Source organism: Ananas comosus, linkage group 13 (assembly GCF_001540865.1).
Source record: "Ananas comosus cultivar F153 linkage group 13, ASM154086v1, whole genome shotgun sequence".
Taxonomy (NCBI): domain Eukaryota; kingdom Viridiplantae; phylum Streptophyta; class Magnoliopsida; order Poales; family Bromeliaceae; genus Ananas; species Ananas comosus.
In genome coordinates this window covers 356,951-426,989 of record NC_033633.1, presented here as the reverse complement: position 1 = coordinate 426,989, position 70,039 = coordinate 356,951, and the positions used below count along the sequence as shown (strand labels likewise).

The 70,039-nt window shown below is 36.3% G+C and overlaps 8 protein-coding genes across 18 annotated transcripts; 2 read left to right on the top strand and 6 right to left on the bottom strand.

The window, feature by feature from the left end:
• On the bottom strand, nucleotides 6,540-7,044 carry LOC109719045 (mannose-specific lectin-like). Its single transcript, XM_020245541.1, has one exon. It carries the CDS (start codon nucleotides 7,037-7,039, stop codon nucleotides 6,545-6,547), a length of 495 nt encoding a protein of 164 aa, XP_020101130.1. The 5' UTR covers nucleotides 7,040-7,044; the 3' UTR covers nucleotides 6,540-6,544.
• On the bottom strand, nucleotides 13,038-17,924 carry LOC109719049 (serine/threonine-protein phosphatase PP1-like). 6 transcript variants are annotated; one of them, XR_002218595.1, is made up of 5 exons: nucleotides 17,653-17,918; nucleotides 15,458-16,017; nucleotides 14,863-15,080; nucleotides 14,231-14,532; nucleotides 13,383-13,699 (listed from the first exon to the last, which is right to left on the bottom strand). XR_002218595.1 is itself a non-coding variant. In XM_020245556.1 (4 exons), the coding sequence occupies exons 1-3, from the start codon at nucleotides 17,849-17,851 to the stop codon at nucleotides 14,892-14,894; spliced, it is 948 nt and encodes a 315-aa protein (XP_020101145.1). In that variant the 5' UTR covers nucleotides 17,852-17,918; the 3' UTR covers nucleotides 13,038-13,345; nucleotides 14,863-14,891. The 6 variants fall into 6 exon arrangements, 4 of the variants coding, with proteins under 4 accessions (XP_020101145.1, XP_020101143.1, XP_020101144.1 ...); XR_002218596.1 differs by having other exon boundaries at nucleotides 14,367-14,532; XM_020245556.1 differs by lacking the exons at nucleotides 13,383-13,699; nucleotides 14,231-14,532 and adding an exon at nucleotides 13,038-13,345.
• Nucleotides 19,038-22,169, bottom strand: LOC109719051. The gene is made up of 2 exons (XM_020245558.1): nucleotides 22,010-22,169; nucleotides 19,038-19,824 (listed from the first exon to the last, which is right to left on the bottom strand). Exon 2 carries the CDS (start codon nucleotides 19,797-19,799, stop codon nucleotides 19,479-19,481), a length of 321 nt encoding a protein of 106 aa, XP_020101147.1. The 5' UTR covers nucleotides 19,800-19,824; nucleotides 22,010-22,169; the 3' UTR covers nucleotides 19,038-19,478.
• On the bottom strand, nucleotides 23,058-36,498 carry LOC109719073 (protein NRT1/ PTR FAMILY 5.6-like). 3 transcript variants are annotated; one of them, XM_020245590.1, is made up of 8 exons: nucleotides 36,430-36,498; nucleotides 36,117-36,265; nucleotides 33,279-33,412; nucleotides 28,169-28,309; nucleotides 26,382-26,559; nucleotides 25,554-25,771; nucleotides 24,638-25,185; nucleotides 23,058-24,196 (listed from the first exon to the last, which is right to left on the bottom strand). In XM_020245590.1, exons 5-8 carry the CDS (start codon nucleotides 26,527-26,529, stop codon nucleotides 23,326-23,328), a joined length of 1,785 nt encoding a protein of 594 aa, XP_020101179.1. In that variant the 5' UTR covers nucleotides 26,530-26,559; nucleotides 28,169-28,309; nucleotides 33,279-33,412; nucleotides 36,117-36,265; nucleotides 36,430-36,498; the 3' UTR covers nucleotides 23,058-23,325. The 3 variants fall into 3 exon arrangements, with proteins under 3 accessions (XP_020101179.1, XP_020101178.1, XP_020101180.1); XM_020245589.1 differs by lacking the exon at nucleotides 28,169-28,309; XM_020245591.1 differs by lacking the exons at nucleotides 26,382-26,559; nucleotides 28,169-28,309.
• Nucleotides 36,817-40,422, top strand: LOC109719673 (26S proteasome non-ATPase regulatory subunit 14 homolog). The gene is made up of 6 exons (XM_020246453.1): nucleotides 36,817-37,030; nucleotides 37,115-37,292; nucleotides 38,695-38,776; nucleotides 39,020-39,196; nucleotides 39,290-39,457; nucleotides 39,974-40,422. Exons 1-6 carry the CDS (start codon nucleotides 36,904-36,906, stop codon nucleotides 40,163-40,165), a joined length of 924 nt encoding a protein of 307 aa, XP_020102042.1. The 5' UTR covers nucleotides 36,817-36,903; the 3' UTR covers nucleotides 40,166-40,422.
• Nucleotides 57,621-61,012, top strand: LOC109719398 (suppressor protein SRP40-like). Of its 2 annotated transcripts, none has more exons than XM_020246047.1 (6): nucleotides 57,621-58,238; nucleotides 58,828-58,912; nucleotides 59,597-59,772; nucleotides 59,922-59,976; nucleotides 60,075-60,127; nucleotides 60,551-61,012. In XM_020246047.1, the coding sequence occupies exons 1-5, from the start codon at nucleotides 58,071-58,073 to the stop codon at nucleotides 60,089-60,091; spliced, it is 501 nt and encodes a 166-aa protein (XP_020101636.1). In that variant the 5' UTR covers nucleotides 57,621-58,070; the 3' UTR covers nucleotides 60,092-60,127; nucleotides 60,551-61,012. The 2 variants fall into 2 exon arrangements, with proteins under 2 accessions (XP_020101636.1, XP_020101634.1); XM_020246045.1 differs by having other exon boundaries at nucleotides 57,622-58,238; nucleotides 60,075-60,135.
• LOC109719397 lies at nucleotides 61,678-62,560 on the bottom strand. Its single transcript, XM_020246044.1, has one exon. It carries the CDS (start codon nucleotides 62,389-62,391, stop codon nucleotides 61,852-61,854), a length of 540 nt encoding a protein of 179 aa, XP_020101633.1. The 5' UTR covers nucleotides 62,392-62,560; the 3' UTR covers nucleotides 61,678-61,851.
• Nucleotides 63,252-67,921, bottom strand: LOC109719399 (universal stress protein PHOS32). 3 transcript variants are annotated; one of them, XM_020246049.1, is made up of 4 exons: nucleotides 67,565-67,921; nucleotides 67,378-67,487; nucleotides 67,149-67,267; nucleotides 63,252-63,609 (listed from the first exon to the last, which is right to left on the bottom strand). In XM_020246049.1, exons 1-4 carry the CDS (start codon nucleotides 67,737-67,739, stop codon nucleotides 63,534-63,536), a joined length of 480 nt encoding a protein of 159 aa, XP_020101638.1. In that variant the 5' UTR covers nucleotides 67,740-67,921; the 3' UTR covers nucleotides 63,252-63,533. The 3 variants fall into 3 exon arrangements, with proteins under 3 accessions (XP_020101638.1, XP_020101639.1, XP_020101637.1); XM_020246050.1 differs by having other exon boundaries at nucleotides 63,252-63,598; nucleotides 67,565-67,920; XM_020246048.1 differs by lacking the exon at nucleotides 63,252-63,609 and adding an exon at nucleotides 64,585-64,875 and having other exon boundaries at nucleotides 67,565-67,918.

The following is a 70,039-nucleotide window of genomic DNA, read 5'->3' as shown; positions in this document are numbered from 1 at the left end:
GTAAAAGAAGAAATATAATTGAATATTAATAGATGAAGTGGTGTGATTGATATGCAGTAGAATTTTTTTTTCGTGAGACATGTGCCTATACGTTTGTGGCCGAGACGAAACACTTATCCACAAAATCTCTTCCTCTCATGGGCTAGACCCCCCGCAGGACCTTAGATTGTACCGTAATTTATATACAAATTGCGTAATTTTTCGATGCTTTAAATATCCAATCAAACAACAATGCGAAAATATTAGTGTGTCAAGAGTTACTTATTGAACCTTTGAATGGTCAGCACGACATCATAACTATTTAGTTATTAATTATAATTTTATTAAAGAAAAAAATAAACATAAATTATTATTTTTGTATCTTACTTAATTATAAAATTTTGATTTTTAGACCAAATTAAGTAAATATAAGTTTTCAATTTTTACTTTTTAGAAAATTAATCTATCTTAGCAGAAAATAAAATCAGCTAAGTTGATTTTAAGCTGTTGAATTTTAATATAAGTTGATCAAAAAATTTGGACTGTTTAATTAAAATTGGACCAGTTCATTGGTTCAAATGGTTCAAAATGGTTTTTTTACTTATTCGATTTAAAAGATTGTATCAAACCACTTTATAGACTGAATCACGATAAGGACCAGTCTTGTTGACCTGGTTTTCAAATTATTGAAATTTCATGTAATTTTAAAAATATTCAATTTTTTCCTCTCTCTATTTAGTTTTCTTTCATAAAAGTCTATTACCAAACATCCTTTTGAATTATTTAAAAATATAATATTAAACTTTTTTTCTTTTTTTTTTTTGAGGAAGAGAGTTGAATTCATATATCATTTACCTAATCAATTAGATTGTAAGGACTAAAATTTTTTCAGTGTAGTTAAACCCTCAATTGACGATATTTTTGTGTGTAATTTAATTATAAAGGTACTCGTCAAGTTTCGGGAGAAAACGAGTTAAATCGAAGATTCTACGCGATTTTCAAGTTTCACTTAAAGTGAATAGTAACTCGGTTTTCCGGAAAAGCCACGATGTGAAGTTGGCTTCTGGCGCGTATCGGACTCCGTTCATAGCAGTCCAATAGCTTGTTTCGAACGGTTTGGTTATTCTAGAACTGATAGCGCTGACGGATTTTGAGTTTGAGGCACGGATTTCGAGAAAATTCAAAAATGCATGTTTTATATGTATTTGTGCGTAGTTTCTTTCGTTGGAATGATGGACTGAGTTCGTCGCGAATCCGAGACCGATCAAGGAGAAACGAAATCGTAGCTTTGTGGTCTCTGTCGTGCTGATCGCACTGGTGCAATCCGTTTGCAAATCGGACCGACGGATTTACGGAGATTGCGCGTTGATCGAGAAAAGGTCGGTGTTAGCAAAACGGTAATTTCGCAATAGTCACGACATTTTATGTACCGTTTTACGCGAGATCTCACGTGAAGGGGTATTCTCGCGTTGTTCACGCACTGTGAGGGATTCAGTTCGAAATACTGAGGTTTTGTGGGTTAACTCGCAAATCGGCACCTCGGTATATATAGAGCTTTTAGGGTTTCTTCCGTCTAACCCTAACCCTAGCCAGCCCCCAGCTACGCTAGTCGCCCCTGCCACCTTCACCTTGCTCTCCTGCCCTAGCCGCGCACCCTCGGCCGCCGCCGGTTGAGCCCCGGCCGCCGCCGAGCCACCATCCATCTCTCTCTCCATCCATCTCTCTCTCTTTCTCTCGGGTTAGAGCTTAGCCGAGGCTGCATTGCCTCTGGGTTCGTCGCCGGCGTCGCCCCGACCTCGTCGGAGTCTCCCCTGGCTAGTCGCCGCCGCCTCTGCGGGCCACCGCCGCCGCCTCTGTCAACCGCGGCCGCCCAGACCTGCTCGGGCTGAGCCGAGCTTCAGAGGTTAGCCTCCGCACCGCCGCCCCTTGGACCACCTCTGCCGCCTTTTCCGAAGCCTCGGCAACCCTCCCCGTCGGACGTTGCCGCCCCAGCGAGTCGCCGCCGCCGCCGCGCGCCTTGGGCGCCGGCGTCCTAGCCTACAGACCGAGCCAAGCTCGGGCGGCCATACCCGAGCCGCGGGCCCCCGCCGCTATCGCCCGCCGCCTCCCTCCTCCTACTCCGGCCTCTGGGGACCTACCGTCTTCGTCCCCGAGGAGCCCCGGCCGCCGCTGTGGCTGCAGCTGCTCTGGAATCCGAGCCCTAGCTGGTGCGGGCTCGGTTTGCTCCGCCGTCACTGCCGCCACCTGAGGTGAGCATAGTGTTCCTCACCTCCCCCGCACCCATCCCTGGCCCGCGCGCACCTCGCCGTGCCGCCGGAAGCTGGCCGGAGAAAGCTTGCTCCGGCCAAGCCCGAAATAGGGCTATTCCATGGCGGTTTGCTGTCCTGAGTTTCCCAAGCTTCCCCAATCTCTATGGAATGGAGCACGATGATCATGTCAAATTGCTGATCATCGTGCTCACTTTAGTTTCTGTCGGGGACACTCCCTTCTGCTGTTTCGGCGGTGTCGACCCTGTAGAGCCTTTTTGGCTGTTGTTTCGGGTTTGCGCACGTTTATCCAGCGATCTGAGGCTGTGCTGATGGCACCGGAGGTGAGCACCGTGATCGTTGGTCAGTGCCGATCACAGTGCTCACCTTACTTTGGATCAGCAGATATTGTATCGGCCTGTTCGGTATGATTTTCCCCGACTGCGCACTGTTGGCAGAACTTCGGGTTGCTCCCGCGCCTCCCACAGTGAGCTATTGTGCTCCAGATCGTGAGCACGGCCTCCGACACATCGATACCTATCAGTGCATGTCTCGGTAGACCTCGGGAGTCCTCGATTTACATGAACGAGCCATGTTATCGCCCGATTTATAAAAAATATTGGGATTTTATGTAAATACAGGGGCTTTTGTGCAATTGTGCGCTTTGTGGCTACTGTGGGCAGTGTGTAGGCATGTATGGTGACCTCTGGACTGATTGTCCATGATTCATTAGCTTTTGCGGAAATCGAAGAGTCGATTTCGGTGCGTTTTTCGCGAAATTCGCCGAAAGAACGCGGTTTCGGTTCGGATTTCTTCCGACGTGATTTGATTGTCCTGTAAATTGTCGCTGAGCCTTGTTGGCTGGTCACTATCATCATTTTGTGGGTTCGGTGATGATGGGTGAGCGACGATGGGTTCCGGTGTCGAAATAGACCCTTTCGGGAACCCGGATTCGTACAATTATCCGGCGATAATTGTGTAGCGGTGTTATCTTGTGTTTGCTGCCAAGACATCCAAACAGGAGTGTTTTGTGGCAGCGGGTGACTCGTGGTACGCTCGGTGCATTTCGGGACACTTAGTGGGTCCCAACGGCGTCCGAGTGTGGTTTTCGGGACTTCCGGTGAGTTACGGTAATTGGTTTTGGAAAACCGATTACAGGGATCTTTTGTGGAGGTTTGTGAGATTGTGTACTTCAGGTTAGTGGGTTGGATACTAACCTAGTGGATCTTCGTAGGTCCGGTCGACTTGTGTGCATCCAGGTTTTCCGACGCGACAGTGACAGGTCGGTACTTCGATCCGACGTTGGTACAGTGGTGCACGCTCACTGATGGTTTCTTACCCTTACTCTTGTGTTGTTACTATTGCATAGTATATTTTGAGCCTTGCACCTATGATTATTCCAGTATACTCTACTCGTTGTTTGCATGCTTAGTATTCTTAGTAGGAGTAGAGTAGTTCTATATATTTGCATATCTATTGATCTGGTTGATCGTGGTTCGGCGTGGTACGCCCTTGTTTCTGGCTTCGGCCTAGGCACCGGCTTCAGCCGGTTTTTATATTGAGCATACCAGCATGACTTAGTCACAGTACTTGGGGGTATTCACGACACCAGGTCGGTTTGGCCACCGACCGGAGGTGTGCTTATCCGGATGGGTCGTCCTGCGGGGCGGGTGAATTAGGTCGGTGCAGATCAGTGACAGGCAGCGTTTGAGGTCTACGGACCAATATAGCAGACACCAGATTTGGTACAGTTTTGGTTTGGTTATCTTGAGGCATACTAAGCTTTGCATTTCTTACAGTAGCAGTTTTATTTATTGCTCATTTATCTGTTATAGCTACTGTAGTTTCTTCGTATCAGCATCTGTATCTGTTTACCATATTGTTATATATCTCTTCCTGATCCGGTGAGTACTCCTTGCCTTTATCGGCTTGCGGTACCCACTGGGAGGGGAGACATATTTACATGTTCTCACCTACCCCACCATTTTTCAGGTATTGCGGGTGGTGAGATATGAGACGAGACGTGAGACGCATTCGTAGTGGTCGCTAGAGCTTCCGACCCGGCTTGTTGGTTTAGTTCCTACCCTGTTTACTTGTATTATTAATCGCTTTGATATTTTATAGTTCAGTTGGTTTATGTTATTCGAATTCATATGGTTTTGAATGAACTATAGAACTTGTGAATTTTGTGAAAAGGAAAAAATAGTTTTCTACCCCTTGTGGTAGCGTTTTAAAAAGAAAAGGTTTTCGTGTAGGAAACAGCTTTCAAAAGAGTTTTTCTTGTGGTTTTTTTGTTTAAACACTGAATGGTAAATATCTGGTGAATGGTGAATGAATGTTGGGAATTGTCTATTCATGTATTGTGGTTGTATCCTGGTTATACTCTGTTGGGACATCTTGTACTTGTGCGACGCCGTGCAAATATAGGGGAGACTCTGTCCGTGTGAACAGTAGATTCCCTGTATTTGTAGCGGATCTGGCATACCCTGGGTTCAGGTTTTCAAACTAAAGGGACCCCGGGGCGTGAAGATTCTTCAAATAATTAATAAATAGAGCACTGAAGATTTCATCAATCAAAGATACGTGCTTTAGTCATATATTTTATGTTTCCATCACCACTAATAATTTAAATGTTCAATCCATCTCATCTATCCCCTAGGAGTGTTATGGGACCTTGATAGTTAGGCTTACACCACGAACATAACCCAAGAGTAGACAATTTAATAATTAATAAATACAATTTGTAAATCTTTTCAACCAAACTCAAGCAAGATGAAATTCTCATTCACAACCAATCCTACACTCTGTATCATCAACATATCAGCACATTAAAATAACTGTATCCAACCTTTCAAAAATTGTTATGTTTAACATCTGAAAACGGCATGGTACAAAATGGGTGTAATGTGGCTCGCGGCCCACATTTTTCGTTGCCAAGTAGGGCTAGAGGCCGCCCGGCCGGTTTCCAAATTCGGCGGGGTCGTGCCGAGCCTGGAGTATCCATCTTGGCGAACACAACACCTTCCGCTGGAAGAACTCGGAGCGTTGGAGCCTGGCCGTGCTTCTGGCTAGCCATAATAAAGGTTTTATTTTGTTTTATTTTTTTAAAAAAATATATATAAATATTAAAATATAAATAAATTATTTTTTTATTAAAATTTAAAAGTTTAAAAATAATTACATATAATATAATAATAATATATATATATATATTTATATATATATATATATATATATATATATATATATATATAATTTTTTAATTTTTTTGAAAAAAAAATTAAGCGTTGGACCAAAAACTTCCTCCCAAGGTCTAGGAGGAAATCTCCCGGGGAGAAGGGCTGGCCCTTCTCACCGAAGATCCTACCCCAAGGCCTTTGCTGGCCCAACTCGCATGGTCCAAGCAGGTTATGTCATGCAGCCCAGGCCGGTTTCGGGCCATATCGGGTCAGGCCGTCGGGGCTGAAAGGAGAGGCCCAGCTTGGCCCTTAAGCTCTGTCCAGGTCATGCCGGCAGGGATGGTAATCAAATCTTTTCTGTTTTTCTATCAAATTGGATGATTATAATCAAATATTTTTTTAAAAAAATTCACTAATAATTAAAGCTATCTTTCTTAAATTTTATTATTATTATTTTTTAATTTTATAAAAGGCTTGTTGCATGCACATTTCTATTAGTACCATAGAAACATTTACGTATCAAATAAAAAGAGTACAAAATTAGATTCATCGAGGGAACTAAGTTTGGGCTTTGGAAAAGTCCACTACATCTAGCTTAGCCCAGTTAAGTCCAATGGACTTTTGGACTCAATGCGACCCAACATCAGACCAAGTACGTTACACACGACGAATCTGTGCATGAGCCCAATACAATCTGGACACGACCACTCGTCAGCTCTCTTGGAGGCCAAAACCTTCTTTCCCATTTTTGTCACAAAGAGTTGATATTGTCCAAACAAGTTTTGATATCGTGATAGACATATCCAATCTAGCCAAAATTTGAATTCTTTTAATGTAATGATAGTAAAATTTACTTTGGTAATACCAATTCCTTTTTTGATAACCCCAAATAAACTTTTTAGTTTAAGGCAAAAAAAAATCTTATCTTTTAATTTCTTTAATTCCTTTTGTTTTACATATATACTCTCTAAATCTTCGTTAACATATGCCCAAACAATTTTCTATTTGAAAACCAAACTAGCCCTTGAGTTGTATGACAAATTCCCCACCAAATACAAAGTATTTTGATAAGCAAGTATATATATATATATATATATATATATATATATATTCTGAAAACAAAAGCTTCCTCTTGCACCACTAGTTATTAATAACGATGGCCATATCCGGAGTAGCGTTCGATTCCTTGCGCGTGGCAGTGTCGGTGGAGTTCGCAGATATGAGGACCCCGGGAGTATCGGCGGCACGCGCGGTGGACCAGAGCTGGGGGCCGTAGACGACGACCTGGCGGTCGCGCTGGAGAATGCAGACGTAGCTGCTTTCCATTCCCACGTTGCCGGAGGCCCACTTGGCCTCGTGATTGTCGTAGATGACGAGGTTGCCGTCCGACTGCATCTTGACATAGCAGCTCGTCCCCTGGCCATTCGTCTCCGACTCCCAGATGGCAGACGCGGAGTCGTCAGACAGCACCAGGTTGCAGTCCCTCTGCATGGTGAATTTGAATTTCCCGTTGGTGAGGGATTGGCCTCCGACGAGTATATCGTCTGTGTAGAGGATATATCTCGCGCTACAGAAGCCGAAAACGGCCGAGGAAACGAGGAGGCCGACGACGACGACGGAGAGCTGCGGAGACATTGTGGCGTGAGCTAGCTCAAACAGTAGTGATATATAGTACTTATTGCCTTGACATGGCTAGCTACATCCTCCATTTATACATGGAGCGAGAAGGGGGGGTTAATTACTTTTTACTGCAAGGATTTGGGAGGTAATTAACATGAGATTAATTGTGGTTAAATGGGGTGATCGAGTAAAATGAATGATGTTTCTCGATGATGACGGGTGTCACATCCTTTGGCCGCGATTATTTGGGACTAGGGATGTCAATGGGTATGGATACCCGAAATTTTATCCGAACCCGAACCCGAATGAAACAGATATATCCGATGGATATGGATATGAATTTGGATATGGATATAAAAAATAAAAACCCGACGGATATGGATTCGGATATGGATTTTGATTGTATCCGACCCGAACCCGAACCCGACCCGAATCCGAATTTATTTTGTATTATATATAATATATATATATAAAAATTTGATGTTATATTTGAATTTGTATTTTAAAATTTTAAATTTAATATAATATATTTTGAAATATTGAAAAAAGAAATAATTGTTTCGGGTTCAAATTTTCGGGTTCGGGTTCGGGTTCGGGTTTCGGATTTTTGGTCGGGTTCGGGTTTGGATATGGATTTTTAAAATCCGTCGGGTTCGGGTTCGGGTTCGGGTCTCGGGTTTGGAGTCGGGTTCGGGTTCGGGTTTTTAAAAATCCGCCCCGAATCCGACCCGTTGACATCTCTATTTGGGACACTCCTATGCACCAAACAAATGTTAACCTTTAAAATTTTTTAAATAGACGGTAATGATACATCTTTGAGGAATATTTCAATACACCGACTAGATTAAATCTAGCTGTTCATATTTTAGATGCGAAATTGTCTTTTGCATAGTGGTCACCTGCTCAACAGGTTACCATTCGTAAGGATAATATGGAAAAACAAATACAAGCTAATTACTAAATTTGATTAATTCTACACAAATATTTGTTTCCTTATTTAATATTATTACTTACCAAATTAAATAGTGCTAATTTGATAATTAGCACAAATATAGAAAAACAAACACAAGCTAATTACTAAATTTGATTAATCCTACACAAATATTTGTTTCCTTATTTAATATATTGTTACTTACCAAATTAAATAGTGCTAATTTGATAATTAGCACAAATATAGAAAAACAAATACAAGCTAATTACTAAATTTGATTAACCCTACACAAATATTTGTTTCCTTATTTAATATTTGTTACTTACCAAATTAAATAGTGCTAATTTGATAATTAGCACAAATATAGAAAAACAAATACAAGCTAATTACTAAATTTGATTAACCCTACACAAATATTTGTTTCCTTATTTAATATATTGTTACTTACCAAATTAAATAGTGCTAATTTGATAATTAGCACAAATATAGAAAAACAAATACAAGCTAATTACTAAATTTGATTAACCCTACACAAATATTTGTTTCCTTATTTAATATTGTTACTTACCAAATTAAATAGTGCTAATTTGATAATTAGCACAAATATAGAAAAACAAATACAAGCTAATTACTAAATTTGATTAACCCTACACAAATATTTGTTTCCTTATTTAATATTGTTACTTACCAAATTAAATAGTGCTAATTTGATAATTAGCACAAATATAGAAAAACAAATACAAGCTAATTACTAAATTTGATTAACCCTACACAAATATTTGTTTCCTTATTTAATATTGTTACTTACCAAATTAAATAGTGCTAATTTGATAATTAGCACAAATATAGAAAAACAAATACAAGCTAATTACTAAATTTGATTAACCCTACACAAATATTTGTTTCCTTATTTAATATTGTTACTTACCAAATTAAATAGTGCTAATTTGATAATTAGCACAAATATAGAAAAACAAATACAAGCTAATTACTAAATTTGATTAACCCTACACAAATATTTGTTTCCTTATTTAATATTGTTACTTACCAAATTAAATAGTGCTAATTTGATAAGTAATAAACCTTTATAAAATTGAATTTAAAAATCAATTTGAGCTTAAACATTATAATTGTGTATATTAAATTCAATTTTAATTTTAATTTTAATTTTTAGAATGAAAAATTTATGTTTAAATGAATAGTATATTTCAATTCAAATTGTTAATTTGATATTAAAATTACATGAAATTTCAAATATATTAATTTATTTTAAATTGTAAATTATGCTGTATTTATAAGCATAACTTTTATTTGTTATTTAAATTAAAGGCTTCTCTCTCAACCCAAAAAAAAAAGAGAAATGGGTTTAGAGGAAGATGAGTTGCCGTCAATGGGAAATTTAAAAGATGGAAGAGGAAGTTGGAAAAAATGATCTATGACTTAAAAATTTTAAGTGTAGATAGAAGAGAAAGAGGAATTTGTCGATGGGAAATTTAAATGATTTATGACTTAAAAATGGACATGGATTTCTTTCTCAACAAAAAAAAAAAAAGCTTCGGAGAAGATGACTGTCAGTGAAAACTTTCCAAAAATTGAATGAAATATTTTATAATTACTAGAGGGGCATTATGGAAAAGAAAATAAAAATTTATAAAAGAGCCCTTTATACTAATTTTATATATGAGAAATAGTTTGTCCTTGGTAGGAGGGTGACTGGTACCTAAGACAACAAAAGCCAGCCACCCTCTTAACTAAAAAAAATTTTCACCATTCATTTAAAAAATTTTAAGGATCAAGATCTTTTTGGTGTATAGGAGTATTGCTCTACATCTTTTAAAAGAGGGTGACAGGTACTTGATGCCATCGGTACCGGTCACCTTTTTAACAAGGGCAAAAAAAATTTCCTTTGCAATGAGAGCATTTTGGTAAATTTTCACTCTCATAACATACCATCTTTGTAAAATATCTCATTTACTCTGATGGAAAGTTTTCACCCAGGCCACAATCATCTTCTCCGAAGCTATTTTTCTTTTTCTTTTTTTTTTTTGTTGAGAGAAAAATCCATGTCCATTGCCGACATTGATGGCGTCGAAATCTTAGGGAGGAATCGGCAAGTAATCCAGACGATGCGTAGATCGTCGACTTCACTCCGATGGAAAGTGAAGCCCGCACAGAATTACCCTTTACACAATTAAGCTCAAATTGATTTTTAAATTCAATTTTATAAAGATTTATTACTTATCAAATTAGCACTATCTAATTTGGTAAGTAACAAAATTAACAAGGAAACAAATAATTGTGTAGGGTTGAACAAATTTGGTAATTGGCTTGTATTTATTTTTCCATATTACCCTTACGAATTGTAACATGTTGAAACATGTGCCTATATGTTTGTTGATGAGACGAGACGTTTATCCACAAAATCTTTTCCTTGCATACCATAATTTATATAAAAATTGCGTAATCTTTCAAGCCTTTGAGTGGTCAGCATTACATCATAACTAATAGATAAAGTAGCGAAAAAAGTTGAATGGTGGCAAACGAAACTCCTATCTCGAGGAGGGAGGTTGGTGCTAGTCAACTCGGTATTGGCGAATTTGCCACTTTACTTTTTCTCGATTTTTAGGGCACCTAAATGGGTTACTTACCGGATAGAAGCTTTAAGGAGGGCGTTTTTTTGGCGAGGAGAAGGATATGTAGTAGGTGGTCACTGTTTGGTTCGGTGGAAGGTAATTTGCTAAAACCAAAAAGAGGGAGGACTATGAGTGCTAAATTTAAATAACATGAATTTAGCCCTACAAGCTAAATGATGATGAAGGTTCTTTACTGATAGAAACCATATTTGGGGGCCTTTACTAAAAGATATTTATTACACAAGAAGGATACCGCTTAAAGAAGGAGTGTCCTTCAGACCGCATTCTGTTTGATGGAGGAGCGTATTAAAAGCACAGGAATTTTTAAATATAGTGTACGTATCTTACTTTGTTGGCAATAGGCAATTAGTTAGGTTGTGGACGGACATTTGAAATGATCACGCTTCCTTGAGAACTGTATTCTCCCGAATCTACGATATGGCAGTGAGAAAGAATCTCATGGTAGTGGAGTGTTGGGGAAGGAACAGATGGAACTGGAGTAAGATACTGTCTGAGATTTTTCCTTCCGTCCCGCAAGACACAGATTTGATGCTGAAATTTAAAGAGACTTTTTTGGAGTCACTGACACCAAACAGACCGGATACGGTAAAGTGGAGATGGGATAGGTCGGAAAAGTTCTCAGTCAAGTCGATGTACGTCTTCCTACATGATAGCAGTGTTCGAAATAAGAGCTTTTATCATATATGGAAGGTTCGAGCCCTCCCTAAAAGTAAAGATCTTTAGTTGACTACTTTTGAAGAGAAAATTACCTACTAAAGATATTCTATTAAAAAGGGGATGGAGTGGAGAGGAAAATTGTGTTTTTTGTTTGGAATTACCGAAAAGCTGATCATTTATTTGCAAGCTGTCCAAGCACTAAAGTTATAATGGAGGCTTTGCTCCCCAACAAGCGACACTTCCCAATTTTATTATATAAAAAATAATCATATATTATTATTTTTTATCATACTTAATTATAAAAGTTTAATTTTTAGACCAAATTAAGTAAATATAAATTTTCAAATTTTATTTTTTATAAAATTAATCTATGCTAATAGAAAATAAAATCAACTGAGTAGATTTTAAGCCATTGAATTTTAATACAATTTGATCAAAAAGTTTGGTTGGTTTAATAAAAATTGGACCAGTTCATCGGTTCAAATGTTTCAAAGTGATTTTTTACTTATTTAGTTTAAAAAATTGTATCGCCCCACTTTATAATTGCATTGTCTTTTTTTTCTTGGCTTCGTGAGGAAAAGAATCTAAAATGTATTAGTTATATTATTGATATGACATCATCGAGTAATCAGATTATTTTTCTTGAATTCACCCGTCCCATCATAATTAATAAAAAATATTTTTATTATACCTTTTACTCGAAAGAAGAGATATAATTGACTGTTAATAGACGATGGTGGCCAGCAAGACATCATAATTATTTAGTTATTACTTTTAATTTTATTATATAAAAAATATACACAAATTATTATTTTTGTATCATACTTAATTATAAAATTTTAATTTTTAGACCAAATTAAGTAAATATAAGTTTTCAAATTTTTACTTTTTAGAAAATTAATTTATGCTAGCAGAAAATAAAATCAGCTAATTAAGTTGATTTTAAGTTGTTGAATTTTAGTATAATTTGATCAAAAAATCCGGCCGGTTTAAATAAGATTGGACCAGCTCATTGGTTCAAATGGTTCAAAGTGACTTTTTTACTTATCCGATTTAAAAGATTGTATCAAATCACTTTATACACTCAATCACGATCAAACCGGTCTTATTGACCAGGTTTTCAAATTATTGAATTTTCATATAATCTTAAAAATATTCAACTTTTTCCTCTTTTCTATTTAGTCTTCTTTCATAAAAGTCTGTTAGTGAGCATCCTTTTGAATTATTTAAAAAAAATATAATATCAACTTTTCTTTTTCTTTTTCTTTTTCTTTTTTTTTTTTGAATAAGAGAGTTGAATTCATACGTCATTCACGTAATCAATTAGATACTACCATTCTCTACTGAGATGATAGCTTTGTTTAACGCGCGCAATGACCATGGAAATCACTAGGCTCGAGTCATTTTCTAATGCCGTATTCCCAAGCTCAGAATGATTCTTCATGTATAAAATAAAATGGAGCACTGAAGATTAATTTCATCATTCAAAGACCCGTATTTTAGTCACATGTTTATGTTTCAACAATCACCACTAATAAAGTAAATGTTCAATCCATCTCATCTGCCCACTAGGAGTGTTTTATGGGACCTTGATAGTTACGCTTACACCATGAGGAGTGTTATTGCCTTATGGGACCTTGATAGTTACGATTACACCATGGACATAACTCAAGAATAGGCAATTTAATAATTAATAAATATGATTTGTACATCTTTTCAACCAAACTCAAGCAAGATGAAATTCTCATTCACAACCAATCCTATACTCTTGTATCATCAAAATATCAGCACATTAAAATAACCATATCCAAACCTTTCAAAAGTTGTCATGTTTAACATCCGGAAACAGAATACAAGCTTCATAGCAAACGGCATGGTACAATAATGTTTAGATGATCCAAATATGGGCTTTTCGTTATCCTATCCATGATGATCTTTATCTTGGACTGATAGGTTTTTCTAGTCAACAAAAGAGTGAAGCTTTTTGAGTCTTAGAAGATAAGAATGCAGTTGATAAATCAGAAAACCTAATGCAGTGATTCGCTAGTGATTTAGCTTCTCCGATATCTGGCACGATACCTGCAGTAGATATCGAGTATGAAAAGGCGACCAACAATGAGCTTACGAATATGGAAAGTTGACTTATCAACTGTATTTTCAGAAACATTTATGAGGTTGCAGCATTACTCCAACGAAACAAAATGCACAGGATAAGTATATACACATGCAGGCTGCAGCACAGTTCGAAAAAGCAAAAGGGAAAAAGAAAAACTAAATCATTTGCTATCCGAAAATGAATTGCTCTCGATATCCCTTTAGGGTCGCCGAAGCGAAATTACTTCGTTCGCTGATGACACCTCATTTGATGTAAAATTCTGCAGTTCGCAAACCTCTGCATGCATGTTGTCTTCGGGTGTAAAATTATATAGCAGCCTGACAAAAGAAAATTTTCTTTCAGAAAGGCGCGCAAAAACTGGAGAAAGGATGAGAAAAATGCAAGATTTGGAAGCAGTAAAATCATGCCTTATGTGATTATTATGTGGTGTCTAAAATGGTAAAAATTTTCTTCTAGTCTTGTGAGTCACTATTGTAATTGAAGTTTGCTGTTACAAGGTACTATCCTTAGCTAAATCATAATAGTCACAAAAAAGGTACAGAACATACCTGAATCATAGAGCATTTCGAAATGGTTACCTGCACTTCAGTAGCTTTTGACCTGACCATTTGATTATGATAACTCTCTAAATTTTATGTAAATTACCAGACATAACATTTTTTAACTTTTTGACAGGAATGGTTGATTCTGACAGTTGATTTCTGAAATCAAACAACCGTGGTGTTATGTGGTCAAAATAACATCTGTGTACTTTTATCAATTAAAATAAATTTCTACTAATACATGTTGTCTGTTTAACGCCACATGTTTCACCTAGGGTTGTGAAAGAACCAACTGTTCATGAATACCTCGCATTTTGCTCAGAAAAGGCCACCTTGACCTTGGTTTTGTTCTAGAACAAAATCATCTCAAGCAGCATACTCCAACATTGCAAAACTTCTGTGAACACTAACATGCATATTGAGTTTTTTAATAGGATCATACTGTTCAGGAGATCTTGCCGCTAAGATAATTAGTAAATCCAGCTTGGATCCAGGATTTGGAGCTGGAGTTTGAGGTCAGCAGTAGTTTGATTCTGCTCAATAGAAGGAGGCAAGCTCGAGAACTGCATCAACTCTGTCTTGCTCTCACATCTTTACTGCCTTCAGTTCTATGGAACAATATATATAACTTGATATGCAAAACATAGTTGAAAATAAGCAAACACAGACCATCAAGCATGATAACAGAAAGACTTTGTAAAGTAATATGGATGAAATTCGTGTGTTAGGAAAATTTTAGTCCACTAACATGTCGCTTACTTCTCTTTATAAGTGTGCTTGTGAAGGCCAGCACATAACAGACGAGGTGAAACAAATATTCCATCTAGATTTTTGAATCATGACATTGACATAAGCACCGTACAAATACTAATATTCTCACAGAAAAGGTGTTAACTACATTAACAGATGGCCAAAAGATGTATACATGTGTAACATACCGGCAATACAAAATCAGGTGCCTTCACTGTCATATTCTTGTTGACATGCCAAATTTTGGCTTCTTCTCGGCAGGCTTGAGAATTTGGAAAGAGCACATCAAAGTTTCGTCAACACTCATCATTGCACCGGCATTATCAAATTCACCACAGTAATTAGGAGCTGAAAATATTGTTACTAGTTGCCTATCAGCAAAAAATTCATAACCATCCTCCACAACCTGCAATTACATAAATACCTGAATATATTTAAAGAAAAAATTAAAAATACAAAACGTAGTATATATACTAACATATATAACCGTGCAAATTATCTATTTACAGACATATCCCTGCAAAATCTGAACTTTCATATAAGCCATTCCAAAATTCTTCTCATACATAAACCTTATAGTAACAAAACTGACGCTCTTCAACAGCATTTTCCACAAAAATGAACACCACTCATGAATTTGATGGTGCCCCAACTTAAGATAAGGCAATCCATAATGAACTGCATTTTACAAGGGGTATGTCTGAAAATTCAGATTTTGTATGGGTATACATGTAAATAGATGATTTTGTAGGAATATGAAGTAAAGAAACTATATCTTCTAACCTGGTGTGCGCGACAAACAAGATCAAGATCATGCTTTGACAGAAATTCGGAGACTTTATCTGCGCCGAAAGTGTAAGAAACTCCTCTATCATTCATTCCCCAACCATGAATGTCTCTACCAGGATCTGACCAAAGCAAATCGCATAATAAACCCGTGTCCGGTACATCAGTTGGTCTAGTCAAAGTCTTTATTTGATCCAAGTTAGATAAATCAGGAGAAAGGCCGCCATGCATGCATAGGATTTTATCGTCAATTAGGGCAGCAACAGGGAGACAGTTAAAGCAATCGGTGAAGATTTTCCACAGTTTCACATTAAATCGCCGCTTACATTCATCATAAAATCCATATATTCTATTTATTGAAGCACATTCATGATTTCCCCTCAAAAGGAAAAAGTTCTCTGGGTACTTGATTTTGTATGCAAGAAGTAGACATATTGTTTCTAAGCTTTGCTTTCCCCGATCTACATAATCGCCTAAGAACAAATAATTGGCTTCAGGTGGGAAACCCCCATATTCGAACAACCTTAACAGGTCACTGTACTGGCCATGAATATCACCTGAAAAGTAATAAAATGTTGGGACAACTAACAAAGTATAGATGATGATAGTCAGAATGTATATTAAAAAAAAAAAAAAAGAAAACTTTTTCTTATTAAGCCGAAAAATTTGGTGGCTGACCAACCAATGCATTCAAAATGTCATAGCATGGAAATAATTTGCAAAGCCCAATTATATCCTTGTATGCACTAATAAAAGAAGTACTCAGGAATTCATAGCGAATACTACTAACCAATCTGATTATGACAAAGCAGACAATGTGATAAGAATAAATTCTTCCAAAACACTACCCGTCTTCATACTGAAAATAACCAAGGAAAACATTGCATATTATAATTGTACCACTTCAAGGAATGTGAAAGCTTCTCTGAAGCAGTGAATACAAAGGGCTGTTAGAGAAGAACAAAAGGTCAACTCATGAGTTCAGATAGTGAGAAATAGTCTCTCGGCATGCGAGGATAGAATTATGCACATTTGCCCAATCCCAAGTCGTAAGATCACATATGGGTCAAGACATCTGTCTCTTTATGAGTAACAAACAAAGATCAACTGGCTCTGTTTGGATGTCGGAATAGGATATTCAATGACAACCTATTTTGTATGAAGATTTTCTTAAGTGATTAGAATCTAGAAGCTTGATTTTTTGCTCCTTGAAATGCATTGTCATCACGATTTAGTAGCATAACATATTTCACCCACGAAATGATTTTTCTTATTCTTATAAAATAACTTAAACGCTGAATATGGTATTCATTCTAGACATGTGATCACACCACTCATTTACCAAATACTACATACTTCTTGCACAAATCAAAGAGATATCCTGAATAAGATTGCTGATGCATCCAAACATGGCCGAAATCACAAAAATTTGCAAACTTAACCATCCAAACTGTAGCGAAAAGGCTTACACCTACTACAAATTTGAAACATCGTTTCTACTCAATTAATCTCAACTAGCTCTAGCCCAAATTTGCACGAGAATGATTGTTTCTTATCAATTATTTGAATGGAACCGCAATGTTCCAAACAGTACACATTTTTATGATGTTTTCTAACTTCCATTCAGTCGCATAAAGACCGATCGCCAAGAGCCATTCTACATTGTCTTGCAGCATTAAAATAATGCGATGAAAACACGATACATCGAAGTGCTTCTCGACTTCAACAATTTGTATAATTTCCACTTTAACAAAGATTCTACATGCCCTGCAATTTCGCTTGTTAGCATTTCTTTCAGCATACCAAACTCAACAAGGAATGCCCTTTTCCGTCGAATGATAACAAAAAATGCTTGTTACAACTACCCTTTCAGCATATGATCCTCACTAACATAAATAAATCTAACAGAATATACACACGAGGCACATAAATTATAAAAAAAGCCTCTCTTTTTTTGTGTGTGTTTTTTCTCAATGCTTACGATCAGAAAACTAAATCAACTAACTTTCAACTTCTTCTTCTTCTTCTTTTTTTTTCCCTTTTTTCGGTTTCTGATTCCAAATTCCTAGTCCCCCAAACCAACAACTTCCCCTTAAATTTATCTAACAGATCGTAAAAACTCAATCACGAGAGAATAAAAAAGGAGAAGAGAGAGAGATAGGGGGGGGAGGAGGTGGTTGGTGAGAGCTAACCGCAGATCTTGAGGGGGGCCTGGAGCTCGAGGAGGTTGGGCTGGGCGAGGAAGATGTCGCGGGAGGCGAGGCAGAGCTGGCGGATCTCCGACTCGGACAGCTGGGCCTGCTTGCCGGTCCTGCCAGACCGCACCTCCACCAGCCTCCCGATTACGTCGTCCACCACCGCCGGATCCATCCCCTGCCCCCCCGCCGCCATCGCCGAAATGCGATCCAAATTGGTACCACTACCTACCACAGGGACCGGACAAGGACAAGACTCCACTGGAGCCAGGGTGGCTTTATTATTTTCTGGGATTATTTATTTATTTTAAAAAAGAACTTCGGGTTATGGGTTCGGGTGGCCATCTGTTTGTCACTTTGTCGTGGGGTGCATTCGGTATCTCAGACTCTCAGTGAGAGATTAAAAAATAAAAATAAAAATAGATTTGTCGGATGTAAATCTAAAGACCTGTTAGATCGGGCCTGAATCCAATTGGGCCGTCGAGAAAAGTTTTATATTTGGGCCGTGTTTGTTAAATTGAGGCCCGGATTTCTTACGAATAAAATCTTACTTTTGGATAATAAGAGCGATTGAATCCGACGTACGTCACGTACGTGATTCGAGTTGGTTGGAGAACAGGACGAGTTTTCCTTTTCTTTTCCCGTATATTTAATTTAAACTATTATATTAGTAGGCAGTATTCGTTGTTCTTTTTCTGCTTTAACACTAAGAACTAGTTTTGCTTCATTGTTGGGCTCTCTTCTAATTTCTAGCATAACATAACATGAGTCTCTCTCCTATCTCTCTCCTTCATGCTCGTTCCTCTTCGACCAAGAGCACGTCGACGGGGCTGAACCCGGTGGTGTACGGGGTAGCATTTATGGTGCAGGTAGTGGCAGCAGCTATGCCGGTGGTGGGGACGGTGGAGGTGAGCATGCCGAGCGTGCCTTTCGCGCCACACTCGTTCTCGCAGGGGCATAGGATGGTCAGACCTGCAGTGGCGATAGGGGTTGGCGGCGGCGCAGTGGCACCGTACAGCTACCATATAAGGTGTACGGCGCCTCCCAATGGGAGGGTGGTGCCGCCAGGGTCCTATATGGTGTTTGCAGTGAACCAGGACGTGCCCCAGCGTGGCCGAGTAGGTTCAGCTTGTGCTTTAGAATAGTGCTCGGCTAAGTGGGCCGGCTGACTTGGTATAATTTTTATTGGTGGCCTTGTATGATAAATATAGAATTTGCCGGTTTTGGATAATGTATCAAATTCCTTTTGTACATCTCTAAAGCATTAGAGTTGAATTTATTGGAGTAATATATATATATATATATAAAATTAAATGGGTGGACATGTTCTTGGACAGCAATTTGATTGGTTGTGTGATGAAATACATTAATGCAGCAGGAAGAATGAGAATCAACCCATATATTGTGATTTGTCATTTCTACAAACATCTTACATGCAAGCTAGATAGCCACACACCTGCCCCTTGTTTGATCTTATTACTGAACAGCGGTGCCGCTCCTTGACGACACCATTCCAGGTTTAGCCCCTTCATACACAGAGTCATTCAAAAGGGTGATTATCTAACACAAATCCTAAGCTGCAATCCGAAAAACAGAAAAAGGAAAACCACTTATTTTACTCAAAAATGACCAAGCCACCGTAGTTTCTCAGAATCAGAGTGCAGAGCAACTTTCTTTTTCTTCCTTTCCAAAAGAAGAAAGAGTGAATACCTCTCTTCACAGCGAAATAAAAATCTCTGCAGCAACAAGCATAAGCCACAGAGTCTCAAAGAGACCAAAACCAGAATATGACACAGGGAACTTTGAATCTCTTCAAGTAGGTTTCATTTGTCTATGGACAAGAGGGACATCTGCTCCTCTATGGAGCAGTCAACGTGGCAGGAGCAACGACATGTGGCGGGGATGAGGATAAGCCCGAGGCCGCGCTGCTCCCAGGAGGACGGGCCGGAGCGGCGGGTGCTGCGGTACTCGATCGCATCCTGGAGGATAATATTACCTTGTTTGTCAATGCAGTGGAATAAGCCGAGAAAGAAGCGGCCGTCCTCCACCCCTACCAGCATCCGCCGGAATAGCAGTTTCCTTAGTTTCGTCACAAGCGGCGAGTTGTTGGCACCGGAACCTTCTTCCGGCGATGATCCTTCCATCGCTTTATTTACTTACGACTCCCTTCTGAAAAGTACAATTCTTTGTAAATTAGTATGTGTTTATGGTTTACCATTCCATTCTTTTGTAAGTAGAAATCTTTGCCAATAATACGATAAGCACATTATTAGAGAACAAGTTATTGCTGTTTGGCCTTGCAAATGGCCTCAAGCTACTAAGTAGTAGAAAAAGCAGAAGGGCAATTACTGCTAATGAGTCTGTCCTTTTTTTTATAGCAATCAGTTCACCTCCAGTAAAGGTTCTCTAACCTTCTTAATTTTACAAGTTGAAGTTCTTCAAGGAGCTATTTCTATTTATCGATTCACATTTCGACAGTTCAATGTGATAGAAGAGATATGACAAACATATAACTTCAATTAAACAAAAAAAGAAGGTAAGGAATAAATAGCTCAAATCTGAGCGATCGTAGGGTACATATCTCCTTCTGGAATTGTGGAAAGGTTGTGTTATGTCTCGTTTGTTACCACATGTACATGTTGTGAACATTACAATGTCTCAATTGCGACGTATTCTCTGCCGTCCCACCGAAAAATGAGAAACATATTTCTATATGCTTTTGCCAAAAACTCCGTTGTTCCCAATAGCATTAGATCACCCTCAACACCAAACGGACCATAAAAGACAACAAATTTCACTCTTTCTACACATATTTGCCCCATACTCTTCTCTTCCTACTAAACTATTGTTTACGAGTGCATGGACACTGGTCATAGCAGATTCTAATTGCCTGATAATTTGATATGCAACATAAATGTAGATATATGCACAGTTAAGAAACGAAAACAAGGAATGAATAGATCAAGCATGATGAAGACAAGAAAAGCGTCTTTGTAGCATAAGAAGTATCACCGGAAATCCCAAGCATAACATTATAGAAATTTGAGAATGTAAAGGAAGCCAAATGTCAGGGACTTAGAAAATTCTGTGGCAGCCCGGTCCCTGGCCCAACTCTACTAGCAAAAACGGGTTGAATCGGATTGTCAAGGAGACCCAAACCCAACCCGCTGTGAGAAACTCAAGGATTGCAAAACTGTCATGAGTTATGGTGTGACTCTTGAGCCTTTAGCTATTATGAGGGCTCATTATGTATGAGTTAGTGGGTGTGTTGAGGGCTAGATTTAATGTACCTAGGAGCCTATAAATAGTGGGGTTGGCTAAGGCCAAAACACACAAGAGATGATGTGTTTGTATACTGTAATCTCTTTTTCTAAGTAGTGGAGTACTTAGCTTTTTGAGAGAATCTCTGCCTCTTTCTTTTGTTTTTTCCCTTTGCATATTTAGTCGTAGGATGCGAAGATCCGGGCTAACAACAGGGACAAAGGCTTGTCCATCTCTGCGAAGAAAGGTGGGCGCCGCACGGGCTTTGCGAACGAAAACGCTAAGTTCGTGACACAAAGATCTTATACTTCTACTCCGCAAAGCTCCTACTAAGAAGGCAGTAACTGACAAGGATTCTGCTCATCAGCAAGAAATCATACCTCCAAATTAGAGAGCTACAACAAACGTTAATTTTTGATTTGTACTTCAAAGATCTTCTAAAAGTTTCATAAGTTTATATGACATGGATTCAGATCATCGCCCCTCGAGTTTTACTTCTTATATTTACAAGCAAATGCAGAGGTTAACAACTAAAAGCATCAATTTCTTAAACTAATGTTCTAAATATCAAAAAGACTAGAACAAAGTAAATTTAATTATTCAATGCTTATTGCAGAATAAAAAAAAACACTATACGAATGAACAAATCGGGACCATTTAGAGCTTAATCTTTAGATTGAAAGAAGAAACCAAAAAAAAAAAAGGAGTTTTCTGAGGCCAAAGCATACCATTCCTAAGGTTTCATAGTATGCCATGGTTTCAAATCATCATAAAAAAAAGAAAGAGAGAATATAAATTGATGGAAAGTTGATCTTTTGAACTAATTATTGTTCTCTAATTCCTATCAAGGCCTTTGTTATTGCAGTATGCCTTGTAGCATTGTTATATGCATCAAACTCATTAACTGAGTTTAATCTCAAACCTTTTTCACATGAATTCCCCTCTTAATATAGAAGAAAGAATAGGAAGCGACAAGAAGTTTTGTTTTTATTATTATTTTTTTTAATCTTATGCTCAAATTGTTAGCAAAGAGATCGATCGAAGTTAGGGTTTCTAACAGCAGCGAGAGAAAGAAGAGAGGAGACGAACTCACCGAAACCAATTTGTGTTTTATGGGGTCAGTCCGCACCGGAGGTCTCAGCCTAAACAGAGGATTTCGTCGAGTGAGACGATTGGGGCGGAGAGGGTGAGAGCGAAACGCAGGAGATGGTCTCATTACGCGGTGCCAGGGATGCTTTGGGCGAGAGAAATGTAGGAAAATATGTACGGAGACCCCTCAACTGCACAATTCTCAGAAACTTGTCCCCTCAACTTTTTTTTGTAGGAAAATATGTACGGAGACCCCTCAACTACACAGTTTTCAGAAATTGGCCCCTCAACTTTTTTTTTTAATATTAAGAAGTTCTTAACTTTTGATTTTTGGAATTGAATAATTTTAGCTATAAGTAAATAAAAGTTTAAATTAAAAATTTTAACTTAATTAAGTGTAAAAACTCATAAAAAATAAATAAAGAATACTTACCAAAAAAATTAAAGTTGCATTTTCAAAAATAACTATAGTTTTGCAGGTCTCTATACAGTTTTACCAGAAATGTTGAGAAGTAAGAATATATGCCATTTTGAAATAGAGTGCTAAGTTCAATTTTTTTTTCATTAATATTCTCTGAAGTCTTAACCTCTAATATATTTAATGTAATATTTTAGTTAATTAGTAATTATATTTTTTTTAGAAATATTAAAGTTACCGGAATTACACCTGAATTAAGTAAAAAATATATATATACTTTTTATAAATTAGTGGCTATAAATCAATTTTTCTGCCCTCATTTTTTTCCCCCTCTTTTTTCTTTTAGATTAAAATTTTTGAGCTTATCCTACATCAGTATCGCGTCAAAAGATATAATCCTTATTAAGATATAATCCTCATTGGTGAGTATAATCGATATTGGATTACAGGTAATTTGACTAAAATTAGCCAAAGATGAGATGGAGGAAAGATCAAGGATGTCAGAGAGAGGTAGAAGGTTCGGGTTATTAAAAATATATATATATTAGTTGTCCAAAATTGTACTTATGTCGGGCGTTTCCAAAGTTTCTCCTTATTAGTCCTTGAAATAGAAGCACAATTTGGGACCAAATTCTATCCACCCAGCAAACGCACTGGTAAATCACTTATAAAGTGGCAAGACAATTGTTACAAACATTTGTTACAAAGCATTCCTTACTATAAAGTGGCAAGACAATGCATATATATATATATATATATATATATATATATATAGTGCGTGCCCCACTCACATATTTCCCACATGCCGCTGCTATTACTCGCATGTACTACATAGCGTATTTCATAAGATCTATACTCGATACTAAGCGCCACAGTTACCACAGAGCTAACTTATACTTGGATCAAGAAACATTATCCTCCATATCTTCATCTTCTTCCGATGAGTTAGAGATCCCCATCACCCTCCTCTTCACACTCTTGTACGAGTACCTACTCGCCAAATACACATACCCACACAAGTTAACGGCATTTATAACGGCCAAAAGCCAATAGAAGAGATCCAAACGGCTTTCGTTTAAGCTCTTCGCAAACCAGCTTCTGCTTTTGCCGCCCCAGGACGTGACATGATCAACAATGATGATCAATAGGCTACTTAAAAAGCTCGCCGCACCTAGCACGCTTAAATAGAAGGCTATTCCCAGACTCCTCATACTATCCGGGACTTGGTCGTAGAAGTACTCTTGTAAGCCTACTAAGGCGAAACCGTCGCCGAAACCAAGTATCATGAACTGCGGGAGCAACCAGAACACGCTCATGGCGTCCGCCACGCCTGCGTCGAGTCGCTTCTGCTCTACGACGGCTGCGGTGGCCATTGCAACTACGGAGAATAGCATTCCTATTCCGATTCTTTGGAGCATGTTTATCCCCCGCTCGTTCCCGGTCGTTTTGCGTAGGAAGGGGACAAGGATCTTGTCGTAGAAGGAGACGCAGAGAATCATGCCGATGGCGGAAAAGGAGTAGACGAAGGCTGGAGGGAGCTCGAAGCTGCGGACGAGCTTGCGGTCCATGATGCTGGCTTGCTTGATGAAGAAGGTGGAGCCTTGCGCGATGCAAATGCCGAGGGGAAGGGAGGAGAGCCAGATGGGGATCATGGCGAGGACCTGCTTCGTCTCCTCAACTTGGGTGACAGTTGCAAGCCGCCACGGGTTGGGCTTCTCAGCTGCGGCCGTTGTATCTTCCTTGTGCTCCATGATTGCGGCTTTGTCAAGAAATCTGAAGAAATTTTGTCTTTCAATTTTAACTAATTTAGAAAACTTCAATCTACAAGTAATTTCATCTTTGCACCTAAAAAATATCAAAATTATCCGTTAACCTCTCTAAAATGCTTGATTTGTTTTTCTATGTGACAAGCTCTCTCTAAAGAATCTTCTAGAGTTAAAACGAAAAAAAAAAAAGACAAAAACAAAAAGAACACTCTTTTGCAGAACTCTAAAAGTTAAAGGAAAAAACAACCACTTTTGAAGCTTTAGGAGGCTTACTGTAATAGGTGAAAGCAGATGATGTATCCTAATGCATAAATTGTGGGGGTTCTCCTTTTTTGATTTCTTTTTCGAGAAGGCTCCATTGTCTCACCAATATAGTCTAATTTATATTCTTATTGAAAGAAACAGATAGCAAGCTAACTTTTTCTCGAAAAAAAAAAAAAAATCTCACCCGAGCTTATCAGTATGCATTAGGAGTTTCTTCTTACTCTTCTCCGGCTTCGTAATCTCGTACATCTCTGCGGCATCCTCCGGAAGAGCAAGCCCTCTCTTCGTCACCGCCGCAGCCAAAACCTGCAACATCGGCACCAACGGGCTACCCTCGGGCTCTCTGTACCGGTAGTACGGCCTTCCTGCCAAAAACACTGCAAGCGCAAACACCATCACCGCGGTGAGCACGATAGCAGCCGCCCCCCAGCTCACCTTATCCTGCATGTACACGATGAGCGTGACGCCGAGCATTAGGCCAGAGCACAGGGCGCAGTTCCACCAGTTGAAGTAAGACATCTTCGCCTTCCTCTCGCCCGCATGGTCGTCGTCGAACTGGTCGGCGCCGAAGCTCTCCAGCGAGGGCTTGTGCCCACCAGTGCCGATGGAGATCAGATACATGGCCGTGAAGAATATGGTCGAGTGGATGTGCAGGGATCGGTGGCACGTCTCTGCGGCGTCGCAGGGTTTTAGGCTTGGGGCGAGTTGCGACAAGGTTAAGAGAACAAGACCCTGCAAAAAGAAACAGAAATTACACATGAAGGATTTGGTTATCGATTGAAAAATTTTGAGAGCATCAAGAAATTTGGAGAGAGCCAACTAGATATTGAAACCTTGAGTTCAATCTACTAGTCAACATGTCGAGCATCTAAACCCAGCGCACAGGAAATTTTACAGTTAATCTGGCCCTTCACGAAAAGAACATCTTGGCTGGCTATCAAATCGCTCTTAATGGTTGGGATGTGCCCCACACTATGGATGGATAGCTTAGTTCATCAATATACAATAGTTTTCGACGTACTAAATTTACAGAGAATCTGCACCTCACAAATGCATAACGTAACATATAAATGAAAATGAAATAGAGAGGCAGGGCTAACCAGTATGTAGATGACGGAAGAGCAAAGAACAGTGGAGAACCTCCCTAGGTACGCATCTGCGATGAAGCCGCCAAAGAGAGGCATCAGGGTGGTGACCCCCTGCCAATAGTTCACATTCTTGGCCGCAGTCTTGACCTCCTGGTGCAGCACTCTAGTCAGGTATATGATCAGGTTGGTAGCCAGCCCAAAGTAGCTCAGCCTCTCACTAAACTCGATCACTGCCGCCAACACAGCATTTCGAAAATTAGGACCAGTTAGTGGAATATTTCAACAAAACTTTAGAAATAACTGATAAATTCATGCAAACTTAAAAAAAAACTTTATGTATTTTTACATTTCAGAAACCATGCAGAAATCTACCTTCACCAACAAAAGTTCTCAATTTTCAATCTCATTGGTATTTTGCACTTTGGTATGATTTACAGTAGCAGCTGCGGTGTGCTTCGTAACATTTTTATACATAATTATAGAAATAATTTTTTATTTGACCGCTTTTGTTCTATATTTTAAAAACTAAAATTCCAAAGTCCAGGCATTTGGCTAGTAAAAAGTTTGAAACTTTTGCAGCAGTAGAAAATAACCAAACATAGAAACAAAAGTCACAATTCTAAAAAATGTGAAACTTCTGCGGCAGTAGAAACTAATCAAACACAGAAACAGAAGTCACAATCCGAAGCTTCTACATTTGCTTTAGTAAGAAGCTACGAAGGTCCTATAATCTTCTTCGAATAGCTCTACTCAAAAAATATTTGTGTAAATAACTCCGATCAGGCCAAAAGAGCCCTAATTCTGCTACAGTAGTAAATTATGACTGGTTTTCAACGTTACCTATTATGAAAAGGGCTGCTTTCCAAGCTCCAGTTGAGGCTCTGAGAGGAACTCTCCCCATGTGATCAACTGATGAATCATTGACCCATATCTCCCCTTCACCTTGTGAGCCTTCTCTCTCTATCTTATTGGAGCAACCTTTCTCCATGAAATGTTACAAGGCTGGTGACTTGGAGTACTAATGAAGAGGAGAATGGAGATGAAGATGATGAGCAATGTATAGGAAAAGAGTTAATCAAGTTCTTTAAAGGTTTGGAGTGAAGAGGAGCTTAGTGTATGCTTATATAACATTCCTCAGAGTGACCAGCTCATTGGTGATAAAATCATGGATGTAATTATCACATGCAGAGAAAGAAATTTTCCCTTTCTCTCTCTCTCTCTCTCTCTCTCTCTCTCTCTCTCTCTCTCTCTCTCTCTCCCACTTTAGCTGTCGTTGTTATGAATCGAATCATCCTAAAGGAAGACCCAATGGAAAGAGACTTTACTAGGGTCTGGGTCAAGGATTAGTGTTAATGCTAGCCACTTAATGGTAAAATGCATAGGCCGTATCTACATAAAATGCGAGGGTACTTTTCAAGCCACTTGACTAATTAGCGGAAGGGATTAAAACCAGGAGATAAAATTACTACAGCCGCTTTTACATTATACAAATTTTCTCCAGCATGCAGGTACGAAAAATTTAATTAATTTGATGTATTTTACGAGAAAAGAATATGACGATCATAATAGTACTACCGTATCAACGTCAGCAAACTTTGTGAGCAAAGTATTTTCTTATTAAGAAATAGTTAAGGAGGCACAAATCAAGTTATATCCGAAAAGCTGCTCCAATAATTCACAGACCTCTGTGCATTATTCCTGCCATAATTGCCAGAGAGAGGTGCCTAACTCTTTTCTTCTTTTTTTTTGCGTAATAAACTAGTTCTTTTATCTTTATTCTAAATATTATCTCTTATTTCTTTTGGTATTTAATGCGCATAAATTCATAGCACAAATATACTATGGACTAATTACCACTCTATAGTGGAGAATCTACTTTAATGATCTTGAGTCTACCATCGACTATTAATTAATAATCAGATAAAGTGGCACTATAAATTTTTCCTACAACAAACATGTGTGTTTACAATTGCTAATTTGTTGGAGATGACACATACATGGTGAATGATGGCTAATTGACCAATTTTAAATATGTAGTTTCATGATATCTTACAGTGAGGTGTGTGTTTGTTTGGGTTACGTAACTACACTAGTTTCTACTTTGTTTTCCTACTTCAATTAATAGCTTTACTTGCATGGATTTAACAATTTCAAGTAGTTGAGCTTTCCATCCATCATGGAGCAGCAATGTATTAACCCTATAGAAGTTGGTTGCAGATGAAAAAAATGTAGCTTATTTGGCCTGACTAGAGTGTAGTGTTGTTTGATAAAGTGAAATTTAAAAAAGCTATTAGAAGAAGACCAAATTAATAAACTCTCAACATATTTTCCTGTGGCAAAGTAAAAAAACACCGCAATTGGAGTTTTTAGCTTTTGACTCTATAAGGCTACCTGCTCGCATGTACCACGTGCGAATAAAGCATGTACTGAGGTTAATTCCTACATGAAAACAATTTAACAATGAGATCATGCCACTTTACTTTTATTTTATGAACATGTATTAGATGACAAGTTTCCATCTCTATGTAACTTCCAAATTGTTCTGCTTTATTAGTCAATCCTGGCTATATGAAGAAGGATACTCAAATCTCAAAAGCTACTACCCTATGTTAAAATAACGTATACACCTCAATTACTTATCCACCGTTAGTGGCACACTTGCATTCCTTCATCCTTTTGACTTTTCAAAAATGTTTAGCTCCTTCGCAATGACCGTTCTTGGTGGAACCATAAATTGGATATATATTAGTGGAGCTCCTATCTAGCACCTGAGAAACATGATCAACAAGCATATATTTAGACTTTTCATCCATAGTTAGATCTTTCGTAATGCCATTCATTTTACTAAAATTATTTATATGACAAGTGATTATATTGCTTTGCTTAGTGCGGCAATTTTGTTCTTTTGTGACTTTTAACCACTAGAAAGTCAATTTGTTTCAGAGACCATAAACACTCTTTGTTTTCCCTTCGTCCTCTTCTGAGACCGAGACGCGGGTTCAATAAAAAATTTAGGTATCTTGGACTCAAATCTTAGGTCTAAATCTGAATTATAAGTGAAACTATAATCAAGCTAAATCCCTATAGAAACTTTGCTAATTGTTTGTGAGCTTATGACTAAAGCATGACAGTAGGGAAATTTTATTCCTAGGGTACCAAAAGTTCGCATCAGCTTTTTAATCAAGCTTCCTGAGGAAGAGTCTACTAGATTTAACAAGATGTTCTAGAAAATGCTAGCTGAGTAAAGCCATAGGAAGAAGCATAATAAGTCCGACAATTCTTCAGTAAATCTCGACGACTTGTGTTGCAGGTAGATATAGGTTAAATTGGAAGCACTATTTTCGGGCCCAAGAAGTCTTTTTGGCTTCCCTTCCATCCAGAAGTTCTCAACTTTTCTGCTCCATTTTCTACTTTATCAAGAAAGACATTGTTTTAGAAGCCACGCTAAACAGACACTAATGATCACTACTCCATAGATGATTGTGATGTGAAAGCTAGTTGAAGTAGATAGAAATGTTCTCACCTTATAGTAATTACAATTGGTGAGTGGATGTAAAGCAATCTATGCTTCAAGTATAAGGATTAAGTGGATCCACATGTCAAAAAGGATTAATTGGATTCATCCATTAAGCTTTTAGTGCGCAACCAAAGCTTCCAGATGGCCTTTTGAAAGCCTAATCACAAACCCAGATGGTAATAGCCTTAGCTCTTACCACACAGAAAACATGCAAACATATGCTTCCACTAATCTTTAAATTGTGGCCACACAAATTCTTAAGATGTGAGATTGAACAAAGGAAAAGGAAGGTGTTCGAGTCAAAAACAGAAGCTTTCTCATTGACCACTAAAATAGAAAAAGGCATACTACTGACCTCCTAACAGGTGACTGACCATTATTGAATTCCTAAAGCTGCTAGGGGAAGTGACATCGATATTCCCCTACTCAAGATAGCTTTTCTCCTTCATTTTCATATTGCTTTGTTTAGTTATTAAACCTAATTCATCCAGAGATAGGATTTAAAAGCCACGTCCAATTTACAGATTGGAGAAGGAAATGAAAATTTTGTTTTAATAATTTAATGCAAAGTTTGTATGTCTTAAAAAATAAAAAATAAAAAAAAACCCAAGTTGAGCTTGTCAAGAAGTCGGGCCTTACGGCCTAAACTGCAATTTATCATTGTACTTGATCACAGTATCATACTCTTTACCCTGACCTCCTCATGTACATTGTTTTAGTCTACCATTGTTTGTGCCAAAAACATCTATTCTGAGCACTTTCGCTTCAGGCACCCACAATCGAACTTCGTTGGAACATTTTTGCTTCATTTCATCTTTTGAAGAACAGTTGTAGCAATTAGGAAAGAGAACTAATAAGTTAACTTTGAATTATGAACCAAACAAAAAAGAAAGTAATCTGCTTATACCTTCACGTGAGGACTTTTTTATAAAATAACCTTTTAAAATTTTATTATTTGCGAAATAACCTTGCCAAAATTATATTTAAAAAACTAATCTCTTAAAGACGGTGAATAGTTCACCGCCTTCACCGCTTTCCTAATTTCTCAAAAAAGCGGTGAATTATTCACCGCCTTTCACTTGTTTATTATTTTTTTCTATAATCCTAACAACTATATAAATATTTCAACAAATTACATATAATCTTAACAATCTGAAAATTCTAATCATCTATCCATACAATCCTAACAATTAAAAAGATCCTAATAATCTATCCATACAATCGTAATAATCAAATATCACATATAATCTTAATAATTTGAAAATCCTAATAATCTATTCTTACTACATTAAAGGAGGGTTTGGGGGGCCTATAGGGTGACACGTGTCCCCCTCCCCTCCCCCCCAAACCCTCCTTTATTCTCTCTCTCTCTCTCTATATATATAATTTTAAATTTTGATATCAAAATTTAAAATTTTGATACTTTCAAATTTTAAAGTTTTAAATTTTAAATTTTATATTTTAAATTCTAAATTTTAATTTTAACTTATAATATTTATTTCCAATTTTATAACTTCAAATTTTAAAATTTTAAACCTCTAAACTCTATGAAATTAATTAATTTAATTTTATTAATAATACNATTCAAAAGTTAAGGGGTTCTCCGTACATTTTTACCCAAAAAAATAAAAAAATAATACTACGAGGAGAGAGAAAGAAGAGAGAGAAAGGGAGGTTGGTGTCGTTGCATGGTAAATGTCAACCAGAAAACGCGTTGCATGATATAATTTTTAAGACTATTTTGTGGTCAACCGGTCAACGCATCGGGATTAGAGCTTTATTTTTTTACTTTTATTTTTTTGTTTATTTAAGTTGTCTGTGGGTCGTAACTAGGGTTGTGAATTGCGAGCCAGTTCGTGTTCGGCTCAAAACGAGTTCGAAATTAAATAAGAACGAGCTAATTTCAACTCGTGTTCGATATATGCATTAATTTAGTACCTGTGGTTTAAAATGTATCAATTTAGTGTCTCGTGGTTTTATTTTTATTTTTTTATTATTCTCTTCAGTAATTAATGTAAAACTACAAGGCTGATATTTGAAGTTTATTATTTAATATTTAATTAGGAGAGATAATATACGACTCACTGTCCTTCGACTTATAATGATATTGTTCACTAGTAATAGTAACTCGTTGAATCCAAATCATTTGTCCAAAATGCTAAAGCACAGTTATTATTACTAACGTCCATAGATTTTTATAAGGAAAAATTTCAAATACCCTCTCGTGGTTTCACACTTTCTCACTTTAATACCCTGTGGTTTAAAGTGTATCAAGTTAGCCCCTGGGATTTCGCACTTTCTCACTTTAGTACCCTGTGGTTTAAAGTGTATCAAGTTAGTACCCTGTGGTTTCATTTTTCTCTTTTCGTCGGCTCCTCTGTTAATATTTCGTTAAATTATATACAAAAAACTTCAGATACCCTACCTAGGTTTATTGAATATTTATTTTAGTACCCTTTACTTTTAAATTTGTCACTGATTTTTTTTTCCTCCGTTAATATTTCGTTAAATTATATACAAAAAACTTCAAATACCCTATCTAGGTTTATCGAATATTCAGTTTAGTATCCTTTAGCTTTAACTTTGTCACTGATTTAACGAAAAAATTAGTAAAATGAATAATAAAAAGAGAAAAATAAAATCACAGGATACTAACTTGATACACTTTAAACTACATGGTACTAAGTGAGAAAGTGCGAAACCACATGGGCTAACTTAATACATTTTAAATCATAGGATACTAAAGTGAAAAAGTGTGAAACCACATAAGGGTATATGAATTTTTTTTTTAATAATTCAATCATAACTTCGTTCTCATCCGATAAGAGTATTGAGCGTCACATCGATGACATTTTCACATCTTTCATAGTAAAAAATTTTCAAAGAGCGCATGATGGGGACAAAGGGAGATGGGAAACAAGCGAAGAGCACAAGTTAAGAAAGGGAGATGCAAAGGGTACAATCAATCAAAATAAAAAAAAACACGAAATAATCTACGAAACCGACATTTTAAATTGTTAATTATATTGCGTCATTATCAAAAATATTTTAAATTCTAAATTTTAATTTTAACTTATAATATTTATTTTCAATTTTATAACTTCAAATTTTAAAATTTTAAACCTCTAAACTCTATGAAATTAATTAATTTAATTTTATTAATAATAGACGTAATAAATCGCGTAATAAAATTTAACATGACAGATTTAATTTAAATTAAGTAAAATATCGTTGTATAAAAAAATACATAATTTAAATTTCTTCAAAATTTAAAATTTTAAATCTCTAAACTCTATGAAATTAATTAATTAATTTATTAATAATACGCGTAATAAATCGCATAATAAAGTTTAACATGATAGATTTAATTTAAATCACGTAAAATATCGTTGTATAAAAAAAATACATAATTTAAATTTCAAGTGAAAAATTTTAAAAATATAGTGTATATGTGTACATATATATAATTAATTTTATTAAGCAATTTCTTCTACAAATTTATTTCCCTTCTATCTATTGATTTTTTTAAAATTATTTTGATAGATTTATCTCAAATCCTTCTCACAGAAATCTTTATAAAATAAAGTGATGTATAAATTTATTTGCGCATATACCAATTTTAATGACTTTTATTTAAATAGATTTAACTATTAAATTATTTTTCTATCATTTTTATTTAATTAATAATTAGACTTATAAAACTATATAAAAATATGAAAAAAAATAAAATTTATTGTAAAAATATTTTTAGATCCGCAGCATCGCGCGGGTATTTCACTAGTATGTCAATATAATCCTAACAATCAAAAAATTTTTAATAATCTATCCATATAATTCTATCAATCAAACAAAAATTCTAATATTCCACACACAATCCTAACAACCTCACTTTTTTTATTTCCCGTATAATCTACGTACAATTTTAACAACCTTATTTTTTTCTCTTTCCCAAAAAATTGTGAAGAAGACATCATTCACCGTCTTTTAAAAATTATGAAGAAGACGGTGAATGATTCACCGCCTTTAAAAGACCTTAAAAACTTTCAGAATACGGTGAATGATTCACTGCGTTTTGAGAGTTAATTTGCCAAATACAAATTTGATAGGGTTATTTCGCAAATTATAAAATTTTAGATGATTATTTTGTAAAAAAGTCCTCACGTGATTTTCCTGATCCATGTGAAAGGCAAGACTATAAGTTAAAGGTAATGGAGGCTTACTAAGGAAGAAGCTGGCAGTCGTAGGAGAGGAGAATAAAGCCGGAAGATCTGATCACATGCTCGACTCAATATCTTCATCTTTTATCATGTAGTTAAATTAGGAGCTCTGCAACACAGCTCCTCTTGAAAGCTAGCTATCAAGGAAATAAAAACAGTATCTACTATTTAGGAAGCATTTGGAAGAGAAGCAATACATTTAGTACTAACACAAACAAATAAGAAATTCAGTTTTGGGTAAGAGAACAAAAGACTCTTATTACTTTTTTGTATAAGCAACTTAACTCTTAAGAAAGAAAACATTTATGCACAATTGCCGCAAAACTGTAGAGATGTTGTGGGAAAACAGCATTGCTACAAACTCGGATCTTTTTAAACTGCCAGCTATATGGATAGGATCCCACTAAAAGGTTTTAGAAGCTTTTCCCAATTTGTGACTACATTTCGATAAGGAATATGCAATCTGAACCCAGTTTAGTTGAATTTTTGACATGATTCACCTGATAATAGTTTTTGTGAGAAAGTTGCGTATCTGAAGGATATAATGAAGAATTAAAGTTTTGACTTTTGAAGGATAGAAACCCATTTTCCAAAGGAATGAGTTAACATGCTAATAACGTTTGGTTATGTGGGTTCCATAATGGACAACAGTTATTTCTCTTTATATAACCAAAGAAAAGAGATAGTCCCAATAACATGGATGTTGTACAGGACATACCAATATTTATGACAGTACATTAAGACCTATAAAGTCAACCAGTTAGATGTTTTTCATGATATCTCAAACAATTTGGAGCATCATGAATAATATAACTGCTCGCATTAGCTATTACATTGGTTAGTGTTCGGTTCTAGAAAGAAATCCTGGCACGAGAAAGTGTAGTCGGCACCTGATTTCTAATTATATCGGTTGTTCATGTGATGGACCCACAAATACATCCCAGGTCCTGAGATTGCATGAGATCATATTATAGTATGTTATCAACAGATTATTAGGCAGAAATATGTTCCAAGGAATCTAAATCGACAAACAAGTTTAAGCCCTCGAGGGCTACTACTGCATGAGGAGCTCTCTAGATTTCAAGTTACATCAAGTGGAATAAAATACCTTGGTGCTAATCAAACAGGGGAGACCGCTAGCACAACACGTTAAATAACTTTAACCACTAAACCATTTAGGAAATATGATCCAAATCCAAACACAGTTTGTGCATTTGAATACAACAAAGCAAATTTTCTACTTGACTCTACATGGTAACATCATGTCTACAAAGTTAAACCATTTCACAAGGTTAAACCATTTCACAACACCATTGCAAAAGCAAGATTGAAAGCTAGAAGAATCAATTCTTTTTCCTCCTTTTCTTCTGATGGAGAATCAATACAAGAATCTGAACAGGAATCAGCATAATGAAACAGAAAGTTCCCAAAATGAGATGCACATGCAAAGACCTGGACCTCAATCTTTGGTGGGGTGAAGTGATAGACCTCAGACGTAGAAAGATCTAATCATCTAATATACTATGACACAGAAATCATACGGATATATAGTCTCTGAAAGAGAAAGAAAGAACAATGTTCGGGATAAGTTCTCGTAACTGATAAATAAACCCAGAATGCAACAATTCGTTCACTGAAAGAGGAGAAAAGCATCTTCACATAATGCAGATTCATAAGCATCTGGCTTTTTTGGGACGATAAGAAAGAGAAGTAATAACAAATTATCAAACCTACCAAATTCCTTTTGAAAGAAATTGACACAAGAGGATGAAAAAGGACATATTCTAATCCCCCACCCCTACCCACACCCCACCGCACCCCAAACTTTTTCATCCTTCACAGAAGAACATTGACTAGATGATACGCCAATCAGATAAGCCTACATTATTCTGACGGTATGGGCAGTTACTTGAAACATGAATAAAATTGCAACTCACATTCCGAACTGAACAGAAGAGTAAAAATTCTGAAAGAATTAAGATAACAAACATTGTCATATATCAATCACCATATCTTTTGTAGAAAACGTCAGCACAGGCAACAAAAAGGTAGTATCTTAAACATCGGAAAAAAAAAAGCCACCATCATCTCAAATAAAGGAAGAAGATGAATTGAGATGTCTACAGCCATGGATAAATCTTATCTTATACATTAGACGGCGTTCTTAATTTTCTCACAAATAATGTACAATGGGTTGCTTAGTATATGTTGAAATTTCAGTGATTACAGTTGCGAAAGAGTAGTGCTGACTTTTCAGAATCAAATGTCGACATCATAAAACAGAGTTACTAATCTACTCCCAAATCTGATTTAAACTTTCGATAGGATGCAGTTTTGGAAAATTAAAGTGGGTCCATGGATTTCAATAGAATTCCTAAGTTTCATATATATATATATATATATACACACACATATACATATATGTATATGTATATGTATACATACATATATGTATATGTATATATCTAATGATCCATTTCTAACATAGTTAAGTGCTTACTAGTTAAGATATCAGCAATTTCATCGAGCTCAAGTCCAAAGTTCATTTAATTAAAAGGATGAGTCTAACTTCAACATATGTATGTACTAAAGACGTCAATCAATATAGAAAATAATGCTCATTCAGAATAAAATGATTGTTTCAGATATAACGTTTTTAAATAATAGAACTCATTACATGATTGTAACAGCTTGGTTACTGCGGCATTACTACAGGCACTAGTGATCATAATCATTGACAACGCTTTAAAGCAAATAGCAATAACCTAAAGAAGAAACAGAACAACAAACTTGGAGATACTGACACCAGGTAAAATTGAAACAGGACACAACAAAACCTACATATTGAGATACCAGAAGAGAAATTACGAACTGGAGAGCTCGCGAGATGATCGATTTGCCCGCGCTAGTTTCAGCGAACAAGACGATCTTAAAGATGGAATAATCGTGCTCTTGGTCCACTCTCTGAGCCATATCCCCTCCGCACTTCCCTTCAATATGAGAGAGAGAGAGAGAGAGAGAGAGAGAGAGATCAAAACAAGGAAAAAAATGGAATGGGGAAAAATAAATGAGAGAGAGAGAGAGAGAGAGAGAGAGAGATCAAAACAAGGAATAAAATGGAATGGGGGAAAATAAATGAACAAAAAAAAAAAACCTGATACAAGACCCGATCGAAGGAACGCAGACAAAAAACGAAAAACGAAAGACAAAAAACAAGAAGAAAACAGATAAAAAAAAAAAAATTGTTCTAAAATGGTGGTGCTGCTGATTTTTGGCGCCGGATCGTCTCTCCTTGGTTGGGCCCACGTAGATTCAATGGGCCAAATTCGGCCTTAAATTATTCATATGGTTTCGGGCAACATTTTGTTCATAGGCTTAATCAAAGTAAACAAAATTAGTTAAAATCCCAGATGGAATTTGGGATTTTGTGCGGAAGTTGGTGGGCCTTATTATATGTGCGAACCAGATGTTAGGCCCAATAATTTGAAGGGACAAGTTAACAATTTTAGTACTTCTCAGGGACGCGCATGCAATTACCTTTTCTTCCCCGAAGAAAACCAGAGCAAAGAGCTCATCGTTGAGATCGAGAGAGAGAGAGAGAGAGAGAGAGAGGAGGAGAGGAGGAGAGATGGAGAGGTTATCTCGAATCTTCGGAGCGGGGGGGATGGGGCACCCACCCAGCGACGCCCCTCTCCTCGACTCCTCCGAGCAGGTCTACATCTCCTCCCTCGCCCTCCTCAAGATGCTCAAGCACGGTACTCACCCTAACCCTAAACCCCTTCCCCTTTTTCCTCTCTTCGTCTTCGGATTATGGTTTCTCAGCGTCTTCGTTGGTATAGGAAGGGCCGGGGTTCCCATGGAGGTGATGGGGCTCATGCTCGGCGAGTTCGTGGACGAGTACACGGTGCGCGTCGTCGACGTCTTCGCGATGCCGCAGAGCGGAACAGGGGTTAGCGTCGAGGCCGTCGATCACGTCTTCCAAACAAACATGCTCGACATGCTCAAGCAAACTGGAAGGTCTCTAATATCTAACCCTACCTGCTCTTTAGCAAGTAGATCTTATAGTATAATTGCGTTTGGAAACAAGAGAATTATTGGAATGCTAAGTGTAGCTCTCTAGATTGTAAGTAAGATCATGAGGCTAGTGTTGTGAATGCTAATTTTAAAACATTGAAGCTTGTGGGGTTGTTGTTATCTTAAAATGCTGAGTAATTTCATGTTTTAATGTAGGATGTAGATTAGATTATGTTTTAAAGCCCATGCTAGGCAAGAGGCATGCTAGGACACTCCCATATCTTCGCTTTTTGTAGCCCTTATAAATGCGTTTTATGCAATGCTTCAGCAGATGTGGAAGTTTTGCTTCTCTCTGTACTGAGTGTATGAGATGCAGAAGATTTACAAGTGACGCTAAAATGATTGCAAATCATGTATATGGCTATGTGTCTGTTGGCACACTCTATGTTGGCCTGCATCATATTTGTGTGCACGTGTGCGCTTTCGTGCCCCTACACAAACTTATTAGCTCTCATGTATTTGCGTACGCATGCTACATTAAATTTTTAGTTCTCCACATTATGTGTTTTGGAGTTCCCTTTTTTATTCTTTGACTTTGAGTTTTGCAGCACCAAACGATGTTTTAGCAATTACTATGGTATATGGTTTTTGGAGCATCGTTTATATCTTCTATGTATACTGTTAGTGCTGTTCTTATCCTTCTCTTTTACTGCTGTTGCTGCTGCTGTTGTTTCATCTCCTTTTCAGTTAATAGTCTCTTTGCTGTTTAGATGTTGCTCCTAGCTGTAAAAACAAATCAGCTTCTTCCTATTGTTTAGAACTGAAGATATATTCACTTTAAATTCTGTACAAATGTAACCAGAAGTTAAGATCTTTTTGCTTAGATTGGCTAAATTCAACCAAGAATTGCTTAGAACTTGTTAGTGTGCTATATTGTTCCTTCTTGATAACAGTGAATGTTTTTACTGTCTTGTACGTAAGTAAGCAGATGCTTTATATTCATCTTAAAGGACTTTTAGGTGTTACCCATTTACAAATTCTTGCTTTTATGTGACATCCTACGGTTTACCTTCTATTTAATTAGTTCTTGTTTTCTTGTTTAGGTGATGTGTGTTGCAAAGTTTGTGTTTTTTCAGTGCATAGTAAAGAAGAATTGAAATATCTAATAGGAATCATTAGGACTTCTTCCTATAATATATATCTATTGGCACTAGAACAATGCAAAGACCCACCTATAATTGAAGGCTTGCATCAGATTTGGTATCTACAAAAGCAATATAAAAAAGATACAAAACTTGGATGCTTCATGGTGGCCTATTAATTTGTGTCAGAATAGTCAAGATTCTTCTTTTTATCAGATGTGTTTTAGTCTCAGCATATATTCTAACTTGTTCAAATTGTACAGACCGGAAATGGTGGTGGGTTGGTACCACTCTCATCCTGGCTTTGGTTGTTGGCTCTCTGGTGTTGACATAAATACCCAGCAGGTTTGTGCCTCACTTTCTTTTTTTTTCCTTTTCAAGTAACTTGAAATTTTTACATACTTTTCTTTCATATTAAGTTATGAATTAGGAATTTCCACTTGTCTAAAGAATTTCTTTTTCTGATGTTTATTTTCAGTTCAGACTTTTTCTGTTCGTATTATAAACTGTTTATTTTTCTGCAGTTCAATCCATTATGTCATTTTGAAGTGGTCTTAAACTTTATCATTCGAATATTTCAATGTGCAGAGTTTTGAAGCCTTAAATCCTAGGGCGGTTGCAGTGGTTGTAGACCCAATCCAAAGTGTAAAGGGGAAGGTGGTTATTGATGCTTTCCGGTTGATTAATCCTCAGACTATGATGCTAGGCCAAGAGCCTCGCCAGACCACATCCAATGTTGGACACCTCAACAAACCATCCATTCAGGTAACCTCTTTGCTTTAGTAGATAACAATATGGATAATATCTGTTTATCATTCTTATTTCTGCTACTTACTCTCATTCTCTTTGCCTTTCCAGGCATTGATTCATGGATTGAACCGACATTACTACTCCATAGCCATTAATTATCGTAAAAATGAGCTGGAGGAAAAGATGTTACTGAATTTGCATAAGAAGAAGTGGACGGATGGTTTGATGCTGCGGCGATTCGATACACATGCCAAAACTAATGAGCAGACTGTGCAGGTAAGCCTACTGAGACGGCTGGCTGTCTGCAGCTTTACAATATTGATTTGATAGTTATTTGTATTCGATGCTGTAAATTTGCTACTCTGCTCCAGCGCATGAACTTTGCTAGTAAGCCAAAAGGGAAGGTCCATGTCCACTAGATTTAGGGCCTATTTGGATGGGCAAATCAAGTTGTCTCAGTGATATCTTACTGGATGGCTTTAGCTGTATGGGAATTCTCTTTTCGAGTTGTTTGATTTTAGTCCATTGTAAGATCTTCATGATCATGAAGAGAAATGCATTCTACTAGCAAAACATAAAAATGATTTAAAGGTTGTATATGCTCGGTGGTTGTAGACTTGTAGGCATCTTTCATTTTCCCCTTCAACCAAGTAGCACATGCCCTTGTACTAATTTAGTGAGCATGACGGTGGTGCGTGGAAACAGGCCAATTCAAATCAAGCGGACTTCATTGATTTTGCCTCAATTGAAATTATCATCTTGTTCTGATTAATATGATGAACATATGGGCAGGAAATGCTGAATTTGGCTATCAAGTACAATAAAGCAGTCCAGGAGGAGGACGAACTGCCGCCTGAGAAGCTGGCAATCGCTAATGTAGGGCGGCAAGATGCAAAGAAGCACCTGGAGGAGCACGTCTCGAACTTGATGTCATCCAACATCGTGCAGACTCTCGGAACGATGCTAGACACTGTTGTATTTTAATGTTGGTATGACTTTCAAAGCACGTGCTTATTGCTTGGGATTATGTTGATCTAAGTTTCTCTACCTGTTCCGTGAAAAGAAACTTTGGAAATTTTGACGTCGAATGATTTTATAGTTGTGGTCGTCAGAGAAACACTTGTAAAAAGTTACATCTTCTGGGTCCTCTGTCAAATTACTCTTCGTCAACTCTAATATCTTGTTTATTATGATACTTCTCTCGATACATTATTTGAAGGATTTTTGGTGTGCGACTTCAAGGAACTTGTTAATGCGTCTCCATTGTCAGAAAAGGTAGAGGAGCTTATTAATAAGCTTGGTTGGAAACAGGAAACTTTGAGGTTTAGTTAGTTGAAATAATGGGTTTATATTAATTGAGTCCTTGGTCATTGGTTGGCGTCGCCAGCAACTTCGGAGGGTGATATTTGTTGAAATGGTAAAATGACATATTGAGCTTTATTTAGAGGTACAAATAAGATATTCAATAATAACAAAATTTCTTGTGTGGTTGGAAGATGATGGAGGCTTAATTTTTGTTCTTTACAATGGTTTTAATTATCATAATTTGGTTGAATAGCGCATTTAATGCGAGTTGATTTTTCTTATTCCGAAAAAATGGCTTAAGGCTGAATATGATATTCGAAAGCAATTTTAGATATTTAATCACGCTCCTCTCCTACTGGATTTATATATTTTTAAAAATAAATCAAAAAGATTTGTTCAATAAAATATTTAGGTACCCAAACAATATTTTTTAGGTTATGGTTGGATGCCGGAATAAATTATGCAAGAATAACTTATTCAATATAAACATTTTTAGGTGTGATTGTAAATGGAAAGTTTGATTTTTATTTCTTAACATTTCTTGTTATTCATGATTTGATAAGATAACATATATATATATATATATATATATATATATATATATATATAGAGCAGGGCTGCTGTGCTCTCAGGAGCACGGAGGCCTCCGTGCTCCTGAGCCGTTTTCGATGATGGAGTTTTCGAATCGACGATCGGCTCCGTTAAACTTGATCTAGCGTATTTAAAGTCTTTTCTAGAAATAATTTTTGCGATTTTCATGATCATTTACCTAGCAATCAAAAGGATTCAAAATCAAAAATTTTTAACGACTGAAAATAAAATCCTATAAAAAGTGGTGATATAGCACTAAATTTTTCGATCAGAAATATAGATCTTGTTGTAGATAGTATAAAGAATTTTCTATCAAATTTCATCTGATTTGAATATCTTCTACACCGTTAAACTTGAAAACGGCAGATATCAACCATTAAAATTATGGATTTTGAATCCTTTCGATCACTAGGTAAATGATATCGAAAAATTACAAAAATTATTTTCTAGAAACTTCAAATGTGCTAGATCAAGTCTAACGGAGCGATCGTCGATTCAAAAATTCCATCATCGAAAACGGCTCAGGAGCACGGAGACCTCCGGGTCCTGAGAGCACAGCAGCCCTGCTCTATATATATATATATAATATATATATATATATATATATATAATAATATATATATATATATATATATATATATATATATATATAAATGTATAAATTTTTTGAGCAAATGAAAAATACACAGGGCACAAAACAAAATTTTAAAGTATATCAAAAGTATACATTGAATAAGGTATATTTATACATTCAAACAAGGTACAAATGAATATGTATAATATGTATAACCTATGTATTTATTTATTCATTATTGTCACGTTTGGCTACAAATGAGGGAATTGGCTATGATAGTGCCACGCAGCTCCTATACTGTTTCTCCGCCATATGCCAACGTCAAATGGGACCTCTGTTGCTTTCACGTTCAATTCCCACCCACCGTTCACATTGAGCACAATTGCAATATCCCTTCTTCTGACCCTATACTACTCCATTTCAATATTTCAATACTGACAAATACTAATTCCCACCGACCGTCTCTAACGCAAGCGGCAAAAGGTTTGGTGGTTGATATCTGAGACCCAAGTTCGAATCCTAGTTGATTCACATTTCTAGCTAAGTTTATTTCTAAATGAAATAAACAAAGCGGGTAGCGTACTATCTATCTCCAAAAAAAAAAAAAAAACAAATACTAATTCCCCGTCTAGTAAATGAGACTATTCCCACACTAATATTGTTTTCAATTTCTCATTTGAGATGCAACAAACATAGGCACCACAACGCATACTTTTAGAACCAGTGAATTCAAAGTTTTCATTTACAGAAGTATATATTATTCAGCTGTCGCACGACAAACTACATAACATCACTAAAATTTCGAGGGGTGGCAATCCAGCTTTGCGCAGGTTGATTCCCACCGGCTCCTGCACTCGCCCGCTTCTCCGTCGCAGCACCTGCACACGATTCCGAGCGATCCCAAAACACCGACGTACCCTGAAACAGTCACACCACACGGAAAGAAATCATGAGATTCTGTCGAAGCTGCATGCGATTCATGATTTACTACTATCGAAAACTAAACATGCTTAAATTATCTCTTGTTTTTAAGATAAAACGAAAGGTAAAGTATGCAAGTTTTAAAATTTTGAAAGTAGAAACTCTAATTTAAAATTTTTTTAATTTTAGTTATATTCAGATGAAGTTACAAAAGTAGTTCGCGCTTACTCTGTAGCTTCTCGAAAGGCAGCGGCCTCGCATCCGCACATCTGGGGAAGTCATGAGCATGGAAGGAAACCAGGAGGAGGAGCAGAAAGCACAAGGCGAGCGGGCGAGAACCCATGTCTCTGTTCTATCCAGGGAGTCCCTCAAAAACTCCAACAAGCTTTAATTTATATACATACATATATATTGCACCGGGAATGTATGGAGAAAATATATATCGACCAAAGATGAGTCCACTTAATAATAATAATAATAATAATAATCTTGTATTCGTGGAAAAAGCAACAGCTGATTGGCCTCGCCCCTGGGTTGAAAGGAAAGGATCGATTCGATTATGATGGGCTTCTAGAGAAAGGTGGGGTGGGGTGGGGGGGGGGCGGGGGCGTAGCTGACGTGCTACTGCCACGCGTTTGCCCTCATATCACGGCTCCCAGAAGCAAAAGAAGCTTCTACTTTTGGAGCTAAGTTTTTTTATATCAAAACATGGACTATGTTAATTAGTCCAGCTAAAATATTATTAATATATTATATAAATAATGTTTGTTATGAACTTTTAAATTTTTGAATGCTTATAATTTATTATTGGCTAAATTACAAAAAACCCCCTGTAATAACCCGCTTTTTCACTTTCCCCCCCAGACATTTAAAAACCTATACTTTGCCTCCTTGTAAAATAAAAAATATGCACTTCACCCCTACCGTTAGGGTTCCGTTAGGGATTCTGTTAAAAAATATTTTTTTATACCGAAAATATCCCTCTGCCTCTTCTCTGATGCTTCGCTCCCTCCGGCTCGCCGCCTCGCCGCCTCGCCGTCCTCCACTGTTTCGCCCTCGCCCACATCCCTTTCGTCCTCCTCCGCCACCTCGCCTTCGCCCTCGTTGTCCCTGCCTACCTCTCCATCAACATCCATCTTAGTATCCTCCCTACTGTCGCCGAAATTGATGGGCGGCGACGGTGTAGGAGGAGAAGGGGAGCAAGTGGAGAAGAAATTGGAGAGGAATCGTGGCCGATTGAGGTGGAAATAGCGGCGGATTGAAGGGGCGGCTGAGAAAGCTCAGGAAGAAGACAACAATGGCGAGGGGCAAAATGGTCATTTTACACACCGTGATCCCCCTGTGAACATTTTTTATTTTATAAGGGGGCAAAATGTAGGTTTTTAAATATCAGGGGTGGAAAGTGAAAAAGCGGATTATTACAAGAAAATTTTCTGTAATTTAGCCTTTATTATTTGTAGCGGCATTATTATAGCTCTATCTGACACTTTAATAGCCTCGCATTGGATAATATGAAAGTGTGTGATGTCTTTACAAGTGCCAGACACACTAGTAATAATAAATAGACTTAAATATTTTGGGCCGATGGTTTAAACCCCGAGTTAACAATTAATTAAAAACTAGAAATATAAAAATCTATTTTCTACTTTGTCTAAATTAGTATGATTTTTATGCTTGTACTTGCGTAGTTTAGTTTGTCCCAATTAATTAGTTTTAATTTAGTATATATTTAACTATATTTATAATATTTTTCAATAAAAGATCTTTAAGTTGATTAAACGGACATAAATAAATAATAAATGGTGGGCAAGATAATGCAAAGAGCATTTATATTGAGTTAATCTCATCCATCAATATGAAAGGTGTAAGATGTACACTTTTATTTTAGCTTTTTCAATTCCACTCTATGTAAGATAATGAATATTTATTTTTACCGGTTTCGTTGAATCTCATGGGTCGTGAGATAGAGACCTGAATATAATAAGTTCAAGTTAAATTAACATAGTATAAAAAATAATAATAATTGTGTGTTATCATGTAAGATAAAAGTTAATTAAATATTATTACTGTCACCTTATGAAATTATATCATGTAAGCTAGATATATAAAAGTTAATTGAATATTATTATTGTCACGTTATAAAATTATAATATCAGAAGACTCTGTCATGACCAACTGGGGAGAAGCTTTTTTGCCTCGGATTTCTCTCGTCTATCCTTTTCTGTTTTATTATTTTTGTCGGCCGTGGCGTAGTCGGCGGGAAAAGAAGGCCGGTTACTCTCTCGAGAGCCCGAATATTATGTATTTGTTAAGCAATGTCACTTTTAATTCATCCATCCATCCAAAAATTATTATTTAATACTAAAATTTTTTAAAAAAAATTATGAATATTTAGATAAAAGAAACGTAAGATTTACATGAATATATTTTTCTGAGAGATAGAGAGAATTATAATTGTTAAGACTAATTTTTTATTTATGTTTATCGCATGTTATATATGAGAGCAATTCCAATTAAACCTATCTTCCACATGTAAGTCCGGTTTGGAAGGGCGTATTTTCGGTTAAATAAAAAGATTGCGGGGGTCACCTTCCATACAATTGTTTAATCATGGCTTAATTAGTGTTCTTCTCTAGTCCTCATTTAATTATAGTTTACACCTTGTTAAAGTACTAATGGAGTGTCATATTTTGGGTATTTTTGAGGGACTCATAAATATATGTTCATTCTAACATGGCAAATCCGTCGCAGAGTGTTGTGTTGTTATAGAAGACAATATTTCATATATGATATCCAATAATATAAATTCATCACAAAAGAAGCAACAAATATGATTTGTCGGATATGTGGAAAAAAAAAAAGAGCCTAATTTGAAGATCTTGGCATTTGTACAATTGCTGAGTTGTTCGTATTTCTTTTTAATTTTGTTTTCTTATTACTAAAAAAAAAATTTCTATCTATTTAAATTAGGTTCACGTCTTAAGCCTATCAAAAGTCTCAAGTCTAAACATAAGAAAAATACTGAATAGAAATATTAATAGTATAGTTTTTAAAAATTTAAACTTTTGAAGAAAAATGATTGTCTCGTGTAACCAAATAGTTGCTTTTCACGTGCCCCAAATTCGACAAATCTACAGTTTTTATTCCTTTCATTTATACTATAATTTTATCAGTTGCTTATTTCTATTTACTTATGACTTAGTTCCTAATTACAGCTGAGTGTGAATAAATCATTATCCAACGTGTAGCTATCACTTATTAAGTTCCGCACGCATGGTGCCAGATCATACTTTAGAAACTTCCAAAAGTACGTCGGCAAAAACAGTCACTTTCCATTTCAATCCTTTAACTTTGATCCAATTAGTTTTTTTTTTTTCTTGGTGTTTAAGTAAAAATGTTAAGTGTGGACTAGGAAACGATGCAATTATTCATTTATTATGGTGTTAATGTGTAATTAAGCATCATTATAAGGTCCAAATAACTCGGCCCAAGCCCATATGAAAATATGGCACAACAAATTAGTACCAATCTGGTCTAATTGGCCCAGCGCAGCCCACATAATTACCCGGGCACAGCTCACGTGCGCTAAAACTCTAATTTGAAGTTTTTGAACTTGATTGAGCAACGAACTATTGGAAAATCCAAACAATCATTTCGATTAATGCAAATACATACATATTCTATAATTTCCCAGTTGACAAATCTTTGAAACGAATTTTGATTTTGAACAAAGATCTCTGAAAATTAATAGCTAAAACATAGGAGATGTATTATATGGGCCGAGGGGTCAAAATGGGCCATCCCTGTTTAAGACTCGGGGGCCTTTTTTATGCAAGTCCCTGTTTATACCTGGGTTGCAATGTTGGGCTATACAGTGATGAACTAAGATCCAGGCCCAAGTACATGTGTAAAGTATATTTTCTACTTTACACATCATAATGAGAAGCAGATAATGTTTTTTTTAAAAAAAATTTCTTCTCAGAGAGAAAGGTCGGTTGTCATCCACTTTATTCTTTTTTTTGGAAATAAATTTAACTGAAAATATAAAGTACTCAATCTAGCTAGACTAATCACATTAATAGTTGCATTAATAGTTATCTTTGTTTTAAAGTCAGTATTAATAGTTTCATTTCATGTGGTACTGGCAATTATAATGACAGTATTGGGCTTTAAACTTGAGATCTTGGATTCCAACTATTAAATTCCTGATCACATGCACTAAGGACGGTCGGTAAAAAGTAAATATTGTTAAACTAATTTCCAGTCATCTTCTATCAAATTGATATTTTAGGTATAATACCCACATGAGCACACTCCTGGCTCGAAGCGAGGCTCGATTCCGTATCACATTCGCCTAGAGGGCAATTATCTATTTACCTATCAATTGTCGTAAACAGTGGTGATAACCAATTTGTCATATACTGATGTATATTTTTACCCCTATATGTTTTTCTCTAGACTTTTTCAATAATTTGTATGGTAAATCACTCGTCTCATATTTCATCAAAAGACTAGGAAAAACAAAATTAAGCAGCTCTTTCCATTATCTCATAGATTTAGCTGACTAGTTACCAGATATATATGGCCAATGAAAAGGCAACAAATCGATTTCCTTTTTGAAGTCTCAATAACACACCATGCGTGTTGTAGCTAAATTCTTTTCACACCTTGATTGCAGTATCACTTTTGTTTTCCATTAATAAGATTGATGAATCAGCAGCCCCTACTTTCTCCCTTCAGATTGTAATATATACTATATTTAGAAGATCTAGTTCTGGCTTATCACAAGGGCCTGTGGGGAATGGGAAGCATTATTATGAGCCTGTAGAGTGACATGACAATATTAGGACTTATCTTAGCATTATTATATTAGTGGCTTTTATCTAATCAGATCAGATAGATAAGCCCAAAAGATAAAGATTATCTTCATCCTAAAACATTGTAGTCAAAAAGATCCTTCTCCAGCCAAAAGTGGCGATCGATAGTGTATGTGAAGATTAGAAGAATGAGGTCCATGTTGCTCGTGGCCCTTCCTGCTGAGTATAGATAGATATATTCCTTTTTCTGCGATTTGAGTTGATAATATAAAAGATTTGTATGAGTAGATTTATTTTAGATATCCTCACATGCGTGATCCCACAAGGGTGTCATGTTGAAGCTGCAAGATAATGTATCTTCAATATTGTAGGGCTTTATCTTTGTGTGCTCCAAAGTGTCTTTTTAGACTACGCATTTGGGTCGCACAATCTAGATTTTTCTTTTTTTTTTTCTTTTGTAGCTGACATATTTGTAATCTACTTCTCAAGTTTAAAAAGTTACTATGTAGTGAGGATAACGTATAGTTAAATTAAGTTCTTTCCCCCAGTGGTGTTTTAGTTGTGCTACTGTTTCAGTAGATATAATTAGAATTTTTCAGACATTAATTTCTTAATGCAACTCGAATGAGAATATTACTAACTAACATATATATATATATATATATATATGTATAGAATTAGGCTGGAATACTATTAATAGTAAAACGCTTTTTTTGCTATCAAGTTTTTAACCCTTGAATGAAAAATTATGGGATCAGGATGATATTAGTTAGTTAGAGTTGAGTGGTCCCTCTAGAATTGAGTGATCCCTACTGGGTTATAGTATTTAATCCAATGATTAGAAATAATGAAAAGAGTTGATCCAAAGGCTAAAAAACTGGTAGCAACAATGAATTTTGCTACTAATAGTAGCCCAGTCCAACTCATATATATATATATAGAGAGAGAGAGAGAGAGAGAGAGTTGAATTACCATACTACTAATAGTACATATTAAGAGTGGATATTATTTACTTTTCACTCTTGAATTGTTACTATTTCACCATCCCCACTAAACCTTAGATATCTAAAAATAGAAAATAGATAATATCAACTATTTTCATACTATTAATAATATTTTTGCACAGTTATATATATATATATATATAGTCCAGCTACTATACTCTTATGAGTACGATCACATTCGTACTCATAAGTTGTTTTCGATGATAGAGCTTCCGAATTGACGTTTCAGATCGTTAAACATTATCTAGAGCATTTAAAACTTCTGGAAATCAAATTTTATAATTTTTCGAAATCATTTATCTTACGATCAATAGCTCACAAAATTGACAATTTTTAACGGCCAGTATGTGATACTTGCTAGTTTAACGGTGTAAAAGAATCGGAATAACTTGAATTTTTGATAGAAAATTCTATTCATTACCTAAATAAAAATCAATAATCCCGATCTTAAATTGAAGGATCCGATCATCCATTTTTAGGACGTCGTTCAATTTTGACCGTTCATTTTATATCCGCTTGATGGACTTTATAATGATTTCAAAAAATTATGAAATTTATTTTCTAAAAGTTTCAAATACTCTAGATCATGTTTAACGGTGTGGATCGTCGATTCAGAAGCCCCAACATCGAAAATAACTTATAAGTACAAATGACTGTATACTCATAAAAGTATAGTAGCCCTACTATATATATATATAGAGCAGGGCTGCTGTGCTCTCAGGAGCACGGAGGCTTCCGTGCTCCTGAGCCGTTTTCGATGATGGAGTTTTCGAATCGACGATCGGCTCCGTTAAACTTGATCTACCGTATTTAAAGTTTCTAGAAAATAATTTTTGCGATTTTTCGATATTATTTACCTGGCAATCGAAAGGATTTAAAATCAATAATTTTTAACGGCTGAAAATAAAAATCCTATAAAAAGTGGTGATATAGCACTAAAATTTTCGATAAGAAATATAGATCATATTTTAGATAGTATAAAGAATTTTCTATCAAAATTTCATGTGATTTAAATACTTCTACACCGTTAAACTTTAAAACGGCAGATATCAACCATTAAAAATTATGAATTTTGAATCCTTTCGATCACTAGGTAAATGATATCGAAAAATCGCAAAAATTATTTTCTAAAAACTTCAAATGCGCTAGATCAAGTCTAACGGAGCCGATCGTCGATTCGAAAATTCCATCATCGAAAACGGCTCAGGAGCACGGAGGCCTCCGTGCTCCTGAGAGCACAGCAGCCATGCTCTCTCTCTATATATATATAGAGAGAGAGAGAGAAAGAGAGAGAGAGAGTTGAGGTAGAATACTTCCAAAAGCACCAAAGTGGTGTTGCTTTTGAGTTTCTAGCTTTTGGATGAAGAAATGTAAGATTGGAATAATGGTAATAAGTGGTGATAGGTGGAATAGTATTTAATCCAAAAACTATTAATAATCAAGGAGTAAATCCAAGAGCTAAAAAGTTTGAAGCACCAAAGAGATGGTGCTTCTAAAAATATTCTAGCTAAATTTTATATATATCTATATATATAGAGTCCGGCTACTATGCTATCGGTAGCACGGAGCGCTCCGTGCTACCAAGTTGTTTTCGATGATGCGGCTTCCAAATCGACGATCGGCTCCGTTAGACTTGATCTACACTATTGAAAGTATTTGGAAACTAAATTTCAAATTTTTTCGACATCATTTGACTAGTGATCAAAAGATCTCAAAATTGACAATTTTAATGGCCGATGTGGTGTGTTTGTGAGTTTAACGGTGTAAAACAATCCAAATGCGATGAAAATTTTATAGAAAATTCTTTTCACTATTTAGAGTAAGATCAGTATATCTGATCTTGAATTTAAATCTTTTATCATCATTTTTCATGAGATTTTTATTTTCAGCCGTTCAATTTTAGACTACTTGTTTGATAGGTAAATGATATCGAAAAATTATGAAATTTAGTTTCTAAATACTTTCAATAGTGTAGATTAACTCTAACGGAGCCGATCGTCGATTTGGAAGCCACATCATCGAAAATAACTTGGTAGCACGGAGCGCTCCGTGCTACCGATAGTATAGTAGCCTAGCTCTATATATATATATATATATATATATATATATATATATTATGTCTCGAAACTCATTTCAGTTTCAAACTCTGAAAAAAAATCTCTTTCTCCTTTTCCGTCTCTTTACAAGTGTCCAGCTCTTACTACAGAGTATATATAAAAACAGTTTAAATTAAATAGAAAATAGACCAAATCAGTGTTTAAAATAAGCTCCTAAATTGTTCAACCAGTACGTAGACATCTCCATGCCACGCCACCATCTCATCTGGAAGAAGTCCCATGACAGCAACAGAGAAAAATTAAGATAAGAGAGCTATCCGTTGTATGGGCAGCATCAGGCACATTGTATACACATGCACGACCCTACAGCAGTGTTTGGTTCGAAAATAACACTTATTCCCTTCTTTATTCCAGAACGCTGCGTTTGGTACCCGAGAATGCAGTCTTTAAATTTCTAAAATAAGTTAGGTATAAAACTGGAACTGCTGTTCCACCATTTTTTCTGGAACAAAAGCTTGTTTTCAGATAGGAACAAAGTTAATTAGAGTCTAAATTTAATTTTAATTATAGTATTAAATCATTAATTAATCTAATTAATATATTTAAATTATTAATTATTACTTAAATAATAAAAAAATTATTAATTTATTATTTATAATTAATTATTAATAATTTAATGTATTTATCCATAAAGTAATATTTATATTGATCAACCATTAAGATTTCTATTAATCTAATTAATTTTTTTTTACTAGTTATCTAGCTAAAATAATTTACTAACTAATTAAAAAGATAAATTATTTTTTATATTCAATTAATTAATTAATATATTTTTATTATCTTATACAATATTCATAACTAATAAATTTATTAATTTATTAATTTATTTTTAAGTAATATTTGATGTTAATTAATTAAGTAAAATAATTTAATTTAAAATTATAACCCTTATTTTTTTTGTTCCAATCTAACCATTCAAACGCTATTTATCTTATTTCTAAAAATAATACAATTTTTATTCAAATGCAAAATTGGTCTTAATATCTACTTGTACCTAAATTTGTACCTATTTCTCAAAATAAACAATTCTTATTTATACCCGTACCAAACGCAGCCTACAGTGCAACGAGAGGCCCCAGCTCGATTTTCTTCCCTAATCAACAATAGTGTTACTACATCTGCTCCTGAAGCGTATTTCAAAATATTGTTGATGAGTTGGTAATGTAATTAAGTTGCAAGTAGTGCATGACGGGCTCATTATTTCATTAATGATGATGTCTATGTATAGAAGGCATACTAGACGAGTTTGGATTATGGATACCTCTTACCAAGCGAGTAATTTTAATACTAATCATCAAAAAAAAAAAACAAGTATTTTCTAAATCTGAAAAATATCTCGTCAAACAAATTGGTTTGACAGTTTGGATTAAAATATTAATTGAACGAAAGAGCATATATCTAGTTGTATGCATGCATGCATAATCTTCATTAAAGAGATCCTATATGATATTTTTGCTTCTCAATGACTGCTGCGTTAGCTTATATACGTAACACTGTATTCACATTTTTACAATTTAAAAATCAGATACAATTCACAATGGACCGTCCCATGCATCCACCAGGACTCCTAGTGGAACAGGTGAAATCATTGTATATATGTTTAGATAAGCTGCTGTGAGCAGAGTATTTTTCTTTCATATTTAATTACCTACCATCCACTAAATAGTAGATGTTTAAACTGATAAACTATATTTTTTTAATATATTTTGATATATTAATAACATTACTGGAGCAAAATATCCCGATCCCTATTTAACACTAGCACATGTCGCCAAATATGTCGACAGTTGGGCCCAACTGATTCATGTGATTGGTTCCATTCCCTCGCCTACTTTTGTCAACTTCCTATGGCACTTCAGCGAGTGACGTGTAAATTTTCATGAACATTACTTATTTACTCCCTTTTTTAATTCTCTCTCTCTCTATACATATATATATATATATATACATACATATATATATATATATATATATATATACACACACATAACACACACACACATATATATATATATATATATATATATATATATATATATTATGTTTTAGGTTTTATCTCCTCAGATTTTGGTGGAATGGATCAACTGATAGTCTCACTCGGGAAAAAAAGAAAGAAAAAGAAAAAAGATATCCTGCACTTGTGTGACCAAGCAAATCGGATCTTTCTCTCACTAGAGCAATACTATGATCCCTTTTGTGGTCCAAATTGGATAATGATTCCTCTACATGGGCCTTTGTAGAATCTAAGGATTTGAGATAAGGATGATGTCCAGGATATATGAGAGAGAGAGAGAGAGAGATGGATCTAGAGAGAGTGAGAAAGATCAAAGAACAAAATCTTATAGTTCACTAAGTCAGCATTCGTTTGACCATATAATGCACAAGTTGAAGCATCAGATAGGATACGATAGGATAAAATGTACGGATAGTCCCTGTACAAATTTGATATTGTAAATCTTTTTCTGAACTTCCATATGTCCTATACTTTAGTTTTTAAAAGCATGTGAGATGGTATTCTACAAAATGGGCACTAAATTTTTCAACAATTGAAAATTAAAGGTGTAGTATGTGCAAAAATTTAGCAAATAAAATGCTCAAATAAAAAGTATAAGAACCACTTGCAATAATAATGGATCGTACAGAGAATATCAATACATTTTACTCGATTGTGGTATTGTTCTTGGGGGGGGCTCTAGAATCGCACCTTGTACGTGCCCAAGTTGCCACGTGATTATGCATTGCATATCTAAATATTTGGGTGGTGGGAGCATCGCAATTTGACTTCAACGAGGGCTTAACTTCGTGGAAAGAGGCTTCTAATTTGTTCTTCGATCACTTGAGAAAAAGCCGTGGAAAAGTTTCATTTTCATTATATATATACTTCTACAAATTGTCAAACAGCATGTGGAGAGAATTTCAAATGGCAAATTGTGCAGTTTAAAAGAGCAAATTGATGCATGCCGCATCTAAAGTCAATATTAGCAAAGCAAATTGATCAAGTTGATGCTTTGTACTTCCCCCTCATAAGGCGTGTGAGATTATTATGCCAAATACATCTTCCATCACGGAATAGAATACTATTCCGTGCGTGTTCTACATATACAATAAACTCGAACATAATTTAATGTGCTTGAAAAGGAAAGAAAGAACAACCTCTAAATTTGCTACACAGAGTTATTTGTTAGTACTCCATAATTTTTAAGTACAAGCTAGCTAGCTCTAATGTATGATCACATTATTTTTAACTTTAATTTAGAGTAACAAATTAATAGGCCAAAGTATCTATGCATGAATATTTCTTCCAAAATGATAGTTTCCAATGTAAACCAGGGTGTGTGAGTACTAAAGCTAATTACCTCTTTATAGATCGAGCTCATCTATTTTAAAGTCGATGGTAACTTATTAACGTGCTCTTGTACGTGTGTACGTTCGTTTGTCCCTCAATTTAAGTAGATGTACAAATGAAAAAAAAGGTTGAACTCAACTAAGACTAACACATCAATATCAACATCAAGTATTGATGACGTACTTTCAAACTCTTGTGTGCTAGTTTACTAGAGTCAATTACTCAAAACGAGCCAAATCGAGTGGTGGACTAATCCATGCATAAATCATAACAGCTGATGCAATTTTTGCTACGTACGTGTCGTCTACACAATACCATGCAAACTCTACGCACAAAATTAAGCACCTCGAAATTCTTCGCCGACGACAAAACATAGGACTTATCGACATCTTAATCTATTGTCCGAGTGCCAAGTGTCACGCCCCGTGGCAGAAGCTCTCCGACACTTCGCCAACGCGGCGACGCTTCGAAAGGCACTCTCGTTGCCACGTGGTAGGCCCCCTCTTAGTGGGCACCTCTAGCTAAGGATTGTTGATTGTCCTCATCACTATCTGATGCTTCTCTATCCTCCAACTCGATCCCCCAATCCTCTTTAGTTTCTTTTGGATCTTTTGCACAGAGTCATATGATTCATGCATGCATAGCCCGGTATATATAAGGTTGTCCCGTTACTAAAGTAACTTCTAAATCTCTGTAGTTATCTGTTTCCCTACACAAATTTCTACATGCCACTTTTGGACACAAGGTAATGCCGTGACGAGCATGCATGGTGGAAAACGCCCACGGAATTTCCACACTTGGGTTGAGTCCAGTAGGGGGAATTAATGTCGCGCCCTCGTGGTAAAAAAGAGGTCCTATACCTATATCTACACGGCGGATAGGATATTCCGATAATAAATTAAGAAAGAGGGGAACGATAAAAAGTAGAAAATATATTATCACCCACTATTGTAGGCCATTTTGAAAAAGTACCGCAACTTTATTTTTGTTATTAATTTTTTTTAAGAGAGATATAGCACGTTTTCTACTTTTTTTATTAAAGAAATAAATTAAGCTGCAAAAATGAGGTAAGAGGCCTCCGAACCAGATCAAAACAAAAAAAATAAATAAATAAATTCATGAGCTAGAGTACACTCGTTTAAGCGAGCTGCTCTCCTCCTACTAATGCATCAAACTTCTGATCAGTTGACAACTAGTAAAGGACCAGTATTAACCAACCTAAAAATAACGGCATTCTTTATAGACTAGATGACCCACCAACTCGCTAGCAGTCCCGTCATTCTGTTTCCAACAGACTGATCACTATCCTTGTCATCCACTTATCTCATGTGTACCTCACATCATCGCCCAGATTCCAACCTAAACCCCTTCCGGTCATTCTATTAGTATTATATTTTAAATTGGTGCCCTACTAACTTCTACTTTTTCTTATTTATATTTTTATAGTTGGCTAAATTAATATTCTTAATCTAGTAAGCTTATTATCTACCAGCCATTTAAAAAAAAATGTTTTGATATCAGAATATTAAGTAATAACTTGTGTATTATTAAAAAAGTTTGTGGTTGTCGTGTAAGAGTTTACTATAATTATTAGACCCCTGTAAGGTCTCGTGTGTTGTGGTTTCTTAGAATACTACATGCCACATTTTCTATAATTTTTTTTTTCCGGAAAGAATGATTTGGAGGTCAAATATAGTATGTTATGATAAGCATCAAGTCATAATCTCCATCAAATAACTGGTGTCGTTTTAAATAACTTAATAGAAAAATATATAGCTAGTAAATCAGATAATGTTCATGTACCAAACCAAGCCCTAATTTTTGTTTTTACTCACCAGAAAGCAATTATTAAAATTATTAAATTTGATAATTTCTTTATTTTTTGGATATAATAATCAAATATCAAAGGAAATCAAAGGTTGAAAGACGTTAGTAATTACAAGGGTAAAATTCGATCTGTCCCTCTTAAGATTAGCTAATTTTATCTTTGGCTTGTGTGGTTTGAAAATTTTAAATTTAACTATCCCATAATTTTATTTCTATATATTTTCTCTAAAAAAAAAAATTTGCTAAACTACCATTTTTTAACGACCATATATAAGTTAAGTGTAATTTTTTTAATCGTAGAATGATAAAATAAAAATAAAATAAACAACAGAATAATTAAATGTAACTCTTATATCATAAGACGGCAAAATACAAATAAGCTAAACCGCTTATGAGCAAATTGAATTTTACTACAATAATAATAAAGCTGAGGGTTCTTTTGAGAACGGCCTGTAGTTGAGGGGGCATTTGTACAATTTTTATACGGATAACTAAAACGGAGGGGATAATAAGTGGTTGGGGATGGGGCGCCACATGTGCGCGGGTGTGGGCGGTGGTAGGCGCACGCACAGGGAGTCAATTATAATAATAATAAAAAATCGAGAAAGAGAGAGAGAGAGATATGATATGGTCATATGGGGATGGGATGGGGTAGTTGTGGCCGTTTATTATCCACTATCACACGTGTCACCTGCGTCGGCGGCAAGTGGCTGCGGGCCCACACCCCCTCACGGATGCCCGATGGCCCCACGTGGCGCTTATCCGCTTCCCCCAGCCACCGCTACCATATCATGAGATGAAAAAAAAAAGTAGAGCTATAAATTCTTAAATTTTACCTTTTTTAGAAAAAAATAGCATACTATTCGCTTCGTTTATTTTATTTAAAAATAAATTTAGCTTGAAATATAAATCAACTAGTATTCGAACTTGGATTTCGGATACTAACCATCAAGTCTTTTTGCCACTTGCGTTAAGGACAATTGGTTTAAATTTTAACTATTTATTAATTTTAATAGGTGATTAAGATGAGAGAGAAAAAAGAAATTGAAAATAAATTTTAAAAAAAAAATTTGAGATACTTAATTTTTGAATTGAGCTAGAATATTTTTAAAAGCACCAATCCCTTTGTGCTTCTAAGTTTCTGGCCCTTGGATTTACTCCTTGATTACTAATAGCTTTTTGATCAAACAATATTACACCTACCACCACCAACCATCATCATCATCATCTCAACCTCACATCTCTCTATCCAATGGCTAAAACTCAAAAGCATCACCTTCATGGTACTTTTGAGAGTATTCTAGCTTAACTCCTTAATTTTTTCTCAAATTTTTTTTCTCTCTCATCCTAACCATCCATCAAAATTGATGAATAATTAAAAACTTAGAAATAGAAAGGATGAGCTCCTAATAGCACAGTAATCTTGCTCAATAAAAAATAAAAATCATTAAACATTTTATAGGCGATTTCTTAAAAATTCTCTAAATTATATAAACCTACTTTTCAATAGATTCAAAATATGGATTAAAATAAAACAAAAAATATTAGAAGTTTGATTCAAATTCATGACTATCGAATTTATATAATTTTCGAATCCGAGACCTCGTGTTTTAACACCATAATAATTTGTTGTGATGCCGTGCTGATAATATAAAATAATTACCAAAGAATTATACCATTTATATATTAAACTCTATATTCAACCCTATCTAATTAAGTACTTTATGATATTTAATAGTTCTATTTATCATTAGTTAGTAATTATTTAGTAAAATTAATTAAAGTTGTCAAATTTAAGGAAACGACGATTGGACGCTCTAAAATTATTAATTTAGATATATTTCAAAATATCTTTAACAGTTTGAGGAATCTCCATAATAATTTTTTTTATTTTTAAAATATAAATGGTCAAAAAAGGAAAAAATCAAGCAACTCGAGAGGTGGAGAGGGAGAGAGGGTGAGTGAGTGTTCATTAATGGAAACTGGGATTCGGATGGCGTGGAGGAATACCCAACTGAGACTTAGGAGGAGGAAAAAGAAAATTAAAAAAAGAGAATACTGAGAGAATTAACGGCAATAAGAATTTTATTTTCCCCTTCTAATTTTTTTGAATAATTATTATTTTTTAAAAAAAAGAAAATAGGGAGCGAAGGTCTTTAAAAGCGGGCACATGGGTTGCGAGAACGACGACACAGGGCAACGCAAACAACAACAGCAGCAGCAGCGCCGACGCACCCTCATCGCTATAACTCCTACCCCTTCTTCCTCTCTCTCTCTCTCTCCCCTTCTCCTTAATCTCTCTACTCTTTTGGGCTTTGTTGCGAGAGAGATTGTGCGTGTGTGTGCGCGCGCGCGAGAGAGATTGTGCGTTTGTGTGGGGGGAATCGATGGAAGGTAAGAAACCCTCTTCTTCTCCTTCATCTTCATCTTCATCTTCGATCGCCGACGAGCTCTTCGGGCGCAAAGATGGGGGGAAGGGCTCGTCGTCGTCGTCGTCGTCGTCGTCGTCGTCGTCTGGTGGGTACTTTAGCAGTGTGTTCCCCCCCGCCTCTGCGGTATGTGCTTCTTCTTATTTTGGATTGTTAATTTTGTCGAGTTGAGTTGCATGTTGGAGTTGTTTGGGTGGTTTTGGGGGATTGGTTCAAATTGGGTTTTCTTTTTTTCTTTTTCTTTTTTTCCCCTTCCCCCTCATTTAAAGGGTTTTGTATTTGGTGATGCGTTGATGTTTCTATGATTTGGGGGTTTGATTCTTGCTTTGCTTGATGTGGTTGTGTATTTGATGTTTCTGCCTCTGCCTCTTCCTCTGCTTCTGCTTCTCATATAGCGTCAGCTTTTACAGCAGCAGAAAGCAGAAATACGATAGATGACCTAAAATAGAATATTTAATTTAATAATTTTAATTATACTTGAAAAAAAAAATTTCTACCGTGCTACTCTTAAAATTACTGCTTAGATAACACTTCATCGGAGAGCACTAGCACTAGCACTGTATCCTTGAGCAGAGCCAAATACGCCGATTGGATACTTTGCCAGTATCTAACTCTTTATGCTAGTTTTGCTTTTTTGTTCTTTGCTCTTGATTTTATCTGAGTTTGGAACTGCAAAGTCAAATATTATGATGATAACATGTTATCTGAATGTTAGGTGATGGGCAAGGATGCAGCACATTCTGACTTGTACTGGGCATTGAACAAGCAGAGAGCTGAGGGTCAGAATGGGAATTCTCATGGTGCGCGACTTCAGCATCTTTGATTGAACTCTCCTAGCATTACGAGTAGCTGTTGTTATATTATCGGATTCAATTGGATGTTTGTTTAATTATTTAGGCTTTTATGTCATGTAGGGCATTGGAAATGTTTTGCTTAGAGATGTGCAACAATTGCTTGAGCTGGATTCAGTCATATTCAAGATTTCTTTGTAAAAACTTGCTCTTTTATTTCTCTGCGACTAAAGTCGAATGAGAATAATGAGCTCATTTCTTGAGAACATCATGCATATCTTAGTTTCTTCTTTCATACCTAGATTTAAGTTTTTGTTTATGGCGGATGTTGGTTCCCTTTACTTAGGTAAGGTTTTGCTAAAATAAACATATCATAACAAAGTAAACCTCAGATAATAGACATGCATGACACCAATGCAAACTTGGTATTTACAATCTATTTCGAGTAAGAAATCTTTCATTGCGAACATTCCTGACATGCATAACCGAATGGCTTCATATTAAGATGGAAACCAAGTTTTTGGCATTAACACATATGACATGTCCACTTTTTGATGAATTAAATTACATTTCTGAATCAATATATAACTACCAAACATTTTCTCGACACTTTTTTTTTAGTATTAAATGCTACTATGATTATAGATAATAAATAACAACTAACTTTAACTGTGCTTAACATGTATTTCCCAGAAGGTAAATCTCAGGGCAGTCCAAACAAGAATCAGGCCACATATAGTAAGGATGGGAAACCCGCTTATTCGACTGAGTCGACTGAGTCGCCTTACTTTGGGTCCTCTGTGCATTACGGCGGCCGAGATTTCTATGGTAGCGCTCCATCCAAGCATGCCACTGATTCTTCTAAAAGCGTAAGCGCTTGCAAAAGAAAAATAGACAACTAGTGGCTCTATTATTTTTGAGAAGATTCATAACTATCAATGAAATTTGCTGCAAAGCTAGAAATTCACCAATCTAACATTGCTTTTTTTAATTATTATTATTTGTTGTTAATCATCAGTACAAAAATGATGAGGATGATGAATCGGCAGCTACTAGAGGGAACTGGTGGCAAGGTATAGCTTAGTCCAAAAGAGTATTTAGTTATTACGATAACATATATCATAGAGGAATAAAATAATAACTCATCCATTTTTTATTTTTTATTTTTTAGGTTCCCTCTACTACTAAGGGAAATATAAGGATTGGTGTGCTCTACTTTTAGATGTAAGAAGGTACTGCAAAGTTTTTTAACTCTTTAACTTTTTCTAACTCTGTTGTGAGTTTGTCAACGTCTCAAGGAGTCATCATTTAATTTTATGAGTTTGTCCACATCTCAAGGAGCCATCATTGAATTATATCTTGAATGTACAATAATGTTTCTCTTCAATTCTAAAAATTGGGTCTAATTGTCCCTACTGAAATATTCTTCAATATATAGAGACGTATTTAGCTGCACTCTGAGATAACTATAATCTATTCAAACGCACTGCAATATGCTCATTTTTTTTAGTATTTTTTCTGTTTCCTCTCACAACTAATTTGATTCTTATTATTATTGTATTGTGTTTCTTTTATGTTTGTTATCTATCTTAGCTTAATTACTTTAATTATTTAGTTTTCTCACAACTATTTTGCTATTGACGACAGGTACTTACTACTTAGGAAGCATAAAAACTAAAGCTGCTGCAAAAATATCCAAGAACTATGGAAGCAGACATCTGTTCGCGAGTAGAGGCAACCTTTTCGGTGCATCGGCTTTACCGAACGGTGTATTTTGTTGGTCTACTTTTAGGCTTAGACTAGCAAATATCAATGACTATCCATACTAATTGGAGGCAGCAGACTTTTTTAATAAGCTTCTGTTGCTGTTATATAGATGCTCTTTAGAAACTATAAAGTTAGGTTTGGTTTTATACTTTTTCGGTTTAGAGGTGACTAGCGAGCTAGTGAGCACACCATTAGAACTTATCTTCTACTTACAATGAAAGAGTGGACGCAATGTTCTGCTTGTTTGTTATCTGTCGCTATCTGTAAGGTATTGTATAGAAATATGCTTGTTTTCTTTCTTGTTCAGGCGTTCAAGATTATTTTGGCCAAATTATACTTTTAGTCCTCAGACTATAAAGCGTATGGTACTTTGGTTTTCAAATATTAACTTATTATAATTTTTGTTTGAATTTTATATAATGTTGCAATTTAATGTAATTGGTTAAATGTAGACCTATTGTCTTTACGGAGGTAATGTAATATCTTATCATTAATTGAAATACTGCTACATCACTTTTTTATTATCGATATATCAATATTTAGCCAACTAAATTGGATCGGGAGATTTGATTGATTGTAACAGTTTAGAAAGTTCGAGATAAAAATTACAACAAATTAAGTTTGAGGATCAAAATGTCACGGACCTTATAATTTGTGGACGAGATGTGTAAGGTAGCCTTCTACCCTTCTTCTTTGTTGGTTTGTGCCCTTTTAGGCTATGGCCGTAATAGTTAGAGAGATGCTAGTTATGGAGTGTTAAGTAGCGGAGTGCAAAAGCTCATTTCAGCTCTTCAGCAGCTATTCATGAGTTGTTCGAGGAAAATCGGTGAGTTCTTCAGCAACTATGCATGAGTTGTTCCAAGCATGGTCACAGGAATGCTATGTTTACCCTTCTTTTACTCTAAAAATACAATAATAACAAGTGATGATGCAAATTCGAAAATTAGAAATGATGAGTCACACATCGATCGTGTGGGTCCAAGACCATAGATGTCGGATCAAATTAATACCCTCAGAAAAATGGGTGGCAAATTTGTGCACCAATAATGTTCCGCATCGACAAATAATAATCGTACATCTATCGGAAAGCCTCTCAGACTACAAAGTAGAGATGGATAAAACTGTAATAAAAGCATCGAGGTATATATTGGGGATCTGAAGAGTGAAAGAGGTGGGGGGGGTCAGCGAGTGAAGGCGTAGAGGACGATGGCGGTGTAGACGAGCATGGCGGCGGGGACGAGGGTGACGAGCGGGGCGACGGCGGCGCCGATCCTGCCGAGCTTGATCTGGACGAGGTTGACGAGCGCCAGCATGAGGAAGCCGCACCCGAACACCGAGCCCGCGGCGCACGCGATGATGCCGCCGCGCAGCGCCGCGCGGTCGACCCGCGCGGCGCCCGCGTGGCGGCTGCGGCGGCGGGGGTGGTGGGCGCGGATGGCCTGCTTGAGGCAGAGGGCGACGAGGCTGGAGAAGAGGAAGCAGGCGAAGGCGAGGACGTGGAAGGAGACGAGGTCGGACTCGAGCTTCCCGAAGTCGACGTCGCAGGGGGCGGCGCCCGGGGTGGCCCCGGCCGAGGGGTTCCACGCCAGCCCCACGAACGCCGCCAGGGTGAAGAGCGAGTTCACGTTGACGACGCCGTCCAGCGCCGTTATGTGGATGCTCGTGCCTCCTCCTCCGCCGTTTTCAAGGGTTTGGTGGTGGTCGTCGTCGCCTTCGTCCATGGATCTGATCTGGTGTGGGGAAGGAGATCAGATGCCGAAGATCGAAAACGGGGGTGGGTAGGGGTGCTGTTGCCTTGTTGGTGGTCGGTGGAGTATTATTTTGGAGCTTCTCTTGTTTCTGGGGGGGGTTTGTCACGACTCGCGAGGGATAGTCCCTCCTCCCTATTAGGGGCTGTTACTGCAGTTGCAAATACATGCAGTCTCAATTTCTTCATTTGGTTTAGTGTAGTTGAGTTCAACTGCTGCAGTTTCAACTACACAAGAAGGTTCAAATGCTGTAGTTGAAACTACATCTAAATTGGTCGTAGTTTCAACTGCAGCAGTTGGTGAGGGATAGGATCACCCACAAATTAACAATAATAAATAAATAAATAAATAGCTAAATAAATAAATAATATATGTATATAGGTAAATAAAAATATTTGTAAATAAACTCATACTAATAAAATTTTTTAGACAATACAAGTTTTGTGCAAAAAATTAAATTTTTTAAATTTATTTTATTTAAAATATAAATATAGTTTTTTAAAAAAATTTTTATAGGATGTGATCGTGAATGTTAATTTAATAAGTTTTAATTAATTATAATTATTAAATTTGATAAAAAAAATGAGAGAATCGTTTAAATTTTAAAGTTTGATTTACATATTAAAATTAAATAAATTAAAAATTTTAAATGTGTCGATTAATAAGTTGAAGAATGTTATATATATCTACTTATTTATTTATAAATAGTAAATTTAAATGATTAATAAACTTATATAATTATTTTATGTTTAGTGAAGGTAATCTCACTACTCTATCTGAAAAGGTGACAAAATTTACAAATACAACTATCAGCTTCATATTACCAAACAGAAGAAATGTAACTGCAGCAATTGCAACTGCGTAAAATCAAACAGACTAGGTTTAGTTACAACTGCAGCATTTGCAACTGCATGTATTTCCAACTACACTGTTTCTGCAACTACATCCAACCAAACAGTCCCTTAGTAAAGTTGGAGAGGGCTAAGGAGAGAGAGGGGTATCATCGATCGTACGGCGCTGGCGCGTGCGGAGAAGCGTGTGATCCTCCCTCCACCGTCGTTTGATTGAATCGTGTTTCCGTAGCGTGAACTCTCATATCCACCGTGAGCTGCAACCTACAACATGCTCCGTTTACGGAACGTGTCCGACACTCCACATGCACTCTTGTTCAACACTTTACCTGCGTACAGACTAGAGATAACGAAAGGGCTTTCGATTTGTACTAGACGTAGAATTAAAAGTTGCATATCTAAACTTCATATCGATTACTATTAATTTTTTTTATTATTACAAGGCTTTAATGGGGCAAAAATTGTATAGCCATCCTCCCCAAACTAAAAAGTTTGGGGTGTATGCGGATGGGCACCGTGTGGCAAGCGCGCCCATCCTCGCCCTCCTCTCCCCTCCACCATCTCTCTCTCTCTCTCTCTAAAAACAGAGCTCACAATTTATTTTATTTTTTTTTGGGGTTCCCGAGGGTTGCGACCGTGCAGTGCCCATCGGCATCATCCCAAACAATTGCCAAACAACTTGTTTGGGTAATTGTTTGGGGACAATGCCCAGAAAATTTTTGCACGCTAGTTCTTGATTTGTTAAACTCTTCCACCGAAATACAAGTAATTGCTCTGCACTTTTATGAAACCAGAGAAGGAAAATCCCCCAAATCCTAAACACAACAATCCACAATTTGTTTAACATGGAAAATATGGCCAGAACAAGTACAGCCTAACAAAATTGCTAGTCACAGCCCATTTTCCATCACAATCCACTGTTCTTTGAATGAAACATAACAAGTGCAGCAACTACATGACCGGTCCATAAGGAATAATGGCTCCCACAGCTAACAAAACAATACTTGGTTATTGAATGTGCGTAGTTATTCTGAAATACAAACAACCTAAGTTAGGCGGAACATAAATACTAGCTATAGCAAAAATTAAACAAAGTACATGCAAGATAGAAGCCATAAAGAGCGGAAGAGAAAGAGAAAAAAGAAAAAAGGGCAACGTCATGAATAGAGCTAGTTTCGAGATAGACCAATAGATTTATTGAATCTGAAGACTATTCACAAATGAAATTTGATCATATTCAATAAATCTGATCTAATCCCTAGCAAATATGAACCAGTGTGCAACACTTCCAAAGGAAGACCAGAAACTACGGAAACAGCGAAGGTACGGACAAGAAAAACATTTAGCATCCAATGGTCCAAAATTTATTACACTTAAATATTACCACACCAAGCTGAAAAAGTCATGCATTCAGGGACCACTCTTAGCTTTCAACATCAATAGCTTCAAGTACCAGTTTTGAGTACAAAGGCAGTTTTAAAGTAAGCTCATCAAAGGATTGAAATTTCTGATGGCCGAGATCGACGGGTCTTAGTTATGCTTGACAATAGTCACAGGGCATGATGCATTTGTCAGAACATAGTTCGATACGCTGCCCAGTAAAATCCTGCAGATATATGCAAACATAGGTGAAAAAAAAATGAGTAAAAAGATCATCAGAGTAGAGTGTTTTGCTGTGAACCTTTTATTCTAGTAAAAGAATTACAACACTTCATCACATGGCCGGTGGACTTCTCCTTGATGCCCCTGCGCGCTAATAACTGGGTGTCCAACCATGCAGGGCTTGGGTATGTTACTGGTTTTGGAAGGATCTTGGAGGCAAGTTTTGATCACATTCAAAGTCACGATAGCAAATTTTTGACACTAAAATTTGCTCTAGATTTTTTAAGATGATGAACAGCAGAAAATAGCTTTTGTCTATCGAGAAAATCAACACTGTGAATGTATGGAATTTCCTATAGGTTTTATAAGAGGAAAGTTACAAGTTCCGTTGAACGATATAGGTTGACTAGGTACTGAATGATACACATGTTTTGTGGGAGTCAGATAAATAATATCAGGTAAAAATAAGGGCAATACGGCTGATTCATGAGAGTATGTGACTACTTTTTACGAGAAATTTGACATAAACACAATTCACTTTGAGTTTTTCAAGCAAAAAGAGAGAGAGAAAGAGAGGGAGAGAGACCTTACTGTTTTGTATGCTAACAGAGGAGCATATCTGAAAAGATATGCTGTGCTGTGTACAATTTCACCGAACTAAACCAGATTCCTTCAGTATATAGTGTACGCACTAGAAGTGCTCTAAGCGCAATGGATTGAAATGTAGTTAGACTGGACTGGAGGTTGATAGGAGAAAAAGAAAATGAAAGCTGAAGAAGATAATCAATTGAAATTACAAGACGAAAAAAGGGAGCACCAAGAAATTTTATGAAAGTTCACACTAACCTAGCTGAACAAGTTAGACCAAATCATTTTTTGTGAATATTGGATGCCTAATTGGATAAATCTATTGAGAGAATCCAAATTGAGAAAAACCTAAAAGAGAAGTTCAGTGGTTAATACTATACAAAAATCCCAAGGTAAATAAACTAGACAGCAATATCTTCCAATGCTTTGAGACGAAGTGAGAAAAACCTAAAACAGAGGTCCAGTGGTCAAAAACTCCACCTTAAATAAACTCGACAGCATATCCCAGAGAGAGAGAGAGAGAGAGAGAGAGAGCGAACAGTACTAAATTGCAAGCTCGCTTCTGATGAGCTGCCTGAGATATATCGCTCTTGATCTACTTGATATTCCATCAAATACTCCACAATTAAACTACCTCAACTCTTTCTACATCAGAATAGCTATGAGAAGAACTAAAAACAGGATTAATTTGACTAGGCTATATTTTATACCCTGAAAAATAACCACTCAATAAGGTAAAATTCATACTGTTAAAAACAGAAAATAAATGCAGAATCTAAACGCTTGCAGACTTGGACTTTGATAATTGAAACGAGCAGTTGCCCCCAGTCAGGAAGAAACTCTAACCGAAAAGATCATTACATAAGCTTGTTTGAGCCAAGTCAATATACAAGAACAGGATAAACATAAAAATTAACAAAGGTAGCCATAGATCTTAGTTCATGTCTCTTGAACTATTATGGTGTATCTAACAGATAAGAAATAGGCTAAAACTGTGGATCAAGGAGCCATATTAGCTAGACTAACTAATCCGTAGTATAGATCTTATAAATACAGATCCCAACAGATCATTTGTCCAGCATCATCCGCAGCAATAAACACAAGTAGAACAGCATGAGATGTCCCCTTTAAATGGGTTGATAATAATAATCATATGATTCAGCCACTTGATCATTACTACCAAGAATAATTTTCTCCGCAAAGAAAATTTTCCACCTATTTACTTTTGCTGAATTTGGTTGTTCAGTTCAAGCATTAAACACATTTTTCTTCTTGAAAGAAAAATTACTCCACTCTCCCAATAGGCCGAAAAATGTGTTTGCCTATACTCAACTTCGCCAGTCGGTAGAAAAAAAAAAAAAAGAAAGAATCCCATGTGAAAGGAGCCCTATCACTTGTGGATTGCGTTGTATTAGATAATGCCACATTACATTAGCACATGAATGGGCCCCAAACCACATATCTCCAGCTGATTAACATGGCCCATTGACAACAAATTACGAACGCGATGATTTTTTTTTTTTTTTGGGTGGTTATTTCTGATCTTCTTAACTTAAAAACTAATTTCTAACTATGCGAATCAAAAGTCATTAATGTCGAGGTACGATCAGTACGGTCAACGAAGGGGGAATGACGAAGGGGACCAACATAAATTAAGATCCACAGTTAATTAAGAGTAGAATCACAAACCTCTGGATCTGGCCGAGGCCTCTGCTCCCCAAGACGAGCGAGTCCAGCTTCATATCCTCCACCGCTTGGCACAGCCTCTCCCTCGCATCTCCCCAGTAGAGCTTCGTCACGATCGTCGCCTAACACATCCACCATTACAGAGATCAAACATTCTACTCCAAACCTTAACAAAAACGAAGCCAATGGAGCCGCGGAAACAGGGAAGGGGGTGATCGGAGCGATGGGATACCTCCTTTTGCCTCGAAGCGGTGTCGAGCATGTCGAGCACCTCCATGTCGGAGTCGAGATCGTAGTGCTTCATCAGATCCGGTTGCCGAAACTCGGTAAGCGGGATCAGAGCTGCAGATCGCGATCGGATGATGAAATGATCGGGAATGGAGAGAAAGGAGAGAGAGAGAGCTAGGGTTAGGGTGTACGGGATCCGGATTGGGCCCAGAGGGCGTGTTTGGCTTCGTCGGCCTTGTTCTGGAGGACGTGGATGAGGACGATCGTATCGCCATGATCGAGGAGGTTGTCGATCGCCCACCCCAGCGCCTTCTTGCTGCTCTTCGAGAAGTCCATCGCCACCCCGATCTTACGATCTCCTCCCATCTCCTCCTCCTCCTCCTCCTCCTCCTCTTCTTCTTCCTTCTCCTTCGTCTTCCTCCTCCTCCTCCACTCTCTCTCTCTCTCTCTCTCTCTCTCTCTCGGATGCTTCCTAAGAAAGGAGATGGGTTTGCCTTGTTGGGAAATGAAGCACCGCAATGGCGCGTTCGAGCGCGACGAAGACTACAGGGAGGAAGGGGTCATGTGGGTAATAATGCTCGTAGTTTCACGGTACTAACAAAAGCTGACATGTGGAGCCCACCTATGTCTCAAATTCTTATCTTTCACACTTATATTTAACTTCTATAATCTAAACATATTTTAATATAAAAAATATATTATTTTATTTTTCATTAAGCTCTCTACCATCTCCGATAATACAAAAGGATTAATTTGAAATAAATACTGTGAAGCGACTACAAAATGAGAATCAATTAGAATTCGAATTTGAGATTTCGGATGCCAACAACTAAATTTTTTGCCATTTGCACTAAGAAGCGTCGATAAATTCACCATTTTTTAGTATCATAATTAGCATCATAGAACAAAAATATGTGATTAAAAACCATAATCCAGAAGTTAAAACCATTATTATTTCACTCAAAAAAAATTATACTTAATTTTATATATTTCTGTTGTAATTTTTTTTCGTGCTCAATAGCTTTAAGCAATCATCAGTCTCGAAAGATACTTGAGTGTTAGTTTTGAGGTTGGAGACGTGTTTAAATTTAAAGTTTGTAACTCAAATTACAAATTTAATATAAACATGGTCGTATAATAGCATTACTCAAAAAATATATCGAGTAGAAACAATTTAGAACCAGTCTTAGCATTTTTTCTCATGCGCTTGATAATATCAAATGAATATCATATGGCGTACGTATTCTACCTAACTAAAGAGGTAATAAGAAAATAAAATAGGATAAATGGGAATCAAATTTAAGATCTTTTAGAACACAGCGGATGCAATACTGAGTTTGAGCTATTATATAACTCAAAGATCAATTTGATAGAAATCGATTCAGAAATAGCCGAACGAGAGAGTAGGTTATTATGGTGTAAGTTGGAAATTGATTCGCATATTCGTTATTTTCCTTATTCTTTTTTTTCTTCATTTTGAGGGAAATGCTCGGTCGCAGCCATTATTCATTGTCTATAAACCTATGATGCAGTAGCGATCGAGATACTCATTTAGACAGAATATATATAATTGCTACAGCAATGTATGCCGAAGGGGCACGTTTGTCCCAATAAACTAAAAGATAGGAAGCTTCGTAGATGATTCGTGTGTCCCTTTCGCACCGGAATTGGGATAACATGCACGCCTCAACATGCGACTCTGTAATTAATTTACTAATTTCGTTTGAATACTTCATTGTATACTTAGTACTAAAACTTATCCTGATATTTGCATCAGTAGAGTATCATTTCTACAAACACGATAGTTTTGTTGAGTTGAATCATTGGGTGGATTCACAAAAATATACATATATATTTTATCTGTGTAAGAGTTGACCGCAGATATCGATGATAATAATAGGATCAAAAGTAAATTTTGATTTAGCCTGGATTTTAAAATAATTTTTTATTTTAAAATTGGGATTAGGAGCCTTAATAACCATCCATCCAGACCATGGTATAGTGATGGCCAAAAATATTCCCACTGCTTCCTAGAGTCCTTATTAGATAGCTTTGAGTCAGTTAGTTTACCAAAAGTGGGTGATAATTAACATAATTAGTTTCTTCCTAATTTTAACTATAAATGTGGACTTGATGCCCTTTTAAATGGCTGATTAAAATGATTTTATATCACTAAACTTGTATGAGTTACAATCTACTTAAAGTTCAATCAAATAAGTTACCCCCAACGAAAAAAAAATAAAACTCCCTCTTCAACTTGGGTGTATCTACCACTGTGTTTTATCAATACAACCACGTCTGTTGAAGGAACAATGCAAAATGCTGCAGCTATTAAAAGCTCCATTTCAATATTCTGCAACTTGTCTAAATTAAGATATTTTAGCATTAAATATCAACCAACAACCTGCGAATGCAAAGAAAGTCCAAACCGACCTTTCAATTTAATCATAAATCAATTAAAGTGTTAGTCATTTGGATAATCTTGAGTTGTTACTTGTAAATTTAGACAGTCGGCAAGGTACATATCTACCCAAAATTTAAAAAAAAATAATCATTTTAAGCTTGCGTAAGCAATTAATACATTGTGTTAATTAATAACCATAACAAATCCATGAGATATAGGATTTGTTGACTAGATTAGGCAATAGGTACTCTAATCTGAATTA

What these genes read in the sequence shown, in the direction of transcription:
- LOC109719045 (XM_020245541.1), bottom strand. Translation starts at nt 7,039, where the DNA reads ATGTCTCCGCAGCTCTCCGTCGTCGTCGTCGGCCTCCTCGTTTCCTCG.
- LOC109719049 (XM_020245556.1), bottom strand. Translation starts at nt 17,851, where the DNA reads ATGGCGGCGGGGGGGCAGGGGATGGATCCGGCGGTGGTGGACGACGTA. An exon ending in GGCCCCCCTCAAGATCTGCG is followed by an intron (nt 16,018 to 17,652) that starts GTTAGCTCTCAC and finishes ATTACTTTTCAG; the next exon opens with GTGATATTCATGGCCAGTAC. An exon ending in TTGTTTGTCGCGCACACCAG is followed by an intron (nt 15,081 to 15,457) that starts GTTAGAAGATAT and finishes ATGTAATTGCAG; the next exon opens with GTTGTGGAGGATGGTTATGA.
- LOC109719051 (XM_020245558.1), bottom strand. Translation starts at nt 19,799, where the DNA reads ATGGAAGGATCATCGCCGGAAGAAGGTTCCGGTGCCAACAACTCGCCG.
- LOC109719073 (XM_020245590.1), bottom strand. Translation starts at nt 26,529, where the DNA reads ATGGAGAAAGGTTGCTCCAATAAGATAGAGAGAGAAGGCTCACAAGGT. An exon ending in AGCAGCCCTTTTCATAATAG is followed by an intron (nt 25,772 to 26,381) that starts GTAACGTTGAAA and finishes TGTTGGCGGCAG; the next exon opens with TGATCGAGTTTAGTGAGAGG. An exon ending in ATGCATACTGATAAGCTCGG is followed by an intron (nt 24,197 to 24,637) that starts GTGAGATTTTTT and finishes AAATTTCTTCAG; the next exon opens with ATTTCTTGACAAAGCCGCAA.
- LOC109719673 (XM_020246453.1), top strand. Translation starts at nt 36,904, where the DNA reads ATGGAGAGGTTATCTCGAATCTTCGGAGCGGGGGGGATGGGGCACCCA. An exon ending in ATGCTCAAGCAAACTGGAAG is followed by an intron (nt 37,293 to 38,694) that starts GTCTCTAATATC and finishes CAAATTGTACAG; the next exon opens with ACCGGAAATGGTGGTGGGTT. An exon ending in TCAACAAACCATCCATTCAG is followed by an intron (nt 39,197 to 39,289) that starts GTAACCTCTTTG and finishes TTGCCTTTCCAG; the next exon opens with GCATTGATTCATGGATTGAA.
- LOC109719398 (XM_020246047.1), top strand. Translation starts at nt 58,071, where the DNA reads ATGGAAGGTAAGAAACCCTCTTCTTCTCCTTCATCTTCATCTTCATCT. An exon ending in TGTTCCCCCCCGCCTCTGCG is followed by an intron (nt 58,239 to 58,827) that starts GTATGTGCTTCT and finishes TCTGAATGTTAG; the next exon opens with GTGATGGGCAAGGATGCAGC. An exon ending in TCAGAATGGGAATTCTCATG is followed by an intron (nt 58,913 to 59,596) that starts GTGCGCGACTTC and finishes TGTATTTCCCAG; the next exon opens with AAGGTAAATCTCAGGGCAGT.
- LOC109719397 (XM_020246044.1), bottom strand. Translation starts at nt 62,391, where the DNA reads ATGGACGAAGGCGACGACGACCACCACCAAACCCTTGAAAACGGCGGA.
- LOC109719399 (XM_020246049.1), bottom strand. Translation starts at nt 67,739, where the DNA reads ATGGGAGGAGATCGTAAGATCGGGGTGGCGATGGACTTCTCGAAGAGC. An exon ending in CTGGGCCCAATCCGGATCCC is followed by an intron (nt 67,488 to 67,564) that starts GTACACCCTAAC and finishes CGCGATCTGCAG; the next exon opens with CTCTGATCCCGCTTACCGAG. An exon ending in GGCCTCGGCCAGATCCAGAG is followed by an intron (nt 63,610 to 67,148) that starts GTTTGTGATTCT and finishes CGTTATCTCTAG; the next exon opens with TCTGTACGCAGGTAAAGTGT.